This window comes from Arachis stenosperma, chromosome 10, assembly GCF_014773155.1.
Source record: "Arachis stenosperma cultivar V10309 chromosome 10, arast.V10309.gnm1.PFL2, whole genome shotgun sequence".
NCBI classification, from domain to species: domain Eukaryota; kingdom Viridiplantae; phylum Streptophyta; class Magnoliopsida; order Fabales; family Fabaceae; genus Arachis; species Arachis stenosperma.
The window spans coordinates 128,026,122-128,098,210 of record NC_080386.1 but is presented as its reverse complement, the minus strand read 5'-3'; the positions used below and the strand labels follow the sequence as shown (position 1 = coordinate 128,098,210).

Below are 72,089 nucleotides of genomic sequence, written 5' to 3'. Positions count from 1 at the left end.
GGGTTTTTTTTGTGTGTTTTTGATCAGGGTGTGGATCCTCAATTCTTGAGTAATCGAGGAAGAGTGAGAAGGCCGAGGAAAAGACCCACACCCAGATTAATATCAAATGTTAGCAACGGTTTCTGCCATTGCAGAAAACCTCCGGGGAGGAGGAGGGGTAAGAAAAGGGAAGAGGAGGAGTAAAAGAATTAAGTGTGCTATTGGTGTGGAAGTTGGAAGAGAGAGAGGGGTAATATAGAAAGTGGAAAGCGAGTGCTGCGGTGGCGGAAACCAATTTTAGGAAAAGATTAAGAGGGATCGGAGTTGTGTTGGGTGGTGCTTCCTACAATTGTGGGGGGGAAAACCGCTATCAGCTCCAATGAGAGAAAATTGGGTGTATGGGTTCTGTCTTCTCTCATCAGATTTTTATTTCTGTCTATGGTGGGTACCTCTTCAATGGAATTTCGTTAACCCACCTCATTTTTCACTTCTCAACACCATTCCTCTGTTACCAACAAATAACCATTTTGACCTATCAAATATTATAGGATAAATCCCATAAGTAAAATAAAATAAAATAATAGATTTAATTATTTTGTTAGTTCATATAATTTTGTGAAATTTTTAATTAGGTCTTTTGTACTTTTTTTTTATAAAACAAATTTATTTTTTAACTAAATTATAAAATAGATAAACTATATATATAAGATTTATTAAAATAAGTTTAATATTTTATTTTTTTTATATCACCGCTATCTTTACTTAATATGTTGCACAATATAGTTATTGGTATCATAATATCAAATAAAAAAAATTATTATATTTTAAGTTTATCATTTTATATTTTTTTATTGATCTTTAATAATTAAAAAAAATGATTTGGACAAAAAGTATATATTTATTATAGTTTTAGATGCTATTATGTTAATTATAATTTTTAATTTTTTAATAATTTATTTCTATAATTATAAATTTATAATGATTAAAAAAAATAAAAATTAATACATTAATTTAAATATAAATACTCTTATATAAATATATAATTAATTATATATTTGACCTTCTTAAAATTTTTTTAAGATCCGCCATTATTTTAATGTATATACCATAAAGCTTTTATTTTAAAAAGTAAATATATAAAATTTTGATTTTTATTTATTTTTTGATATATTCATAGAAGTAAAAAATTTTAAAATTTTCTACTATAGATAAGTTTTAGAATACTTGTTAATAAAGACAAAAAAGAATTATATAGGGGAGAAGTTTGAGGGAAATTCTAAAAATTGAGTTTTTTTTTTTTTCAAAATATTGGGACATAAGAAAATTAAAGTAAATTATAATTTTTTTTATTTTTGAAAAATGAAATTATTGAAAGAGAATTATATTTTTTTAATTTTAAATTTTTAAGAATGCAATTTCTTGAGACAAATTGTAATTTTTTCAATTAATGAAAAAAATTTTATTAAGATGAATTGTAATTTTTTTTTTACTAAAGACAGAAAGACCAAACTCATAACTTCTTAGATGAGTATGGAAAGACTATACTACTTGAATTATAACTCATTGAAAGAATGAATTATAATTTAAAAGAAATTAAAAAATATCAAGAACAAATTGTACTTTTTTTAATATATATATATATATATATATATATATATATATATATATTAAAAAAATAGAATTTATATATAATTATTTTTGAATTCTGCTAAGGAGTCAATAGAATATTTATACAATGTGTACAATGGACTATTTATTTGGTCCAATATGAGTTAAAAAATAAACATCTAAAATAAAATACTATTAATTTCTTAAACACAATACATCTATACTATCCAAAATAACCATCTAAATAATAGAGATAATAAATATCTGATATTCTCCCTATATTCCATTATATATATTATATAGATCTTTTATTGGCTCCCTATACTTTCTTATTATTTTTATTTAAAATTCACAGTTGAAAGTTATTAAATAATTATATATTAAGTTATTTAACAAATTTTAACTTACGTAAAGATAATTTTTGCTACCGTAAAAAGTGAATACACTATGTGCAAATTCCAAGCAGCAAGCACCACTATGTTTACGTAATTCACATATTTACATTATTTTTTTGTAAAACACAACAACATGCAGAATTATATAAAAATTAAAAGGCGGTTAATAAAAATATTTTCTCTTGTATTCATTATGTAAGTCATCACTCTTGTTAGAGTTGAGTATCCTTAACTAAGTCTAAGGCACCTCATCGTCCTAATAAAATACTTAAACCAGAATTTATATCATGTTAAATTCAATAAGAATCTAGTATAAATTCTTTCTAAATACGCAACAAACATATTATAAATATTATGTAGAATATTCACGCTAAAGTATTATATTATTTCTCTCATTCTTATATCTAATTACAGACTTGATCATCGAAACACCTTGGTAAGTATACCACTTTAACCACCTTGATATATATTTTTTTACCATTTTAGTGACCTAATCGCTATTAAGACGTACATAAATTTCGTAAGCAATATAGAAAGTAGATATTAAGCATATTATTAGACATATTTATTTATACAAAATATAACATCATTTAGATAGCATTTTTTTAGATAATTTATCTTCATAAACTAAACCAATTCCAATATTATTTGTATCTTTTAAACTCAAAAATGTTATGTGGATGTCTCGCTTTATGTTTTTATGTAAATTGAATTCAATAAATTTGAATTAAAGTTATCAGTAATAAATCAAATCTATTCAATTCGAATTACTTGAATGTGTATCCTACTAAATTAAATCAAATAGCATCGATTTAATATTCTCCTTAATAAATCGAATAGGTTGAATTCGACTTACAACAGCTGGTATATATTTAAATTTTGCCCATAATAAATCGAATCAAACGGTTTCGATTTAGAGCCAATAGTAAATCGAATGTAATAGCTTCGATTTACTACCATCCATTGCCTTTAGTAAATCGAATCAAATGGGGTCGATTTACTTATGTGTGCCTATACATAGAATTCGAATTCAGTTCATTCGAATTAGAAACCAATATTTCCACCCCCACCGCATCTCATCACAGTCCCCCAAAATTTTGGAAAGAAACTCCAGAAAATTCAAATATGAACATATGGAGGACGATCTTAATCGTCTCTACCAGTTAGATGGAGTCTCGCATATTGCTGGTGCCGTTCATGAAGAAGTTAGTGAACAAAAATTTTTGTTTTGAACATAATTTAGTTATGCTAGTAATATTAACATGCTTCTTGTAGTAGTCGTTTAAAGTCTTTAGATAAGAATTAGAAAAATAATTTTTACAATATCATCGCTGGTAGGAAGTAGTAAGGTATTAGTTGGTTCGATTTTGAGAACTTGAAATGGTACCTAAAATTGTTAGTTAGGATTATAGGTTATGTTAAATTTTTTAAGTTATTAGTTTTATGTTTAGCGAGATTTAGTTTAGGATTAAGGTTCAATATAACCCAACTGTTGCATACATGATGCTGATTAAGTATTGTGATATTTTTGATACATTAAAGATAATTTTTTTCAGAGTAATCACGCACTTAACCCCATTTAGTTTTTAGCATTTTCTATTTGTTTGAACGTGTGACATTATACGTTTTGGTTAAGTTTATTTCTTTTTATTGAAATTGGGTCATGCATTATTTAGTGTGTTGTATTGATTCCCATGAACAAATTTTTGGGGGGTTATTGTAAACTATTTTTTAAAAATTAGGGCGTGCAATGTTTAGCGTTTTTAGAATTTTATTAATCAAACACTATTTTGTTATGGTTGTAATAAACAATTTTCTATCATTGTCCAGCTCCATCGATGTATCACCAGCCAGGATCGTTTCGTACTTACAGATAGTCAGTTTATACCATCTTGCAAAGCTGAACGAGACTTGGTTCAGATTGGATGAGCCATTGGTGAGCGCATTCGTGGAGAGATGGTGTCTGGAGACGCATACTTTTTACATGCCGTTTGGTGAGTGCATGATCACGCTGCAGGATATGGCGTACCAGTTAGGGCTCTCGATCGACGGTCAGTATGTCAGCGGATGCCTCACAAACTTTGAGCGATATATCAAAGGTGGCCGCCCAGCATGGGTATGGTTCGAGGACCTGTTGGGTTTTTACCTCATGGTTCGAGGAGCTGTTGGGTGTTTTACCTCCAGTGAACTGCATTGTCAAGTTCAGGGTGAAGCGCACTTCGATGCAAGAGACATTTAGTGAGCTTTCGCAAGGTACAGACAATGAGACGGTTAGGAGGTATGCCCGGGCATATATCGTGATGCTCTTATCGACGTAGTTATTCAGGGATAAGTCTGGTACACGTCTTGACATTCATTGGCTACCCTATGTCGCCGGGATAGAGGACATGGGTCGGTATAGTTAGGGGTCTGGTGCACTGTCATGGTTATACAGGTGCATGTGTTGTGTGGCCACCAGGAATGTCGTCAAGTTAGCCAGTCCATTGCGGCTCTTGTAATCGTGGATCGTCTGGAGGTTTCCTAGTTTCTAGCCAGATGAATTTAATGTCTTTCATTGGCCGTTGACATCGATGTACTAGCTTTTGGGTTAACCATCCTGTTTTTAATAAGTTATCAGTTTACTTCCTTGTTGATAAAATGTTTTGGTTTGTCAAATGGTCAGATTATCAGCCAATGTTGAGTGACAAAGGGCCTCAAGTCACATATTGGAGGCTTATGATATATTTACTTCAACCCAAAGATGAAAGTATTTATGGTTTCAAGTTGTTCACCCCGAATGTTGTGTATACACTTTTTACTGTTTATGATGACTAACGATAAGTACTTTTGTTACAGTTCGTGTGGATGCCATATAGCTTGCTTGATGTAGTTCATGTGGTGCACGCTGAGATATTGGAGCCACGACGTATGGCATTGTGGAGGGCTGCGACAGCATTGATATATTTTTCTGTCATAGAGTGGCATAAGGTGGATCGAATGCTGCCGCAGCTTGGTGGCGTACAGCATCGACCCTGTACCGCACTAGACATAGATTTCTTTATGTCAAAGGATGGCAGAGACGAAGATCGGTGGTTTTCTGATACATTACAGGGTTGGCACATTCATTGGGCTAACAGGGTGCAGCATGTGTTATAGTTTGCTATTGTTCCAGACCCAAGACCTTCACATGAGTACTTGGAGTGGTGGCATCAGTACGACATGAGATTCTTGTCGCATGAGCTCCTCCTCGGTAACCCCAGAGGAGCTGCAATACCGGCCAAGGCAATGCAGCAAGGTCCTGGACGAGTCCCTGATGTGGACCAGGTGCCTGATGTTTCGGACAGACGTTGTGTTGATTAGAGACGTCATGTTGGGACACGTTTGAGTCAGGGTGAGTGGAGGTGGTGATTGGGGTAGAGCCCGAGTGGAGGGAGAGGCAGAGAGGATGACAGTAGAGGCGAAAATGAGGGTGGTAATGGGGGAGATGATGGAGGTGATGACGATGGTGAGGTAGGTGGTGGGGGTGGTGGTAGAGTGTACGACGATGGTGATGAAGGTGGTAGTAGAGGTGGCTACGGGGGCCACGATGATAAGGGTGATGGTGGTCAAGGTGGGAATAGCAGAGGTGGTGGTCGTGGTCATGTTGGAGGACGTGAAGGCCAAGCTGCTAGAGGTGAGGCAGGTGGGAAAAGAGATGTTTATGGTTGTGGTGATGTGTGTGGAGGAGCTGAGACAGGTGGCGATGTGGTTGGACGAGAATTTAGTGACTATTTCATCGAAGTTCCTACCAGTGATGTGGTGATGCACGAGAGTCAGACGTACATTAGCCCAGGTCAGGCAGCATGATCATGCAGGAGGATGAGTTGGCTAGACGCAGATCTCTAGTACTTAGATCCCAGGCACACCTTAATGTGGATCTGAATGAGCCTCCTACTGGACCTGTGGATGACACATTTGTATTGGGTGGCACACCCCCTCGGCATTCGTAGCACTTACTTTAGCACAACCCGGTCCATTCACATCACAGGAGTGCATACCAGACAACATGGAACAGGCCGGAGACAGAGATGGAGACGAGGATGAGGTCCCTCTGGCCCAGAGAGCACGACGGATCAGGTATCCCCGCCGCTGCTTCACCGGATCGCATCTCTTCTGAGTATTGAGTAGCGGATATCTCATTTTATGTTACGTATTTCAGTTTTTATTATGTATTCCTTGTTGTTATGTATTCCATGTGGTTATGCATTCCTTGTTGTTGTGTATTGCATGTAGTTATGTATTCCCTGTTGTTATGTCTTCCATGTAGTGATGTTATGCTCGTCGTATTGGTTTGAAAGACTGTTTTCATTATGTTTTGTATTTAGACCGTTTTTATCAATGTTATGTATTCCACAATATACAATCAAGTTATTTTATAACACAGGTCCATAATACGTAGTATAGCAACATTAAAATAAATCGCACAAATGACACTAACATTAAAAATAAACCATACAGGTGACACATTAACATAAACCACACAAGGGACACTAACTTTAAATTAAACCAAACAAGGGACACTAACTTTAACTTAAACCATACAACGGAGATTAACATTGAACAAAACCATACAATGGACAACATGATTAAAATAAACCAACATGGGTCTGAAAGACAAGACAGTACATTAAACAACCACAACCTACACATTACTGGCAGATGCAGAACTAATGTTCACGCCTTCATGGGGATACCTCCTACGTATGTGGCCGGGCTGTCTGCAAAGCCCATATCTCTTGGGCCTGTTTGAGTCAGACTCGTCCATGGTAGTACAGATCCTAGTGGTTCTGAGACGCCCTTCAGACACACGTCTCTTGGTGAGACCAAGTATGACGGTTGGACCATCATATGGTGGCCAAAATCCCTCCAAAATTAAAGGTGTAAATCCCATCCGATAGACATCAAACACCGAGTTAAGGCGATACACCTCGTAGACATAAGTGGACCAAGTCAGACGTGCGTATACACAGAATGCTAAGACATGGCGACATGTATAATAAAGTGCCTAAAAATAGCCGCAATCACAGGTTTGCTCCATGAGAGACACTCTGTAAGAGCCAAGTAAAAAGCTACCGGTCGGAGTGGTCTCAGCTACAGTAAATTCAGAGTTGTCCCTGTCATACAAAGTCACGGTAAAACACCTTGACGCCTTCATCTTAGCCTCTATTGCCTTCATCAGGTATTGACTAAACTGTTGTCTAGTTCCTAACTGTGCCTCAACTTCTCTTCCTTTGTGAACAATAGCTCAGCCAATCTCCCATGAGCGGACTTCACCTACGTGCATACTAGAAGGTTCCTTACACCATTTAGTATCGAGTTTACATACTCGAAGATATTCGTAGTCATATGCCCGAATCTCTAACCTTTGTCCCTATACTGAGTCCACCGTGCATAGTCAATCCAATTAGCCCAGTCACACATTGTAGAATCTTCATGTCGGAGGATGTCAAACTAGTAGTGAAACTCGATCTCGGTCTTGGCATAAGCAGCACTCACTAAAAGCCTCCAATGCAACCTTTATCCTGTTGTGCTTATATGATATGACTAGAATGCCTGGTTGAGGCATTACATGCTGCCGAAGATGAGATAAAAAGAATGACCATGACTCTGCATTCTCACCATCTACATGAGCGAATGCAATAAGAATGATATTGGAGTTGCAGTCTTAAGAAATCGCGACAAGCAATGTACCACCATATTTGCCACACAGATGGGTCCCGTCAATACTGACCAACAACTTGCAATGACAAAAGGCCTTGATACACGGTGAAAATGTCCAGAAAAAACGATAGAAATAAGCTGATGAGTCATCCACTTGCCCACTAACCCACAGAGGACTTGTCCTCAACACTACAATACTACCTGGCATCGCGACCTGGACACCCAGTATCCATCGTGGCAAATCATTGCATGACTCTTTCAAATCTCCGTAAATCTGTGCCACGACTTTCTGTTTAGCCATTTAAACTCTCCTGTAAGTCGATCTAAACCCGAAGTGTGTCTTTGTTGCATTCTGTAGTACCTTGATCGAGATGGCAACATCAGCTCTAATCATGGGCAGTATGAAGGCCGATATGACATGTTAATCAAGCATCATGTGATTACTAGATATTGATGTGGCCAGGCAAGTATGAGGACTATTGTACTGTTTTACCTCCCAAGTATCTCTGCGCTGGCGGAGGCTAACCCGAATGAGCCATGTGCATCCATTGCTGAACTCTTTGTACTTGCCATAGTACTTGCAATGATCAGATTCCAACACTTTGTACTAAATTCCACGATAGATGCTATAAGTCTTTACGCTTAACACAACATTCTCTTTATCCTGAAATTGCAAATAAACTTGGAAATCAGATACAACTCATGTATTATTGTATCTCTGGCCCTGAAACCAACAGATACTCCCGGATCCCCCTGCTGTGTCATGGCATCCAAGTCCAAAGTTAAAAATGTTGGAGGCACTGATGAGTTCCTGAACTAGATGTTCCTCCCCCCCCCCCCCACAACTGGAGCAATTCTTGCTATGTCATCATCACTATCATCAGCTGTCGTGGCGCGCTCTACATCCACTACAACAATTCCTTAAAATAGTGATGGTTTACATAACCGCCGCGAAAAGACAAACTACGGCGCATATAGCGGCGGTTAGAGGTTGGGGTTGCAATCAGGCCGACATTTAGCGGAGGTTTTTTTTCAAACCGCCGCTATATTTCCATAGGTTTGTATTTTGCGACGTATTTTCGAAAACCGCCGCTATATATCCAGGGAAAATGGTCGTAACAACAGATGGTCGTATGCATCCTCTCTTGTTTGCATAAGTTGAAACCCGCATTTAGAACATGGACACTTTATCATGCCATCAGAGGATGCATTCGCAAACGCAAAGTCTAAAAAATTATTCAGTCCTTGCCTATATTTTACACTACTCCGTGACTTTGAAATCCAGGTTTTATCAAAATCTAGTATAATATCAAAATATATCGAACTAATTAATAGTGACGTAAGAAATATGAGAAAATAGACTGGTAAAATTTTGCATCCATCAGAATTATGATGATATAATTTTAGGTAGCAACTTAGCTTTAGCGAGTTACAGTTGATATGAAATTTAAAATGGTTTACAAAATATACAAAATATGTTTCCTTCGCTTATTGTCATAAGGGAAACTGTAACGAATAATACTCATAAAATAGCACCACATATAGTCTTATTAGCATTTTTTATGGTTTTGGCATTGTTATTATTTAAAATTTTTGTCAATGTACTTTAAAGTAAACAATGTGTAACTAATGTCTTTATTATATATGTTATTACTTCTACTTGTTTTAACTAAGTTATTGTTTAGGTGTCTAGCAACTTGGTTGAAATTGTTTTGGTTTTATGTTAACTACTATTGAAAAAATTGAATATTAAAATCCAATAATGATTTTAATTTTTATTTTAAAAGAAATTATAAATTCAAATTCATAAATTATATTTTATTCTCATCCACTTTTTAATTTGGAATAAAAGATCCCTTACAGTTTCAATTTGGATTTATCGATCATTAGTTGATTATCAAACATTATACATTTTTTTGTTAAATACCATTTTTAATTATACTTTAACATATGATAAATTTTTGTGATTTCCTCCGTATAATTAATAAAATTCAGCGTTATACAAAAATTAAAGTTTTTATTTATATCTTTAAACTAGAAATCTAAATTTAAGAGTTGAAATTAAATTATAAAAAAATAAATCAGTTTATGTTATTTAACATGTAAATGGAAAGGAAGAGTATTATATGTATTTCGTAGAACAAAAAAATCGATGACAGTATAATTAATGTGTAAATAAAAACATTGTGAAAAATAATAATTATATTTTTGACCAAAATTTAAGATAATAGTTATAGTTATCATTGTTTAGTAATGGAAATAAGATGAAAAAGTGAAAATTGAACACCAAACTCTCTTAATCCCTTTCTATATTGTGATAGAAATGGTTTCAGCAACAAAAAATTGAGCGAAGACAATATTTACTAGATTTTTATTGTAGCGACCCTCAAATTTAAAAAATATAAATATAAATAAGTTATAATTTATTTTATAAAATTAGAATTCTTTATTTTTAGAAAATTATTTTTATTATCAATAATTGAACTAATTTTATAATAATTTGAATTTAATCAAATTATTATTATTATTATTATTATTATTATTATTATTATTATTATTATTATTATTATTATTATTATTATTATTATTATTATTATAAACATTAGATATAATTCTCATGAGTATTATATGTACTATAAGTTTATATAATTTTACTCCCTAGTATTATGTATTTATTGTTGTTATTATATTCACTATGTGACTATTATTATTACTATTATTACGTTTATTATTATTATTATTATTATATTATTATTATTATTATTATCATTATTAATTATAAAGTATGAAAACAAAAGGCGGTTTATGTTTTACATTAAGCTACATATATATCATTACTATCATTACGCATTATGATTGCATATATTATTATTATTATTATTATTATTATTATTATTATTATGCGCATTTATATATATATATATATATATATATATATATATATATATATATATATATATATATATATATATATATATATATATAAAAGGCGGCAGCCATTTACTTAAGGAAAGCTATTGTATGCGTATACACATATATGAAATATCTAGTTATGATTATCATTAATCTTATTATATCATTAGCTTTATATATAATACTATCATCTGAAGAAATAAGTAACATTTACTTTATTACTATTATTATTATACTTGTGCCGCCATATACATATATATAGTAAATGAAGAAATGAGTGGCGAGAGAGAAGAGTGACCGAGAGAGAAGCGTGAGAACGTAAATTCCTCCAAACTTCCGGCTTCGATTTCTTGTAATCCGTAACTCCAATCAAAAATTTAATCCGGTAAAAGTATTCGTAACCTCCTCCTCTACACGTTGGCACCATTTTTGAGTAGTGGAAATTGACAATGACGTAGCTCCTCTTTCCTTTGGATTTGGCCAACGAAAGTTTTAAGAGGCAAAGACGATTCTGGACGTCTTCTTCTTTGATAGCTCGGTCAGAAAGCTTCTCCAGAGCTTTGAATATTTTGATTCCGTACGAAGGTATGGTTTTGGTTTCTCGTAGTTAATGTTTAATGTCACGTGAAAACTTAGGCTAGATGACCTTAAGATAGGAATGAACTGAGTGAATAATTGATGGATTGTATATATGGTATAATATATGTGGTTTAGCTGTTATTAATAATTTGCTATTGAAGTTGGTTGGTTTTTGGAAAAAGATTTAATATTGGTATTTGTTTGATTTTGAAATAATTTGTTACCGAAAATGATTTGAAGGATTGAGAGGTGTTTGATTTGATAGTTGGGACCCTTGAAGGGTGGCAGAAATTCGAGCTTTAGAGGAGATACTGCCAAAACTTCTATGAGAATTGGAGTTTGATTTGAGGTGGTATCTTACAAAGAAAGAGATTATGATGTGGCTTGTGTATTTGAGACTATTTGTTGACCCTCTGTCGCAAGATGTGACCGGGCACTTTAACTCCCCGGATTCCCCCATGGGCATGCATATATATATAAATATTGAATATTATATTTGAGCTTGGAGTTCGTCTCCATGGAATACTATATTACTGAGCTTGGAGTGTGACTCCATGGAATATTATATTTGAGCTTGGAGTTTAACTCCATGGTATATTATTGAGCTTGGGGATGCGCGCACAGAGGGACTGTCCAATGGTTAACTACCAGGACTTGTCGGGTTGGCTGTATAACCGACAGATGAGACTCATCAGCCATAGGACAGGCATACATCATATGCATTTGTTTGCTTTGTTTGGGTGTGCATTGCTTTAGTTTACTTAACTATTAAATTCTGCTTATCTGCTACTTGTTCTACTTGCTGTAAATGATTCTCTATTTGTGTTTTCCTTATCTGTAATGTTTGTCTATGTAATTAAGAGGCCCCTTGTCTGGCGAAGGAATGACGAGGGTTGTTCCACCAGTGATTCAGAGGATTAGAAGTGACAGAAAGTAGAATGTTGGGTTAAAGTTAGATTCAGAACTAGAATACCTTAGACAATTTACCTAACTTCCGGTTTAGTTGAATTCTTAAGCTGAAATCTGAGTGTCGAAGTTCTAGAAATGCCTCTGGCTTTCCCGAGACCTTTTATATTAACTATGTGGGCACGTTTACCATACTGAGAACCTCCGGTTCTCATCCCATACTATGTTGTTGTTTTTCAGATGTAGGTCAAGAGACACCTCGTTGAGCGCTGGATATCCTCCTTATAAGCGAAGAATTACCTTTTGGACTGTCATATTTTGTTTTAGGCTATGTATATATGTTTATAGAATCTCCGCATGTACATTTTGTGTTTTGTCCCTCCTAGAGGTTGACTTGGAGATACAGGTGTTTATTTTGTAGTTTGAGTTTTATTTTGGATTGTATATATATATATATATATATATATATATATAATTATATACTCTGGCCGGCCTTAGCTTCGCAGGTCGAGTCTGGAGCTTGCTATCTGAGTTTTGGAACTCTGATATGTGTATATGCTTTCAGCTTCCTTTTGACCTTGTCTATCCGTTTTATGAATATCCATGCGAGTGTCTCACGATTTTCTGTTTATCGTTCTTGTTTAGCTTATTCTTCAAGGCTCTTAGATATAATTTCTTTCAACTATATTTGTATGTCTTTTCTTTTAGAGGTCGTAATACCTTGCCACCTCTGCTTTACGACTTAAGCATAAAACTCTGTGTGGTAGGGTGTTACATTTATAACTTGCAAAAATTATTATACAATATAATAATTAATAACATAATTTTATAATAAATAATACTATTAATATTAAAATATCCTTATAATATAATAATGTTATAGGTTATAAATTAATATACGGATATTTTAATAGTTATAAATTATAAACAATTATTGTAATAAATTATAATTATTATAATATTTATAATTATTTTTATAAGGATATTAATAGTTATAATATTTATAATAAACATTATATAATAAATTATGATTATTATAATATTATGTTCATTAATAAGGATATTATTTATAAATATTTATAAGGATATTAATACTCTTATAAATATCTATAACTATTATAAATTATAGCTATTATAAGCAATTATGATTTTAATATATTTATAGGTATTATAAGTATAATAAATATCATTAATTTATAATTATTAATTATTTGGTAAATTCTACTCAACCCCCTCTAAAATAACATGTAAGTTATCTTTCATAATGTGTCAAATTTTAATTGATCATCATCTTAACCATAATTAGATTATTTTGTAATTTATTATTTGAGAAGGTAATGATATAATTTTTTAAAATATCAAAACCCCACTTCCATTAATTGAAGCACTCCTCCATTCTTTCTTCATCGCATAGCTTCTGTTCTTCCAAACATCGTCGTCGCTGTCATGACAAGAAGTGCCAACGTCGTCGTCATCATTTCTTAACGACATCGTTAAATTCTCGTCGTCCGTAACTTTGTCGTCCTTCCCAATATAGCCAGTGCTGACTTTATCATTATCTCCTATCCTCTCACTCGAACTTTGTTGATCACTCCTTATCAACATAATTAATGGTTAGTTTTGTTATTAAATTTTTTTATTAATAAATATATTTTTATTTAATTACATAATAAAATATATATTCATATAATATAATAAAATAAAATCTATTCAGAGTACTTAAAAGTATAATTAAAATCAGGAACATATAAATATAATAATAAAATTTGTATTTTAAACAAGTAAACATATCTTTTATCATACATAAACTATTTAAAAATAAATAAATAAATGGCTAAATTAATAACACAAGTTTAAAATGATAAAATTCAATTTTCTTACAAGTATTTTTTATAGTATTTTTATTCTTTTAAATTTTAATTTATTAGTACTTCATTATTTACTTAATAATTAAACAGATTATTTTCATAAAAAATTATTTTTTGTATTATCCTAAAGAAGAGACCAATATAACAGTTTAAAAAATAATGTAAAAATGATATTTTAAATAAAAAATAGTTAATATTAAAGTTTTTAAATGTAAAAATAAATTGTATAAATATTTAAGAGATAAATATAAAATACATGCTTAAAATAAATAAAATAGACAAAAATAATTTTTTATTTCTCAAGAGTACTTTTATTTATATATTTTATTTATTTTAGACATGTATTTTATATCTATCTCTTAAATATTTATACAATTTATTTTTGTATTTAAAAGTTTTAATATTAAATATTTTTTATTTAAAATATTATTTTTATGTTATTTTTTAAATTGTTATATTGGTCTCTTCTTTAGTATAATACAAAAAATAATTTTTTATGAAAATAATTTGTTTAATTATTAAGTAAATAATAAAGTACTAATAAATTAAAATTTAAAAGAATAAAAATACTATAAAAAATACTTGTAAGAAAGTTAGATTTTATTATTTTAAACTTGTGTTATTAATTTTAACCATTTATTTATTTTTTTTAAATAATTTATGTATGATAAAAGATATATTTACTTGTTTAAAATACAAATTTTATTATTATATTTATATGTTCCTGATTTTAATTATACTTTTAAGTACTCTGAATAGATTTTATTTTATTATATTATATTTTACATGTGGATATATGTTCTGTTAGGCTGCATTTGTTTTGTGTATATATTAAGACATAGACATTAAGACATAGACACTTGAGACATAGACATAAAATATTTGTGTTTATGTATGTCATTTGGATATGATGGACACAATATTATAATAATGTCTAACATTATGTTTGATTTACATAGAATAAGACACTACACAATTAAAATGACCATTTTACCCTCTTAATTTGAATTAAAAATTCAATAAATAAAAGAAAAAAAGCTATTCGATTCCACTTTTCCCAAATTGGTTCGAGGGTTCCTACTTTCCACCCCCTCCCCCCCACCCTACCCCCAGAAATCTCTCTTCTTCCAAGTCGGCCTCCTCCTTCTTTGCCATTTGCTGGATCTTTTCTGTGCGGTTGTTCTTTGTCGAGAATTCTTCTTCTTTGAGGTGAATCTCTTTCCGTTCTTCTTTTCTTTCTTTCTTTCTTCTTCTTCTTCTTAATTGTTGTGTGGGTGTTCGCAGGGTTAGCGTGTTTGATGATTTGTTTTTCTGGGTTTAGGATATTGGGTTCAAAGGTTCCCAATCATCCATGGTTGGCAGTGAATTTGCATCGCTTATAAAAATATGTCTGGATTGTCAAAATCTAAACGTGGCTGTCTTGTGTTGTGCCTCTCTTGAAGGTGAGTCAGTGAAACCATTCCATCTTCTTCTTTCATCACTGTTTTTATCCATGGCTATTTCACTTGTTCCTTGCAATTTTGTTGATTTGTGTGTGCGCGCGTATTCGTAAACAGTAAAATTTTGCCCTTTTCTATGCATATCAAAGCATTTTGTATTAATAGTTTATTGCCTTTATGTTTTGTAATATTTGCTATTTACTTTTTACCAATTTTTATCAAATTTCTCTTGTTTGTGTTGCTGACAAGAGCCATGTTTGGTCATGCCTCTTTTTTCTAATCTCTGTTTAGCCGGTTATAGTAGCTCCCTTGATTGATCCTATTTTTAATTTTTGGGATTGAAAATTTCTGTACCTTATTCTCCAATTGGTTGTGGTTGGAAATCAACCTTTTTGACCTCAGATAAGACCATAGCTGAGCAAAGGTTTCATCTTTTTTCAAATTATGTCATAAATTTGCCTTATTTTGTGGAACATGTATAGCTCATATGAATGAGACTCTTGCAGGGCTACTAAACTGGGAATGAAGTTGGAGTGGTTGGAAGATGTGGTGAAAACAATCATGGTTCCAATCCCAGCAGTGAAGTATGATAAGAGCAGAAACCGAAAAATATGGTTCAATAGCATGGTGGCTACATACACTAGCTGGGAGGATGAAAGGAATGATCCTGTGAAGGCTGTTACCTTTGGTGATGGCCAGCCATTACCATTTAATGTAGTCTATGATTGTCTTAAACTACTTGAGGAAGAATCTGTTGCTATTCCATGGTAGAAAGGAGATGTTCTCTTGATTGATAATTGGGCCGTTCTTCATTCTCGTAAATCATTCATTCCACCACGCAGGGTGTTAGCTTCACTTGTTAAATAAGGTTGTATTTTGTTATTAGCTATAAGAATAGAAGAGTTATATTTGTATAGTTTTAGGAAATACACAATTGTTTGTTGGCTCCTTCACTTGTAATGAACTTATGTAAATTGAAAATTCAATGGAAAGTGCTTTCTTTTATATGTATTTTGGTTTGTTGTTTCTGTTTTTAGCTAATAGTATCCTTTTTTTAACTTGTAAGAGTATATTTTGGTTTCTTTTCATGAATATGTAGGTGCAAAAATTAAGAACTCAGGTTGTAAATATTATGCAGGAAATTAACATAAGAGATACATTAGACCTGTTGATTAATTTAAGTGCAGAATAGCATAAAATCAACACATGCTACGCAAAAGTTGAATAAGTAAAATTACATATACTTATTAGAGTATATTATGGGGCAAAATTACCCAATACAAGTAAAATTCACCTAAAAGTTAACATAGATAATGCAGAATTGAATAAAGCTTTGTGGGATTGCACAGTTTTAAGTGCAAAATTGCATAATGCAGTTAAGATTCACCTAGTGGATAGCTTAGTAATATAATAGCAGAAAATTGACATAGACAAACTGCCCAATACAAACATAATTCAACAGACTGCATAAAAGAGTTACAATGTAGCCAGTGCACTTCAATTGTCTAACATAAGATAAAAACAACAAAACACTGATAAGTCTATTAAGTTTACCAGAATACCCTAGTAAGTTTACCAAAATATCTCAATAAATTTAGCAATACACCCAACACTAGCTAAAAGTTTTCCATTATATCTTGAGCGAATGCCGCCTTTTCCTCATCCAAACTCCAAAATGTTGCCTTCAATTCTGGATTCTGCACAAATTTTTTCGCAATTTGCACGATCTCCATTGTGTTAAAACCAAGACTCCTCAGCGTTCGGCCAAGATTCACTTGCTCATTAACACTGGACATTGCATTAGCTAGCACCTGCACATGCTTTTCTTGATCCTCAACCGCAGCTTTAAACGTTTCAGCTAGGTTTGATAGCACTGCAGCATCGTTACTTTTTTTAGTTGCACTGTGACGTCCTTGATTTTTCTTACTTGATGAAGCAAACGAGGCTGAAAAGGTATTGGGGAGTTGATGAGCGGATAATTTATACACTTTTTGGCATTGTTTTTAGTATGTTTTTGGTAGTTTTAGTTGAGTTTTTAGTATATTTTTATTAGTTTTTAGTTAAAATTCACTTTTCTGGACTTTACTATGAGTTTGTGTGTTTTTCTGTGATTTCAGGTATTTTCTGGCTGAAATTGAAGGTTCTGAGCAAAAATCTGATTCAGAGACTGAAAAGGACTGCAGATGCTGTTGGATTCTGACCTCCCTGCACTCGAAGTGGATTTTCTGGAGCTACAGAAGCCCAATTGGCGCGCTCTCAACGGCGTTGAAAAGTAGACATCCTGGGCTTTCCAGCAATATATGATAGTCCATACTTTGCCCAAGATTTGATGGCCCAAACCGGCGTTCAAAGTCACCTCAAGAAATCCCAGCGTTAAACGCTGGAACTGGCACCCAAATGGGAGTTAAACGCCCAAACTGGCATAAAAGCTGGCGTTTAACTCCAAGAAGAGTCTCTACACGAAATTGCTTCATTGCTCAGCCCAAGCACACACCAAGTGGGCCCGGAAGTGGATTTTTATGTCATTTACCCATTTCTGTAAACCTTAGGCTACTAGTTATCTATAAGTAGGACCTTTTACTATTGTATTAGAAGACTTTTGGTAGCTATCTTCGTTTTATGCTATCTTAGATCATTGGGAGGCTGGCCATTCGGCCATGCCTAGACCTTATGCTTATGTATTTTCAACGGTGGAGTTTCTACACACCATAGATTAAGGTGTGGAGCTCTGCTGTACCTCGAGTATTAATGCAATTACTATTGTTCTTCCATTCAATTCCGCTTGTTCTTGTTCTAAGATATCACTTATTCTTCAACTTGATGAATGTGATGATCCGTGACACTCATCATCATTCTCACTTATGAACAAGGTGACTGACAACCACTTTTGTTCTACAAGCAACCAAGGCTCTAGTGAATGTCTCTTGGATTCCTGATTGCACGATGCATGGTTGATCGCCTGACAACCGAGTGCTCGCCTGACAAACGAGCCAACCATTCCGTGAGATCAGAGTCTTCGTGGTATAGGCGAGAACTGATGGCAGCATTCAAGAGAATCCGGAAGGTCTAACCTTGTCTGTGGTATTCTGAGTAGGATTCAATGACTGAATGACTGTGACGTGCTTCAAACTCCTAGCAGGCGGGGCGTTAGTGACAGACGCAAAAGTATCGATGGATATTATTCCGGCCTGACCGAGAACCGACAGCTGAATTCCGCTATGCTGTGACAGAGCATATGCAATCGCTTTCACTGAGAGGATGGGAGGTAGCCATTGACAACGGTGAAACCCTACACGAGCTTGCCATGGAAAGGAGTAAGAAGGATTGGATGAAGACAGTAGGAAAGCAGAGAGACGGAAGGGAAGGCATCTTCATGCGCTTATCTGAAGTTCCTACCAATGAATTACATAAGTATCTCTATCTTTATCTTTTATGTTATTTTCGTTCATCACCATATACATTTGAGTCTGCCTGACTAAGATTTGCAAGATGACCATAGCTTGCTTCATACTAACAATCTCCGTGGGATCGACCCTTACTCACGTAAGGTATTACTTGGACGACCCAGTGCACTTGCTGGTTAGTTGTGCGAAGTTGTGTAATGCCATGGAATTGAACTACCAAGTTTTTGGAGTTCATGACCGGGGATTATGAGAGTTGTGAAAAGTATTGTTCACAATTTCGCGCACCAGGAGTTCGCTCTCGGCAGCTGCTAAATCCTCCATGTCAACATCGTCTCTGCCTAAACCAAAGCCATCCGTTGTGGCCGCAGCAAATGTAGAGTCCGGTGTGACATCTTCTTCAGCATTTTTTCCACTGCATGCATCAAGACCAGTAGCTCTATCCTTGCCAAAAATGCTCCCAAGATGTTCAAACAATGGAAATGGCTTGCCTGGAGTGTAGAGTGTAACATTGCGACCCTGTACAACATAAAACAAAGCCAAAAATTACATGTTCATACGAACGAGTACTTGTAAGAAGAATGAATAAATGCGAAAAAATTACGATCACACCTTTCCCCAAGCTTCCAGTACTTGTTTACTATCCACTTCAACACACATCTTTTTGGAATTCCACCCAAAACCACTACAAAATTTTATTTATCACAGCAAATTAGTAACAAAATTTTATTTATCACAGCAGCAACAACTCCTTCTACAACTCTTTTCTTTTTGAAGATTTTGCTGCATAGTTGGCCAGAAAATCTTTGATAGTGAGAACAATTTATCAAGTATAACTTATAACAAGTTTCTTTCAATTACACACATGGCTTTTTCCATTCTTTTTCCTCTTCAATTAGGAAAAATAACTTATCAAGCTTCAAAATGCATTTAAAACAACCACCACCGAGATTATCCATTGCCTATTGAAGATTTCAGATGAAAACAAAATAAATAATGAACAATACCTAAATACCCAGGTTTACATACAATTCGAGTGTCCACATACCCAAATTCTGGAATAGCAATTAATCAACAATAACCCATATGATCAATAATCAAAATTAAAAGAAGAAACTTCACAAAAGAAAAAATACCAGAGACAACGAGGCAAAGCACACCGAGAGGGCAGATGTTTCAGCAGCGGAGGATGAAAGACTCAACGCACAGCAAAAGCACAGCTAGGGTTTGAGGTTAACGCGGCTACGAGATGGAAAGGTAAAGATGGCAGAGTAGCAACGCAAGCTCACCGCGACCGGAGCCCAGCATGCAGTAATCAGAAAGAAGAGTCGGCGAAAAACATAGACAATGTGCGGCGGTGGTACACCTTCGATGATGCAGAACAGCTACACAAGAAATTTTCACTGCTTAGGGTTTCATACAAACAGGGGACCCCTTTGGAATATAAAAAAATTAACGAGGACAAAATCGTCTGAAAATATTGATACTGATTCGTGTCCATCGCCCAAAATCCGTGTCTCAGCATTTTACTGAGACATGAAATACATGTAACTTGTGTGTGCTTGTGTGTAACCATGTCCTTCTTATTTCTGTGTCTCAGAATCCAAACAATAGACACGTCTCACTGTGTCTATGTCTTGGCAAGACACGGACATCAAACAAACGCAGCCTTATGTAATTAAATAAAGATATTTTTAATAAAAAATTTAATAACCAAACTAACCATTAATTATGTTAGTAAGGAGTGATCCACAGCAGAAAAAGGGATCGAGTGAGAAGCGTGAGAAGACAGGAGATAGAGATGACATCGGCGCTGGCTATACTAGAAAAGACGGGAATTCAACGACGTAGCTAAGGAATGATGCACTAAAAAAAAGAGAGATTGCGTGAGAGGGCAGTAGATGACGACGACGTCAGTGCTTCTTATCACGACGGTGACAGCGATTCTTGAAAGGATCGAAGCTACGCGATGAAGAAAGAATTGAGGAATATAATGGAAATGTGCTTCAATTAACGGGAGTGAGATTTTGATATTTTAAGAAATTATATCATTACCATCTCAAATAATAAATTACAAAATAACCTAACTATGGTTAAGATAATGACCAATTAAAATTTAAAACATCATGAAGAGTAACTTACATGTTATTTTAGAAGGGATTGGGTAGCATTCACCTAATTATTTATAGGCATACCATAATAAAGATTGCTAATTATGAAATCTTAAAATTAATTTCTATCATTAATTTTAGTTTCCCTAGCTTGAATAATCCCTCAAAACATTAACGTTTTGATTTTTATTAAGAAAAAAAAAACCATAAACCTAATGGACTACCCGTAAGCCCCCCACTCCTCCCAGGCCCTAACTCATCTTTCCTCTTTTCTGAAAATTGAAATGACAAAGAAACAAAACCTAGCAGCCACCGCCCTCTCTTAACCTCTTCCGCAGCCATCGTCCAGCGCAACCACCGCAGCCCCCACCGCTCTGTAGTACCGCATCAACCTCATCGCTGATTAGGTTTTGACCTGTGTCCGTCGGTGTCGTCTGGTCATCGGACGCAGGGTTGAAGATTCCTCATTGTGGCCATTGTCGAGGTCTCTCTTCCCTTCGCCGTCGTCGTCGAGTTTACTCTTCTCGTCACCGTCAATGCCGAGTTCTCTCTTATCTTCACTGTCGCCGTCGAGGTCTCTCTTCTACTCGCCGTTACCGTCGAGCTCGATCTTTGTCGCCGTCAAGCTCGCTCTCTGTCTCTCTGTCCCTTCCTCTGGTTAGCTTAAACACTGCTTCCTGAGTTTGGTTTTTCTTGTTTTGTTGATCTGTTCTTAATAATAATGAATTACTGATTGAGTTACTATTGAGTTACTGGGGTAGTTCACTGAAATTGAGTTGCTGAGATTTTGATATTTTCTGCGTATTGTGAGTTACTGGGATTGCCATAATGATATTGTTGAGTGTTTTTCTGATGTCTCTCTGTCCCTACCTCAGGTCATCATCTATTTAGCATTAAGCACTTTTTGAAAATTTTGATATTAACTTTTTGCTTGATTTGTTCTCTTAATTTGTTGTTGATAATATTGTTTGAGCTGCTGGGTTAAGGTACTGATCATGAATTGTATTAGATTTTGTGAATTTTGTTAATTTTTATATGCTATTTTGAACAGGTTTTTTAGTTGTATACTTTTTTTCGGTTAAAGATTTAAATTTTCAAGGGGCGTTTATTTTGATTTAGACTGAAATTAGAAAAATTATAAAAAAGGTTTCAAATAGTACATACATGAGACGTAGAAAAACAATGTTACTTACCTGGTTGAAGATCCATATAATTGGCTTTTGGTGTGAAAATTAAGGACTTCAACAAACTGAAAAACAAAAACCGACTTTCATCATGAGAAACAGTTCAAAGTAGCATATATAAAAATATTTACAGAGAAACCCAAAAAGAGGAGAACCAGATAGGTGAATTTGGCTTCAAAAATAATTTGTGCTGAACTTGTGTAAACTGATTGTATTGCTTATCAGTGAAATTTATTTAATTGAATAAGCACGTTTATATACCTTTGAGAATCACATATTTTTATAACAGATTATTTCAACAAACTTTTGAAATTAAACCAATATTCTCTACTTTTTTGTTATCCTAACCGTTTAAGTCCATTTAAATTATGCAGGTGGTTCAGTTTACTTTTTTAAAGAAGCAATATTTAACTTGTTTAAGTTAATACCGTAACTTCATAACAGATTTGGTGCAACAATAAAGGAACAGATACATTGCATAATACAAATTTAAAAGTGATTTGAAAATACAAAAACAAACTATTTAAAATGATTAACGTTAAATCAACTTGTCAAATATTGTTGTGATCTCCTCCTATTTCTCCTCATTTTTTGTTTTATCCATACACCCCAAAATTTCTATATATCTCAAACTCTCACATCAGTTGCACGTCATTCTCAGCAGGTGAGAGACTTCTCCATTTCAAACTAGTTACGTGAGTTCAGTTCTCTTTTCTCTTCGAGAGTTTTTTCCGTTGCTGGTTAAACCTAAGATTGTCTTTCCACAGTTAAGGTACATTATTTTTCTTCTTTTGTTTATCTTATTTTAGGTTTCATTTACATATCATTCAGCATTAAATAATGTATAGTATCCAAATTACTCTAATTTAACTCTATGAACCTCTCGTGTTACATTTCTGAATTGTTAAACTTTTTTTTCGTAAGATAAAGAATTCATTTTTTTATCCTTAACTTGTATTAATCTTGTTCACTGCTTTTTGGGTATATTATTACTTGTATTAATCTCATATTAATTCGACTTTCCATAGCTACGAAGGACAAGAATATTGATTTCTGTTCTTATGACTTCATGTTTGTGGGTTTTTTTTAATTGATTTACTTTGTTTAGGTCATTTTTTTGTTTTAATTATTTAAAGGAGACCGAATTTGATAATTTAGTTTACTTTAGTCTGCTCTCTCGCATTATAACTAAGTTATGATGACTCTTGAGTGTTCTATTGTTATTTATCTTTATACATTCTTTATGTTTACACAATGCACCCGTGTTTTATCCACTTCTGCAGAGCTGGCTTTTTTGGGCGGTACACCGGACTCGTCAAGCGCAGGGCCATCTTCATCTGGCAATTACGACCCGCAACAAAAATTTGAATTTCAATTAATGTTCTTAGATACTTTTACATTTAAGTTGGTTTAGTCCTTTATGCTTATTTTATTCAACTTAAGCATTCTTACTTTGTTTTGGATGATGTTATGACAATTTCGTTATATATGTTTTGTTTGCATATGTTTAATTTGGTTTGTTATGTTAATTGAGCTGTTTTACTTGGTTGCAATTTCTTTAAATTAATTGAAAAGTTAAAAAATTAAAGTTTAATAAACATACTTTGTCCAAATAGACAAAATAATAGAAAATCTAAAATTTTATGGGAAATTTGAATTTGGTGGTGGTTTTGAAACCGCCGTAAAACAATAATATGTTGTCTTCCCGTTCGACATTTAATTAGCGGCGGTTACAAACCGCCGCAAATTGGGAATTAGCAATTTTCCTCCACATACTGCGGCGGGTGATAACCGCCACAAAACCCAAATTGCATTTTGAGGCGGTTATTCCAGCGATTGAATAAAACCGCCGCTATCCATTTTGCCGCGCCTTATCTTCTGACGTTTCATTAAACCGCCGCTAAACGGCTCCAGGAACCGCCGGTAAATGCCGCTTTTGTTGTAGTGATCATCATCATCATCATCATGCAGTGCATCCTCAATGCCATCTGGTACTCCACCATCTTCGAAAATAGGAACCATAATCGGAGTACCTAGCGTAACAATCGCAACCTCACCCAAGGGTCCAGTCTCACCTATTCCTCCGTCATGACTGCGGTTCAAATTAGCTGCAAAGGACGGAGATGCAACTAAAACTGCCTCAGGTACAATCACCGGCACAGCTGACGAGGCACTAACAGGTATGGAACTAGAGTAGGTTGGAATTCTTGAGGATTGAGGATTCCGGTTCAAACCTCCAGAACTACATACCACATCCATAAGCTTGCCAACAACTCAGGGATCCTCACCTCAGGAAACTGACAATGACAATGGAACAAAACTTGCAAATCTTCGTCACTGCTTATGATGAATGAATTGTACTTTACATTATCGCACAACACAGAAATCAGGATTCTATAAAATAACTTCTCCACCTGTTTCACGCCATGCAGTCCCAGTTTTTGGAGATAGTATTCTGAAACTTAGTGAAACCCGTCGAAGGTTTGAGGAAAACACCCAGCAGGTCCTTATTAGTAAATTTAATTCCCGGTTGCGTTTTTTTCTTAATCGACCTTCTATAGTACATCAGAACAAAAAAATTCTTATCACTAGCCATTATGAGTCCCATTATGGTAAAAAAATTCACGTTCATCTCGTATTTATATACGTTAGGACTCTACTAAATCAAATTAACCCCTTTCGAATTATACATATAGAATATTTTATAGTAAATCGAGTCTAATGACTCCGATTTATTATAAGCCACTAATAACTGTAAATCAACTTTGATGGATTCGATTTATTAAGGGGGCTAAATCGAATCTGATTGATTCGATTTAGTATTGGCCATATAAATCGAAACTGATAGCTTCATTTTAATACAGGATGCCGTAATTTGAATTCTTTGAATTCGAATCTAATAAATTTAATTTACTATTGATAACCCTAACTCGAATTTAATGAATTCGATTTACATAGAAATATGTAACGAGATAAAACTTAGAGTTGTTTTTGTTTAGACGTTTAAAGAGATAAAATTATATATATATATATATATATATATATATATATATATATAGGTGCTTTAGATGAACTAAACTTCTCTTCTTAAGAGAATTTAAAGAAAATATTTAATTCTAAATGTTGCTATTTTTTAAAAGAAAAAAAATTCTTTTTTTTTAAAAGAATGGGTTCCTTTATAATATTTTAATTATTAACAAAGCTTATACTTTTGGGTTAATGTAGCATCAGGCTACTACATTTAGTGTGGAGTAATACTAAATCAGCAACTACCCAAAGAAAAAAAGAAGTCATATGTATATCTCTACTTTACGATATTTGTACGTATAACTTTTTTTTTTCTTTTTTTACATATAATTGATGTAATAGTTATATATATATATAACAAGAGATTTTTTTTTCTAACTACCACGAGAACAATTCAAAGGAACTAGAGTATATAAATTGCAATTTTTTTTTCCTACCCGTCCGGCTCGGGCCAGGAACTAACAACATATGATGCTGACGACAAAACATCGTATCATTCCATCTCCCTCATCGTTTAATTATTATTATTTTTTTACCGAAAATTAAAAAAAAAATTCGAACCCATAATTTTTTAAATAAATATAAAAAAATTATATCATTTAAACTATAATTTGTTGACTCTTATCATTTAATTTGACTTACTCTCTAACAAATTTATTCACTATAATTTATTTTTAAATCCTGACTTTTTTTAAAAAAATTAAATTTTATTAATTCAATAAAATAAATTGTCTAATTAGACTTACAACAAAGAATAAATAAAAAAATTTCAATTAAAAAATAAATATCTAATAAAAAAAGAAAATAAACAAAAAATAGCAACTAAAGAAAATAAACCATTGGCAACAGCTGCTACTCGTGTTTGGCTAATAATTTTCTGGAGAGTCGATGATGGAAAAGTCTAGGGGCCAGCAATTTTATTGCATTTTGGCCAGCATGTAACCAGCAGAGAAATGTGAGCCATTGGATGAAATCTCACACCAATCTCACACCATCAAATCATCATTGATGGCTAGTTAATGGCTATCAATCACAAATATTGCTGGCCCCCTAGCATTGCTCGTCGATGATTTATTTTCGAATACCTTTAAATTTTTAACTTTTCAAATATGTCAGGTAAAAAATGCTACAAATTAAAAAAAATTTTATGCATCACTTTCTTTATTAATCTGATTGGGAACCCACAACTACTATCTCTATGGTTTTAGTTGCTGCGATGGAAGTAGAAGGTCATTTATTCTCCAAACAATTTCTGAGTCTAGGCGAAAAAGAAGACAATGAACAGTAGACTCCTCATTCGCCATACATTGAAGGTATAAGGGAAACACTTAATTGATCCTGGTATGTAACCTCTCCTTTACTAGTATCCCTGCATGCATCACTTTTCCTAAAAAAGATTTAATCTTTGGTTGACATTTTAGGTTCTAAATCGAAGACTAAACCTCTTTTATTCTACACTGTTCTGGTAAAAATTCAGCTGGGACATGGTATAATTGGAAGGCCAGTAAATATCCTAAAGTAACGGAATAGTTTTCATTCCTCTCCCTAGACCAAATAACACAATCTTCACCTTGATAAATTGTTGTGTTTAAAATTTTCTCTGTCACTGTTGATTGAAATTTTTCGTCTAATAGTATAATATCTAATACCCAATATAGTTTAAGGCCTATTGTGTTATTCAAACGAATGTCAATAAGATTTATTTGATTAAGCCAATTATCTTTAGAGACCTTAACCAAATTACCTCTCCCTATTTTTCAAAAAATACCTTTTTTCAAGACCTTTCTGCCCTCAGTAATATTTTTTCAGTCCCAAGAGGAGTTAATGCCTGGTCCTGCTCTCGAAAGACGAGAATCTAAAATACTTACTCTTATAAATTTTGTGAATTAGAGACTGAGGTCTTGCAATTAGTCGCCGACTCGCCATCTTTGCTTCCCCAACCTTGCCAAATTAAAAGTCCTTAGATCTTTGAAGTTCAACCTTCCTTCACTCTTCAATCTACAAGCAATTTTTCAACTTATCCACGCATCTTTTTCTCATTATTCTTTTGTCCCCACCAAAACTGCATAGTTGCCTTTTGAATCTCCTCTAAAAGAGTCTCCAATGGCTTAAAGTAACTTAGTATATAGATTAGAATCGCTATAGCAACTGCTTTAATTAGAACTTCTCTATCACTAGTGGAAAGAAGACTCCTCTTTTAATGCTAAAGCTTCTATGCAACCTTATCTTTTACGTAGTTAAATATTTTTTTTTTGGGTCGGTTAATCTTAGTTGGGAGGCCAAAGTACTTGTTTTAGCAGCCTATATGTGAAACTGAGAGTAAACCAGCCAACTAATCCCGAACAATAGAAAGGGTATTCTCGCTGAAAAAAAAAAGAATAGAAGACTTGTCGAGATTTATTATATGTCCACTAACTTTTTTATAAATGCGTAGTACTTTCAACGAAATTTTACAATCTCCAGTAGTAACTTTAATAAACAAAATAGAATCGTTTACAAAAAATAAATGACCGATTTTAGGACATTTAAAATTCAACTTCAAATAAAAAAATTTTAACCTCTGTTTTTTTTTCTGTGAAACAAATAGGATAAACAATCCACACAAAACAAAAATAAATAGAAAGAGAGGAAATCGCTTTAACATAACCCTCTACATGACATATATCTAAACTAAATAGTAATGTGCATTTCCAAGGGCGGCTGATCTTGGCATGGTGTTAATAAAATGTTTATGGACAAATATATACTATTAGTTTCTCAAAAGTAGGACACATCAGAATATTCTACAACAACATCCTATCATCAAGGTTATAAATTTTGAGAGAAGACAATGAATATAACAATATTTATGCATATTATGTATTACTTTTGTAAGCACAAAAATATTTGGGAGACACTAACTGTGAAATTAAAAAACAATAATAAAAATTCACTTTTAATCTGCCAACGAAATGTTTCATTCTTTTTCTTTTTTCAGCAAAAACGCTGACAAAATTTAGTATCCATATGTTTGTTAACAAAATCTGTAAGTACGTATAGTTTCAAATAAAAAAAAAAAGAAGGCAACATGATATAAAAAAAAATCACAGTTCTGAATTCTTTAGGGCTTCCACAATTGTTGGTAACAAATTAAGAGATAAGGGTGCGTGCCACGTCTCATATGGCGGGGCCTTTAAACTTAGTGGCCAACCATGAACCTACGCCTTATAACATTTTCCTACCTATTTATTGCTTAACAGCTCAAGTATTTTTTTATTTAATTATTTTATTTCACAAGAAACAAATATATTTTTGTATATATTAAAAATTAGTTATCATTATAAAATATTTATTAAAATATAAATTATATATTAAAAAATAAATTAAACAGTATATATATATATATATATATATATATATATATATATATATATATATATATATATATAATAACTAATTTAATAATTAATTTTAATATATACTTAATGTTTTTATTATTTAATTGCTAATGTGGCTCCGCTCCATTCAAAGGCTTAAATTTTCGTGGGTGATGATTTTTGGAATAATAATGTATATAAGTAAAGAGGAAAGAAGATAAATGTTAGAATATATATTGTCATGCTCTGTGATAAGGACATAGTTGTTCAATGTGATTTGTTTTCTTTAGTATAATTACGAAGTTAAATATTTAACCTCTTGAAAACTATTTCAATTCTTGGAATTATATATTCCTCGTGTTTTTTCTTGATTATTTATGCTTTAACAATCAACTTAAGAAATAAATCATGCGAGTCTTACCCAATAACCTTTAATACAAGAATTGAGAGTTAAACTTTTATATTTAAAATAAAAATTTTTTAAGTAGATCATCCCAACTAACATAATAGTTACTAAAACTCAATTTAGATTAAATATTTTATTTTATTTTATTTATATAACAAGAGGAAAAAAATACAGAAATTAATTTATTAATGAAGATAAAAATAGTGATATGAAGTATTATTGATGCATGACGTGTAATCCACAAATGTGGGTCTGCCATACTCAGTCACTTGAAAATGCAGGTTATTTTTTTGTGAGATAAAAAAGGCAAAAGTTGTAGCAGCTGTAAAACGCAGTTTGTGTTTGTCAAGGAGGGACATCCAGTTCACGAAACGTGTCCCAGCTCTCTGCAATCTACTGTGTTGACCGCCTTGGAAACTCATCAAATGCAGGTTGCGTTTGTCATGCCGCAGTGGTAAATCGCAGGTTGTGATTGTCAGCGTCGTGGATGCATGCATGCACGACACAAGTTGCAGGAAGGTGTTGAGCGAGCCTTTAAAATAAAAAACACAGGTGAAAGAGGAAAAAGTTTAAAACAAAACGTAAGAGTGGGTTACAAGTTTCCATCGAGTGATTGTTCATTAAGGGGAGAAAAAGGGTTTGGAGATAGTGTGGGAGGAAGAAGAATAGAAGGTTTAGGGTTTAATTTTATAAAAAAAAAATAGTTCGTGATTTTACGTTACCTGAAAAATACATTATTGAATATTTGGATTATCCTCAAATTGATAAATATTTTTTTAATTTTATGATGAATGAATATATTTATTTGTATTTTATTTATTTTTGTTTGAACTAGTAATTTTATTGTTATTATTATTATTATTATTATTAAACTGTTATTATTATTATTGTTATGGTAATTATTATTACAATATTATTGTTATTATTATTAGTGACGTTATTATTATTATTATTATTATTATTATTATTATTATTATTATTATTATTATTATTATTTATAATACTGTTTATAATAATAATAATAATAATTTATTATTTATTTTTAATAATTTATTATTATTTTTTAATAATTTATTATTATTTTTAATGATAATAATACTGTTTAATTAAGAAATCGTCATTATCTTGTTCTTATTAATAAAATATGTTGATAACTGTTATAATTATTTATTAATATTTTATTAACAAAGTATTTTTTAAAAAACAAAAAATGATACGGATCAGATTATTATTATTATTATTATTATTATTTGAATATATTATTAATTGTTAATGTTAAGAAATTATTAGTATTAGTATTATTGTGTTAGTTGTTGTTAATAATTAAGAAATAATATGAATAAATATTTTTTTTGTAGACAATTAGAAATTTGTTGTCTAGAAAATTTGATCCGTCTGATACTTTTAACGAGAGAGTTGCGGTAACATTAGCATTAATTGGATTTCAACACGTTTTGCAAGTTGGCAAAATGAGAGGTCATTCTTCACTCCTAAGTGCGTTGGTGGAACGATGGAGGCCAGAAGCCCACACGTTTCACCTTTCAGTGGGCGAAGTGACGGCGACGCTGGAAGACGTGACACATATACTTGGCCTTTAGGTTAACGGGGAGCCCGTCACGAGTAGATCGGATAGCAATCACCAGTTTTTGGTGGAGAACTGCATTGCTTGTTTTGGTCAGCAGTCGGGTCCGGACGATCATGTCTTGGGTAAGGTAAATAATCTTGCATGGGTTTGGCGGTGCAGAGACACTGAACCGTGTGACACGCAGGAGTCTATTGAGCGATACGTCAGGGCATTTTCTGCGTGCTTGGTACAGTGGTGTTTCTAGATAAGTCTACCACGTCTTTGAACTCGAAGTTTTTGCCTCTACTTCGAGATTTCGACCAGATTCTACAATACAGTTGGGGGGCAGCTAGTTTGGCACATCTATACAGATCGTTGTGTCGTGTATCACAGGACAACTGTAAAGAGATGGATGGGCTACTCATTCTGCTTTTTGTTTGGGCGTGGGAGTGTATGCCGTTCATGGCTCCTATTCCCCGCAATGAGCTCCTCGATGTTGGTGTTCCACTTGCGCGACGACATATGCCCAGCAGTTTCAAGCACCGGCCTATGGTCAATAGCAACAATTTTTGGCATACGAGAAGCAACAACCGTACATATCGGAACCACAATCACATCAAGCAGCGGAACCATACATAACACATATGGTAATTCCAGCCGATGGTCAGTTCGGTCCGTTGGGTGGACTTGACTCGATCAGCTTCTCTCAGCTCATGAGAAACACAGCTTATCTATTTCCGGCGCCAGAGCAGCAAGTGCTTGCTGGTTCTAAGCCGTCTGTTGGTCATCGCGCTACATCAGGTTATGCCAGTGACTTCGAGATGGATCAATCGTCGGGTCATGTAGATCCTCCTTGTCCTTCCACACCACCGCGCACTGAGTTGTTCGACTTGAATGAATACCCGCAGCCGAAAGAAGAATTTTTGGGACATGAACTTCAACACGAGTGGTTCCGATTTGTACGAGACTGGCGGTGCCAGCATGCCGGATGTTGGTGCTGCTGACATCGGTATTTTTCAGGGTTGTCCGTATAATTTACGGACACAGACTGCGCCCCCGGATAAATATACCCCATCTCAGTATTCGAAGAAGGCGCTGGGAAAGTAGGTTGTTGCAGTTTGTCTTAAACTGTTTGGGTTTAATTTTGTATTCAGTGTTGTATCTCGTATTTAGTGTTGTATGTCGTAAGTATATTTAGATGCTTCTATTAGCTCTCGTAGTTATTATTGTATATTCAGCTTTGTATTGTATTTTTCTATTTGAGTTTAAGCCTGTTGCACTTTTTATCTAACTTCATAGTTATTATTCAATGTTTGACGCATACATAAATAAACTGCACAAAGACATAAAAAGTACACGCTAGTTTGAACTAGGTAATGACGGTACATAAAAAGTTACATAAAAAGTTACTGACTAGTTTAAAATGCGTTAACATACAAAAGGCTTAATCACTATTGACCCCTGGCAGAGCTTGGACCTGCGCGTGGAGGACATCGGCTCTGGCTATGTCCCTCCCGTCCACATATAGTTCACCGGCGAGGATCACACATATCACGCGAATCCATCTCATTCAAGTAGCGGGTTGACTTTGGTCTTCCTTTGGTCGCGCGCCTCAACGTCTAGTTCGCGATCACCTTCGCTCCTTTATACGGAGCCCATGTGGATGGGTCACCCATCGGGACAAACTGGCCTCTGTAAACCTTGCAAATTTCAGACATCTTGTACACGTCATACACATATACTTGCCAATCAAAATGTTGGTTAACGCAACATGCAAGGACGTGGAGACATGGAAGTCGCTCAACCTGGAAATGTCCACAATTGCAGTGTCGTTGTGCAAGGTTAATAGTGTAAAATGGAACCATCTTACATTTCGCGAACCTCAAACATCTCTTGCGCCTGTCGAATCATTGACAACAATGTTTCCTGCACGTCTAAAACTTTATTCAACTCTTTTGGTGACAAATTCTGAATACGTGAAACGTTGTGGACATGCTCATGAGCCTCAGTGCTTTTTCAAGTGAACAATTCGTTTAGCTGATAGAAAGTAGACTTAAAATGGCAGTTATAGGAAGGTTTCATGCACCCTTCAAGACAAAATTAATGCGCTCTACCAAATTTGTCGTCATATGTCCCCCAATGATGATCTCCGTCGAATGCCAACACCCATCTCTGAACACTAATTTCATCGCACCATTGAGTATATGCCTCACCCAGCTCTTTAAGCATTTGGTAGTTTTTGTTGTACTCCTGTTCCGTCCTGGAATAGCTTGTTGAACAAACCATGTAATCATAAGCAGATGCCATAAAATTACTATGAAAACGCCCAGCACAATGAATGTAGTTTCTCGTGTTAACCACGAGTTTATGCAAATACGGAGTCTTGAACCTTCGTAAGAAATTGGACCTGATGTGCCTAATGCAGAATATGTCACGCTCTTGGTGGTGACCATGCACCGTTACTGCGAGCTATTGCTGCGTCGATGGAGTTATGGCGGTCAGAAATGTTGCCGACACCATCAATGTTAACAACATATCTCCACAAATTGGTTAGGAAAAATTCCCATGCAACTGTCGTCTCACTCTCGACTATCGCAAACGCAATCGACACAATGTTTTGATTCCCATCTTGTGCAACCGCAACTAGAAATGTACCTTTATATTTTTCGTACAGGTGTGTGCCATCAACTTGCACCAATCGCTTGCAGTATTTGAATGCTACAATACACGGATAGAAGCTCCAAAAAACACGATGGAGAACTCTTACACCTTGAACCTCCTCACTCTCACAGTAAACGGGGAGCGTTTTGATTTGAACAGAAGACCTTGGCATCTTTGCATTCATTGCCTTCAACCATACTGGCAGAGTCTAGTAAGAAACTTTCTAATCACCAAAAACTTTTGCGATAGATTTCTGCTTTGCCAACCAAGCCTTGCGGTAACTTACTGTGTAGTTGAACCTGGATTGAACTTCTGCAATAATAGATTTCACATTTATCGACGAGCTTGTTTCGACCAATGGCCTAATAGCCTCTGCAATTGTGTCTGAGTTGAAATCGTGCCCATTGGCACAACTGCACGTGTGTTTGTCATTGTATCTTCTGATCTCCCAACAAGCTTTCTTTCGAATCAAGCTAGCTCAGATAAGCCAATCGCACCCTACACCATAACCCTTGCAAGTCGCATAGAATGTCTGCGACTAAGACTCAAACACAGTGTAATCAACTTCTCTATAGATAGTGTAGCTTTTGATTGCAGATATCACCGATTTTCTAGAACCAAATTTAATTTTGACACTAAACTCACCATCTTCTGCCGCAACGTTGCCTTCACCTACGATATGTGCACCACCATCAGTTAGAGAAGGTAAAAAAATTACACACTAGTGGTAACTTGAATTAATAATCATAACATACCCATATTCGCATACTCAGGAAATTCCGGGGCATGCATGGCTTTGAGATCCAGAGTACGCATAAAAGACGGAACACCAAAGGGGTGCCGGCTAACAATCGCATCCGCTTAATTTTGCACCGCCGGTCATCGTTTTCGTCATCGACTTCATAGTTGGCTTCGAACTCCTCTTCACTGTCGTTGTTATCTTTTTTCCAATCTATATCCCCGAGCTCATCAACATTGACCTCCTCGCCAACCGCGTCCAGCCCCGACTGCTGTTCGAACTCAACGTACAACTCTATTATCGACACGTGAAATCGAGTTTGTTGATAAATATAGAACATCTGCTTCATACTTGCATCGTCATTGATGGGCATTATTCCAAACTGTATAAGCCCACCAAATACTTGTACAGGATTCATATATAAAATGTTGCTCACCCTTTTCGAAACGTGACTTTATATGTTATCACAAAGACCATTTTGCAACTCTACAAAACTCATTGTGCATGGAATAGCAAATGAAAACGGACATTCACAAACAAAAGTCACCCCTTCGTGTGTGTTTGGTATAATTTCACCGTTATAATACATTCGCAAATTCGCAATACCTTCCATAACTCCAACCTTACGTAATCCGACTTTTTTGACACAATTAACTGCCAAAAAATTCACAACTATGACATATATGCAAGAAAGAGAATTAGGAGTAAAAGTAGAGGGAGGAGCTTTGAATGAATCCCACTTCGTATTTATAAGCAAGACTCTTACCTAAAATATTTTTTCCTTCACAAAATGCAACCTGCATTTTATATTTAAAAAAAAAAATTCTAACACTTTAAAAACACAACATGCATTTTGTGGTCTTAAAAAAAATCTGACGCAAAAAAAAAAAAAAACACAACTTGCGTTTGTTTTAAAAAAAAAATCAATAAACGCAGGCCCTGTTTTGGACCAAAAAAAAAATAAAAAAAATTGAAAACTCTCAAGGAAATAAAACGTAGGTTGCGTTTGTTTAGTTTTATAAACAAAAAAAAAAAAAGCAAATGAAGAGGGTAAAATGTATGTTGCTTTTTATATTGACATTATAGCAGTAAAGTTTTTTGTAAATGTTTATTTTATTGCACTACACACAAATTTTTTCTACATAAAAAAATTAACCGAAAAAATAATGCGAGAGAAGAGATGAGATGAAAAGTATTTAATTTTAATAATACAATTTTTATATAAATAAATATCTATATTATAAATTAATTATTCGTATATCATATGTTAAAATATAAAATATATATTAAAAATATATAAGTAGATTAATCTAATAATTAAATGTATGCATAATATTTTTATATAAAAAAATTTATTGGCAGCGTCATTTTATAATGGTACTGCTGTTTATTGCTATGATAACTACAATAATTATTTAATTTTAATAATATTTAAAAAAATTATTTAATAATATTTTAATTCAAAATAAAAATGAAAAAAATAATAAAATTTCGAAGAATATAATTTTAATTTTAATCATTTTAAGAGTATAAAAAATAATTAAAAAAAATCTTGCTAAAATTAAACAAAGATGGTAACCATGATATTTGTGATGTTTAGGTTTAGGCCTTACGTATCCAACGCAGCACTGACAGCTAAGGTTGACAAGTCACCCACTCTCTCTGTGATCCCACGTGTCACGTGCCCCTCTTTCACTATCATCCATCACCTTTCACCTTTCACCTTTCACCACCATTTACTATTCTCACTCTCTTTTCAGTTTTTCTCTTACTTCTATTTTTTTGTCTACTCTAGACTCTGCCATTCTAGGTTGTAGCTACACTTGGATTCTTATTTTAAAATGTAAATTTATTATTTAACTAATCGTGTTATTAAATCTTTGTTTTTTTTCCACCCTATAGTTTTTTATGGATAGGGCCAGATACCCGACCCGAACTCAACCCGCATCCAGAATACCCCCCCCCCTCCCCCCCCCCACCCCCACAAAAATTAACTCTCCAGCCTAAACCTAAAAGAACCACCAAGAACCCTATGGTTGAAATCCCTTGCTATTCATTCTCAAGCCTATTGTTATTGTATACAATTCCCTTTAAGGTTTTTAGTATTTTTTTTAGTTATCCACAATAGGTTGTTATATGCGCAAGGCAAGGCAAGGCAGATTCAAATTCCCACTAACTCAAGTTGATTAGATTTTTAGTATGCTATTGGATATAAGGTTTTTTTTTTTTTGATAGGTTGGATAAGTTCCAATCCTAGACATTACTCACTCACCCACACCATATTTACACACACAATACAGGTTCTATCACACCCAATTGCAACTGGGAATTGAATCTCAGATGTGGCTATACGAGTCTAACAAATAGGCCATCGGTTCAAAGCCTCTGCCAATATTGGATACAAGTTTTAGTTGGGGTATTGTTTAATATTGGGCTGAAACTGAAAATCATAAAGAACTAAAAATCAAAAGTCCAATGGGTTTTATTGTTATGACCCAAGAAAGAAAGCACAATAGGTTTGATATTGGCGCACCCTCAGACCCAAAGAAGAAGGATAAGTATAACGTTGACGCCACCAAACCCACATGTAAGTAACTTGTTAGCATCAGACCAATTAAAAAAAACAAAAACAAAAAGAAGAAAAGGGTAACAAGTTAGAAATTCTTATAAGAATTCAATTGTAATGTTAGTTATAACTACGCTATTATATAAAAGTTTTTCTTTTCAAAAAACTTTGTATATTTTTTAAAAGATTTTTGTGTTGGTTATATAACAACTTCATGTGTTAGTTTTATAAAATCTATAAGTTTCTCTTTTATTTAAAAAAGAAAACGATAATAACTTTTTGGAGTTGTAGATTGGAAAAAATTTTTTTAACCCAATGTCTCTCTTCTTTAATTACTATCACATTCATTGAAATAACTAATTAGATCCTGACCCCCCAAAAAAAAAACCTAATTAGATCCCAGTATAAAATTTTACACTAACAATAAGAAATAATAACACACTATAAAAAAACGAAAAAAAACATGACAAACTTTGTTCTGTTCACATGCTTCAAAAATAAGAAAGAAAGCAATTTATTTGCAATATGCAAAATTATTGAATTTTTTCTTTATTGTTAAGTTATCGCCTGAACCTAAACGGAAAAAATAGTTTTAAGAATGACTTATTGTTAATTACATAATTCCTTTAACATTGACACCGAAGTTATATAAATTTCACAAATTTTCACATGTAAAATAGACAAAGTGTTACAATACAAATATCAAAACAAAATTAAAAAAAAAATACAACACCAATCAATATATAATCTTCAAAAAGTTACGTCTTACTTATAAATTTGTACATCAGAGAGAAAGAAACAAAAAAGTTTGGTGAAAAATCAGGTGAAGTCGACTTCACGTGAAGTTAATACTTGAGAGCCGTAGATAATTTGACTGATTTGACTAAATTTTTATCTAACAGTTCTCAGATATTAATTTCATGTGAAGTCGACTTCACCTGACTTTTCACCAAAAAATTTTGTAGATAATTTGACAGAAATAAAAAAAAGGTTTATTCACAATTATACCGAACAACTTTATACACAAAATCACTTGCATGACAAAATTATTTAAAGGGACAAAGATAACATCTATTTTTTTTTTTTTTGAAATTCACATATCTTCAAAAATTTTGTCATGTAAAATGATTTTTTTTTTATACCTATACATTTGCTATTTTAAAACCATGTATCTAATTATGATGAGAGTATAAAATTAACATCGAAATCTTCCCTTCTTACATTTGAGAATCCCTCTATATAAAGCTGCCCTGTTAGGAGGCATGGTGTCCTCTAAACTTGGGCCACGCCTCCATTTTTGAATGTTCTCCAAAACAGAAACCTCCTCAGCCAAGAAAGACAATTGTGACGATGTGATTTTTCTACGACAACAACCTCTGCTCTCTATTGGAACTTCTAACACTTGTTTTGCAAACCGCACCTTCTTCTTTTCTTGGTTTTTCTTGCACCCTTTTAAACTCACAAATTCAATCAACACTATGTGGCCTTTACTCTTATAAAAAAAAATAAACATAAAAATTCAAGTGCAGTTAAATTCATGTAAAGTTGATAATTGAAAATTGTAAATGATTTGACTGATTTGACTAAATTTTCATCTAACGACTTTCAGTTATTAACTTTACATGAAGTTGACTGTAATTAAATTTCTATCAAAAATAAAATATACAGGTCTATTGTTTCGAAAATTGGCATTTTATTTTTGTCATTTTGTCATTTTATATGTATATGACTATAATTATTTATGTTTTCAATGTATCTATAATGTATCACTCGAAGAACAGTTAATCAATATGTATTATCGTAGTATATGTACCAAGAAAAACCTTTTTAATTCCGTTTATTTACCGAATTTGAAAAAAATACCGATTTTTACTAGAAAAAATCTCATGATATCTTAAAAATCTCTTATAAAATAAAAATCATCCGCGTCTAAAACGTATTTTAATACCTGTGAGATTAGTTTTGGCACGTGGGCATAGGACACCCATTTCAAACTCAAATTTCTTCATGAAGTTAGAGAGAAGGCGCTTGTGGACTTGATGAACCAACAAGACCATGCTCCCAGATACAGCAAATACAGCCATCAATCCAAATCTCATTGAAGTCTCCATCATATTTCACTTTCAAATTATGTTACATGCATGAACACATTATGAAGAATCAAATCTCTTTTGATTACTATCTATTTTGAAAGATGAAAATCTAACAATGCATTGATCCCATGTTAGGGGATGCCTCAATTAGTGAAACTTAAATGGTATGGGATTTAACGATGGCTAGATTTTTTCTTTAGTTTTTCTATCTTGAATCCTTTCTTAATAAGCGTATCTAAATATTCATATTTATTACTGAAATAGATTGTTGGATAGATTTATTTTTACTAAATGGATAAATCAAGACAAAAGATACTTCTAAATATTCATTACAAGACTAGATTCTCGGATAGATTTGGTTTTGCAAAAGGGTAAATTAACTATAGATACTTACCTTCTAATATAAACTTATTTGCACTAAAAGTTGTGTGAATTGGAGCAAATTATGCGCGCAAGGAGAAACACATCTTAATATCTTATCTATTAATTAGTAAGCTGATATCCCAAATAAGCGCTGTGTACTTTTCCGTATTTTATATAAAAAATGTTATATTTACAAAAAAAATTAATTACTATATTATAATCATCATATATTTATATATAAATATATGTATTATTTTATTTATTTTAATTTATATTTTATATTCTAATATATAATTTATACCAGTAATTATATTGTGTAGTTATTGTGTTTATTTAACATGGTTAATTTTATATTAGGTAGGTGTTGATTTATAAATTTCCCTTTACTAATGGAAAAGGAAAACAAAGAGGAAGAGGAAAGAACAAATTTTGAACTAATTTTTTGTTCATATTTAGAAGTCTTTGTATACGGACAAAGTTGGAAAATTAGTTCTAAAGGGGCCAAGTTAAAAATAAAAGAAAACGATGTAAAAAAGAACTTAAAATATATGTTAACCTTACTTAATATTATTTTATTTACTAAAGCAATTGTAATTCCACTTAAAAGATAAATATTAATTTTGCTTGATAATTAATGATTTTACCTTTACTCGTATTTTATACTCATCCAATTTACCAAATTTTTGTGAAGTTGGCATAGTGCCACTTTTGGGATTAGGAACTGCAAATTTTGGTTTCTTACCCTTTTAATATCCTTCAAAAAAAATAAATTTTGAATTGTTAGCGTGAGAAACTATAAAGTTTTGCCTAATTTTCAATTTTTTAAAATAATAAAAATAAAAGTCTACCATTTCTTGATTTGTGAAGATAAAAAAGAGAAACATAATTCTGTAATCTATTAATGGAACAAAATTTAATAACAAAGGGTCCATAGCTCAGTGGTAGAGCATTTGACTGCAGATCAAGAGGTCACTGGTTCGAACCCGGTTGGGCCCTTTATTATTTTGTTTATTTTTTATTTTTTCACTAGTGAGTTAGGTGAAAAACCATATACTTGTTTGCTTTGTTTATCAAAATCAGTGGAACAACATTGAATTACAATGGGACAATGATAGAAAAAATTATAATATTATTCCTAAATCCTATCTGAAACTTTACTAGTGAGTAGCTGATAGCAATATCACTAGTTCTTAAAGCTCAACAATAGCATATAGCCATACCCATATTTAATTTCTAGCTACTAATAACTGCTAGAGTTATGGCTCCTCTGATAAGCAAGTCTTCGATTCTAAGAGTTAATACAATTCTTTCAAAAAGAGCATCCTGTTCCTCTAAACTGTCCATATACTAATGTGGCTATGAAATTGAAATACAGGAAGGAAGGAATAAAGAAAGGACAGAAGCTGCATAATCCCATCAGTGCTTGGCACATCACTTGGTAAGTCCTCCTCAGGAATGAATCTTGAGTCAATATATTAATGTTTTCCATTCACAGTGTTAAGCTCCATATTATGAAACATTCATCCAACGCAAGGAAAGATATGCCAATAGACGGTAACCAAAAACCATTGCTATCAGAGCAACCACCTCTGTTGAGCCACTATCAATTCTGATTCCATTTATCATTGGTGTCACTTCTTCATCATATTGCACCTTCAGCAGAAGTTTGTACGTGTGGTAGTTGAAAGATATGTACCGGATCCACGATATAAATATCGGCACCCTCTGCCGAATTTCGAAGCATGTTAGTTACTTGTTTGAGTTACCATTGAAACTACTCAACAGGTTAATTAAGTTTACCTTCACAAAAAGCCTCCAGCAAGCATGAAAGTCATTACAGTAACTGAAGCCAATGTTGTTGCCCTTTTCAAGTCCATTAGTGTTGCCCCAATAGCAAGTCCAAGTCCCTTATTTACATTTAACAAACAACCTTAGCTCATTAAAACTATAGTTGTTATCTTTACTAGTAGTTGGTTCTAGAAATAGTGATGCGTATATAATATACCTGAGCTGCAACTATGCAGAGAAAAACTGTAAGGATGCTAAGCAAGAATGGTCCTGCACTGAGTCTCAATCCAGCCATGAAGTAAACAACTAAGAGGAAAAGCACTGGTAAGATAAGGTCTAATGGAAGGTCACTTGTAGTTCTTGCCACAAAATATGCACTTAGTCTATACATATCTGTTGCTCTTTCCTTATTTAACATTGCTCTCTCTTGTGGGAATGTGAATATTGCAGTGAAGACAGGAAAGAATCCCCAAAACACAGCAATAAAGAAAAGTAGTCCTGCCTGAATTGACAAAATGTGAAGATATATATAAGATGTTAAAACTTATCAGTACATGTTGTGATTGGTGCTGTCATAGTGAAGAGGAGTTTACCTGGTCTTGCATGCCTTTTGGGTTTTTAGCATCTGATTGCCACCATAGCAATCCTAAGATGACTGCTGTGGATAGAACTTGTGTGATTCTCAACCAGCTGAAATAGTCATGCCTCCTTTCTTTGAATCCTCTCAAGAACAAGATGGAAAATTGCTCACACCAACTTGCTCCCCATTGTCTTTTAGAACAAAGAACCTTAGACTTGAGTTCTTCATCAAGGGGGATAGGAACCAGTAGCTTTTTCTTTTCTGTTTCAGCAACTCTAGTCTCATACGCCTCCACTAGATACTGACAAAAAATTATAAATACTATAAGCAAACAAATACTAAAATAGGTACAATATTTCTGTCTTATCTCTCAATTTTCTGCGCTAAAACATTTACCAAACAGAATCTTACTTAAATGATATAAAATGGATAATGAGAAGTTAGCTACCTCTTGCACAAGTGCAGGTGATGGTTTCCCATTGCGAGTTTCAGCTTCTGACAAATTCCCCATTTGAACTTTATCCTCTAACTCTGATGGAACAGAAACATCATTTATGTTACCATTTGCAAGGTCAAGTAGAAACTCTGCTGGGTTCATGGTGATGAGAGGTGAACACCCTATGTACTGGAAGTAAGACATAGCTTCGGATGCTTTTCCAAAGTAAATCAAGCTCCCTTTTCCTAAAAGGATCAACTTATCAAATTTATGGAAGAGCCTGCTTGATGGTTGATGGATTGTTGTCACTACCGTTTTACCAGCCTGCAAGCAAGTATAGGAATGTGATGGATCCTACTTTCAATTTCTATGAATTGAAAAGGAAATGAATAAGAATGAGAATGAGAAAAAAAAAAAGTACCTCTGCTATGTGTTGTAGCATCTGAACAATCCTCAAGGCTGTTGTAGAATCGAGGCCAGAAGTTGGTTCATCAAGAAGAAGAAGAGAAGGGTTGATTATGATCTCATTGCCAATACAGACTCTCTTCCTCTCTCCCCCAGATACTCCTCGAACAAAGGATCCTCCTATCATAGTGTCTTGGCACCTGTTTCATGTATCATACTATTACTATTCCTATATTGTTGTGGATAGAATGATAATCAAGCTATTCATTATTTAGTTACTACTACCTTTCCAAACCAAGCTCATAGATGACATCTAAAGCACGTTGTTCCTTTTGCTCCTGAGTTAATGTATTTGGCAATCTTAGTCTGGCTGCATATGTCAATGTTTCTTTTACAGTTAGATGAGGAAACAGAACATCATCTTGTGTCACAAATCCAATCCTGCCACCACATGCATACAATCAAACATGTCAAATTTTCTAACGATTTTCAACTATCAAATTCATTTGAAGACATCTGCACGTGAATTTTCTCCAAAATAGTATAAGAAAGCGAAGATAGGTGTTGGAATCTTACCTACTCTTGAGGAACTTAGAATAAGGCTGGTCATTGTAGGTGATAGATCCACCAACAGTGGGGTGATGAGTTATTCTTCCTCCAAGAAGATTCAGCAGTGATGTTTTTCCACTTCCTGAGGGTCCCATCAATGCCAAAACTTCCCCTGGACTCACACAACCAGTTATACCCTTCAGTATATCCTTCTCTTCACTTGTTGTCATTCCTTTCATCACTACCTTATATGTCACATCACTGAACTGCACATTTATCCCCATAATCACAATTTAACTCTTATTTACTAGTAACTAATTATTATCATTATTATATCAAGCATAAAATTAAGCTCAATGCACATATCTTATAAAGCCTCTCAAATCCAGAAGATGGTTTCCAAAGCCTCAACCTATGTCTTTCTTCAAGGGTATGACAAAATAAATTTACACTGATGCCCTGTATGTGTGTGTTAGTATAGGCATCATCATCAAAAAGAAAAAAAAATGTAAAAATGAAAATAAAAAAGATTATGGTAGGTAATAATGTTATTATTAATTTTGGGTGAGAGGAGGGGTAGTCTTGTACATTGACATCACAAGAAATATGAAACATTGTACAAGACTGAACCTGATCATGCTTATATTGCTAGCTTATTGGTGGCGTTGATCAATGATTGCTATAATGAAGCTTCAATAATCGTTCCCTGCCCAAATACATATATAGCACCATATCAAACTCACGCTCTATTATTCATCAAGGTTTGGATACCGGTGCAGGCAGGGAATTGAATCAACAGCAACAAAAGCTTTTTTTTTATTATTATTATTGTTATTTATATGTAAAAATAATATGTGGTACCTTTAGATATATTGGTAGAGTAAGATCCATTTGAAACTTTGGCTTATGAGTTCCAGCTTCAATATCTTCCGCTGCAATATACATTATATGCAACCTATTTTATATATAATTTTGGATTAAAATATATGTTTCCTCTTCAAAAGTAGAAGCCAATATATACTAGGCAGTTATTCTGTGTAGTTTATTACTTCATTTTTCTCTAACTATATATATATAGTGTAAAGAAAAATGATTGAAGGTGCAATGATATTCACAGCAGGTCTATCTGATCTATAAAGTCCAAATGAAAGAAAATTGATTGAGACCCCTAATAATAATAATTAATACTTTATGGTAAGTCAAACAGATTTCACTATATAGGCTACAAAAAATCAAACTGAACTCTAATAAAGGGGGCCCAAGATTGAAACAATATACTGTGCTTTTCCATAAAAAAACAATGAAGGAAGAGTCATTATATAGGTCCAGTTATGAAGTGCTACATCAAATTGTCGTCAATGATCATAGTCAACAAAGAAATATACATAAACCTAATGTATTAAACTCTCCTAGACTAAATTAAATAAAATAATTTTCGTGGTTAATTAGACCGACGTTACTATATGTTATTAATTATTATGATGAATTGGTGACTTGTGGGGACCATGAAGATTAGGCTTAGACACAAGTGGCTCATATGGAAAAGGACATTAGCACAGTAACATTAATTATACTTGTGTAGTTGTTCTGGACCGTTAATCACGGGTTTGTAGTTAAAGGTTTGTTGGTTTGTAGTTAGATAACCGAGACACATATTACATCTAAGACATAAATTTTTATTATAATTTTGCTTTTTCAAAATTTTTAAAATGTTACTTTCTACTCTTATAATCTTCATCATTAATCATAAAGATAGAATTAGTTTTTAATAATAAGTATTTTTTTTATCGGGTGTTTATGGATCGGATCCGATTCGTATATCTATTTATTCGAATTTCATCCAAAAATTGCGGATATATCCGATCTGTAAAACTATCGAATCAGATCCAATCCGCACACTAATAGGATCGGATTGCGAATTTTGTGTAAATATTCACATATTCGATCTGCATATCCGCGTATCCACAAAAATAAAGAAATAAATAAATAAATATTTTTTTATGTTTTATTTCAACTAATAATTATCATATATGTTGTATTATTTTAATTTATTATTTAAAAAAGTATGTTTAATATTATTTTGAAAATACATATTTAAAATAATAAAAAAAATAAATTTTATTGATATTTTTTAATAAAAATAAATTTTAAAAAATATTTTTGTATTTTATGGATATATCCAATATCCGATCCGATTTGATCCGCACATGTCCAAATTTAAAAACCACATATATTGGATGATTTTAGTATAGATCGGATCGAAATTTTAACCATATCAAATCCGATGCAATGCACGTTCACCCTATTCTTTATTAGTATCTTAACAATTGAACACACTACATGTATTTATGTGTGCGTATTTTTTTATTATTATTTTAAGAAAATAAACAACACATCTTTAAAGTGCATAAGCCTTAATAGTAATGCCAAATAAGTATATAAAAAAATAGTAATGTCAGATAACAGCAGCTTGTAAGTTGTAACCCTTCCTAATTTCATCTATGACTAAGTCTTTAATCAAATCTCTTGTCCATGAGAAAATAAATATATGTAATTGGAGGAATAAAATAAGATAAAAACTAAAAAAAAGTACTAGTTAAAGTTTAAATATGTAAGAGAATACTGTGGTGTTTGATGTTTCCATAATAAGGATGAGTAGGGATGACCAAATTCAGTGGTAATCACGGAGCCGTACTAATTAGGGATTGTACTTACCTATTTTTGTTCTTTTTGCCGTTGTTATTTCTGTGTATAACAATAATGTAAGTTTTACTTGAAAAAATGTTTATTAAGTACTTAAACTGCAACGCCTATGGGGACCATTATTTAATGGGAAATTATGAGTAGCCAATGAAATATTTATACAATGTGTACAATAGAGGTTTATGGAGTATTAGAGATATAATCATTAGTGTTACATAATTGAAGCTTTTGGAATGAGTGGTATCATGACATGGTATTTAAGCAGTAAATCCAAAAGGTCAAGAGTTCGATCCTTGGTGAATATAAAAATTAAACTAATTTTTCGAGAAGATGTTTATTATCCCTTGTACTCGGATGGTTATTTTAAATAGTATAGGAGATGTTCATTTCATAACTCAATAGCCATTGTACACATTGTACAAATAATCCATTGTGTCCCTAGCGGATGCTTATTTAATTTGTCACACAATTTAAACAATAAATACTTAAACTGTAATTGATGTTGCTTGCTTGCTTAATAATATCTAAAAAGAAATCGATTAAAAATTAAGTATAATTAACATATCATCAAACTAGATATTTATATCATATGGCTTTTAAATAATAATAATAATAATAATAATAATAATAATAATAATTTTTTAATGATTTAAAGTAATAATACATAATTGTGTGTGTATATAAAAAATATTTTATATACAAAATAATTCCTTGAAGAATAATTCTGTTGCTGAAGACTAACGTTAGGGAATCAATATTATAATAGTTAATTTCAACTAATATTATAATAGATTATTAAACAAATTTAACATGAAATTTATTAAATATGATTTTTTGTTAAGTTTAAATTTAAAAATATTTTTTCTAATTAAATTTTATATATTCTTTTTAAAAAATTTAAATGTTTTTATTTTAAATTAGTTCATTTATTTTGTCCTTAAATGATATTTAATTAGTTCATTTATTTTCCTTCCAAAAGTTCGCTGTTTATAGGATGAAAAGAAAATAATAAAAATATTTGGTAACAAAAAAAATCAGTAAAAAAAAAAATGCTGGCTGTTTTTTTTTATCACTTAACATTACCCGAAAAGAAAAAGGTAGAAAAAAACTAATCAACATATATATCAGCGATGTAATAAAGAACACGAGAGCTAAATATGCATTCATATATAATTATATATCATCAAATAATTTTTTTGGTGGCTTAATTATTTTTTGGCTGACATATATCATCAAATAATTAAACCCAGAATAATTTATTTATATATTTTATTACTTCGTGGTTCTAGTAAGGACACAACATATATATTAAGTTCTAGAGCGTTCGTAACCTTGCATTCTTATTAGAAGACTGATGAAATCTGAGCCTCAAATCGAAACTCAATTAATGTAGTATATACTATCATATTCATACTCGTGAAACATCATTGAAAAAGGTACGTATAAGCCTTCACCCTTAATAATTAATTAATTTGTACAGAAGCGCATGAGACAATTAAATTAGGACGTTTTTTTTATATAATTTACTGTGTTAAAAAATACAATTAACAAACATAAAATATTTCCTAAAATGTTAATAATTATTATTAAAAAATATTTAATTTAATTTTTTTATTTTCTTTCATAAAATTATTAAGGTAAGTTAAAGTTGCCTTCGTATAAAAGACAAAATGTGAAAATATATAGTTAAATAACTTGACTATTTGACTAAACTTTTATTTACTATATTCAGATGAATAATTTTGTAGTTACCAATTATTAATTATAGGTAAAAATTACATGGAGTAATTTTTTATATAAAATTAACAATTAAAAATTATTAAATAATTTAAAAAAGTTTGAATAAATTATTATTTATTAATTATTAACTTCAGACTAAGAAAACTGTAAGTAAGTCTTCATCTTAATCCTCTGATATAAATGTATTTGATATTTGGATTGAGAAAAGAGAGTTATGAGTTATTTGAGAGGAAGATAGTTGTAAGTAAGTCTCTAGCTTTAACCATGTAATATAAATGTATTTAATATTTAGATTGAGAGAAGAGAATTAAGAGTTATTTGTGATGAAGATAGTTTTATGTAACTCTGTGTGTCAATCACATAATATAAATGTATTTGATATATATATAAATTGAGAGAAGAGAATTATTGCGAGATATTTTATTTTAATTAAAAATTTAAGTGTAATTAATTTTAGCTAAGTTGATAATTAAAAATATTTAAATAATTTAATATATTTGTCTAAATTATCATTTAAAAAGCAGCTGAAAGAAGTTGAAAGAAGAGGCTTACGGATATCATCATCGTCACTGAAGGGCTTGTAGTCGGAGATTTCATCATCAGGAGGAAGAGTGAAGCCAGTGAAGGAGAAAGACAGCCCCAAGCTCGCACTTGACGCTCTGCTAAGTGCCGCACCGCTGCTCACCTCATCCACCTCTATCTTCATCTGCGCGCTCCGAGACTTCCTTATGTGCGTCATCCTCCTGCTCGATTTCCGAGACAGGTTTCCTCCTCCACCACTCTCCGGCGATGACTTAATACTATTCGCCGCCGTCGCCGATTCCATCATCAATAGCTGATCCGATTTCGTTCTTGCTATTCCTGAGGATGACGTGTTTCCATTCTCCATATCTCTATAATAAATTTAAACATTAAAATCATTTTTTACTGCAACCAACTGGAAAGTGGAAAAGAAGATAATCATTGAAAATTTGAAATTATCTTACCCTTTCTTTCTTTCGTCGTTTCTTTTCTGTTTTGAGAGAAGACCATGCTCCAATAACAACTGAATAATTAGATCCACTACTCGCTCACGCTTTTTATAAAGGAAAGTTTGTTAAGACTTAAGACGTATGTTGAGCAAAGTTACCAAACCACCCCTTGATAAGTACTGGGACTCGTGGCCCTGCAAGTTATCTACATGAGGATGCATCGTGGACGTTTGTTGCATCAATACGGTTTTTCCGTACACGTGTCAAACATGTGAAGAATTATTATTCTCATTTAATATTTCCATGCAATTAATTATAATTAATTAATTGATTTCCGAGAATTTTGGAGGGACATTAGGTGACTATTAGCATGCATTATGACGTCACTGTTTGATCGAGATTCAAGGTGGTAAGAGCGTCAAAGCTTTTAGTATTAATGGTAGGTTTAACCTTATACGCGCGTGGCTATTCATCGCTGATGTGGCGGCTAATACGGACAAATTGAAGGTCATGCAGGTCTTTAAATAATGAAGCCATGCATGCATTATTAGTTTTGGATAACTGATTGGAGTTACAGATATTTTTATTTTTAATTTTTATTTTATTATGGAACAGTTAATATTTGTAATTTATACAATTTTAAATGTTCGAATATGATTATATATAAAATAAATTTTGCTATAAAAAGAAAAAGCTTCGAGGGACTTGAAGCTTGCATCGCATGCTTTGGATCACATGTTACCTACGGCCGAGGGAACCTAGCTAGGTTTTGGAATTTTGCATGCCAAAAAGATGTACGTTTTCATTTAATTTATTTTCTCTAAAATAACTAGAGCAATCGATCAATATGGTAATATTAAAAAATAAAAAACCAAAATTTATAACAATTAACGAATATTAAATAAAATAAATTTTGATTACTTATTATTTTTTTGTTGTTGTTAAATATTTTCGATATCCATAATCCAAGGTTTCTTTTTGCAACAAGTATAATATTTATGTGGTAGTTGTTTTATTATCGTAAATAGAAATGATTAACGCAGGAAGGTGTCAACTGTGTATGTGTGCTATGGTCATCTTTGACGTGCTGCGATCCCTATCATTTTCTCACCATTTGAAGTACTCATCAATTCATCACTTGTGACATTTATTGTATGTGTTGCTAGCTTCGCGAGATTTCTTCTAATCTAGCTTGAAATATGTATACATGTAATTTGCCAAGCTAGCCACTTTAATTTGCACAAATCAGTGTCCGGCGCTAGAATAACCAAAATGTTTAGTAACCAAACTAAATTAACTAAAAACGGTTGAAATTAGTCTTATTTAACATTTATTAATTATTATAACAAATAATAAATACTAAATAAGATAAATTTTAACTTTTTTTTTTGGTCTCTGTAATGGTAGCACACACATTTTGATTGATAATAAATAATCCATCCGCCACCCTAATTATAATTCAGTTATACCCATTGTCGTTTTGATTTCTCTTGTACGTTTATGAATTAGTTTGTGGCTTATTTGAATACAAGTTGTATTTGGAGTCTAGAATTTTATATAAATAAAATATTTTAAAAAATTAACTAATATTAATTAAAAAAATAATTATTTATCATTTTTTTAAAATATATTCATACTATAAATGAAAATGACTAATTTAATATGAATAAGCATATAAAATTAATTTTTAATTAGTCAGTTAATTTTCTTCTTTTTTTTTGGCTAGAATGACCTTTGAACTTTTATGTTTTGGTAAAAAAATATTGACCCTCTAATTGACGCTTTTTAATTTACATATGGATGTATGATAGGTGTTGGACTCTGATATGAGAGAGGGGTGTGCTTCACAAGTTTCTGGTGTCAGCGTAGCAACAACTCGGACCCTGCGAGTTGCGTTCATCACACGGACCGTCCGAGTTGCATGCCACCAAATGCACGGTCCGATTTGAAGCAGTCTAGACACACGTCGTACAGCAGCGTCTCCCTAAACGGTTCCTGAAACCAAGCAACCTACTCTCACCATCCGAATACACTCACTTTCACATTTCACTTTCAACTTCACTCCCACCTTCTTCTTCTTCCTTTCTCCGGTTCTGAAAGTTGCATGTTGGAAGAAAGAAAATTATGCCAAAAAAAATAAAATTAAAGATGTTGATCGATTTGAGTTTCGTATTATTCATTATCTCAATCATCCTGATTATGTAAGTTTTATTTTTAAATTTTTTATGTTTATAATTATTATTGTTAGAAATTTCATTATTATGATTGTTGTTAAAAATACAATTTAGGAATATAAATAAAATGATTATTAGGATTTTTCAATATTTGTTAGATTTTTTTTAAATTTCTTTGAAATTTTTTTACTAATTTTTAATTATAAATATTATTATTAGGAAATAAATTATTATTATGCTTGCTAGTTTTTTAATTTAAAAATGTAAACAGAATGATAGTGATTTTTTATAGAGAATGTAATTTTTTAATTTTTTATTATTTTTAATTATAATTATATTTGGAAAAAAGAATGTTTATTTTTTAAAATTTTTTTAAAATTATTAACTATAATTGTTATGGGTGAAGTTAAATGTTATTGTTAATGTGAGAAATTGTTAGTACTAAATAATTAGTAGGATTATTTTTATTAAATCATATTAGGTTTTATTATAATTATTAGAATATTTAAATTTTGTTAATTGTAATCATCATTATTAGGAAGTTAATTGTTGTTACCATTGTTAGAAAATGAAGGATGGCATATTGGTTAGTAATATTTTTTTATAGTTGAGGAAAAAGTATTTAAATGATAGTAAATCAGTAATTAATATTAGATATTACGGTAGATGTTGTATGTTGATAGAATTTTGATTAGGAATATATGTATTGGTAATTATTTTTATTAGTAGTTAGTTATGAATAAAATTAAGGATTAATAATTAATTTTAGCAGTTAGAATAATTTTTTTGATCTGGACCAACAAATTTGTAGTTGCTTTCGAACTCTTCTTCACTATCATTATTATAATCTTTTCGTAGAATATTCCGGTCGGTCTCATATTGTTCAAACTCAACATACAACTCGATGAACGAGATCTGAGCCCGGTTTTCAATATACATTGAAAACATCTCTTGCATGCTCACTTCGTCCGTCACATATTTGGTTTGAAACTGGACGAATCCACCAAACACCGGTATGGGATATCTGTATAGAATATAGGATATTTTTTTTGCCCTCTCATAATCAATCTTTTCACAGATCACACATTTTAGCTCTTCAAATGAGATGATAAAAGGAATAACAACATCTAGCAGATTTTCACAAATAAATTTTATTCCTTCAGACGTTTGTAGTAAAATCTGACCAAAATAATACACTTTTAGTAACATTCTGTCACTCATTTCTCTCAATCACAAAAAAAGCATAACTTTAGCTACTAGATTTTCAAGTTCAAAACAAGTAATGAAGAAACGAGAAAGAAGAAACAGAAGAAGCAGCCGTTCAAGAAGCGGAAGAAGACGCGAATAAGTCCCCACCAGTTCACTTCACACTTTTATATAGGTCTCTTCAACGAACTCGCACTCTTCGACTAGGTTAACCTGATTCAAAAAAAGTATTAAAAAATGAAATCGGACCATGCGATTTCTTCTAGCAGTTCGTAAAAAAATCCTCAAGCTCACGCAAAACGTAGGGTCCGAGTTCAATCTTCTCAAATTCAAATTCTACGCATGAAACTCGGACCATGCGATTTGTTGTCCCATTTCATATTAAAAAAACAAACTAAAGCAACACGGAGGATCCGATTTTCAACCTTCCAAAATTTTAATTCTCACTAACATACAAATCGGACCGTACGATTTGTTATGCAAAAGTTTATAACGAATTCTTCAACCTCACATTGCCAAAAAAAATTGTCTTACGTATATATCTAGTCCTCCATGAATTCATATCAAAAAATACCACACATATGCGAGCCATTTCAATAAAATTGAGCCTCTAATTGACCTTTATTAATAAAATTTTGAAACCTTATTAAATGGCGCAATAGATAGCCTATTAACTAGATACATATGGACGATGATGTATGTGAATTTTAATATTTTTAAAAGAAAAATGTTGAGCATGTTTGTGTAGGAACATAATTTAATCGAACAATAATTTATTTTAAAAATTCCTACCTCATTTTGTTTTAAAAAAATTATGAAGTGCTCGGAGTTATTTTTTTGTTTTGAAACAAAAGTTGTTAATCAAACGTACATACCTAGATGTGTATAGATACATGTGAAGCTAGCTAGCTTCTCCTCGCTTCAATTCACTACACAAGTACATATAGACCAGACAAGACTAGGGATTACGGTTAAGGACAGAAACTTGTACAGTTGTACTTACTACTACTTGCTTTGCTAATTCATATAATTAACATTTTCTTTTTATGGTATTTTTTGTTTTAATAAGTTAAAAATTAATCTGTTAAAAATTTGAACTTTATTAAGAATTTTTCGCTGATCAATAATAAGTTACTGTATATATAAGATGATATCGCTCGACAAACTCAAGTTGGTTATTTAATTAACAAATTAACCATGCACATATGAGTGTGATCCAAGTGTGATTATTTAATTACAACCTTACCCCACCTTTCATAATTATAGTTTGGCATTTGGTGAAGATGGACTGATGGAGAACATGGGATCGTGCTAAGTAGTAGTACAAACCATGTACTGTATTAGGTCCTTTAAATTTTCTCATAACACAGCTTGGGACTATGCTGGGATTTTTTGTGGTTATTACAATGGTGAAAATTACAGCTGTGGTACACAACCAAGAAGAAAGAAAAAAAAAAAAAAAGAAAAAGGTGGTCCCAAAAGGACATGTTTGGCGGTTTTCTTTACGATGAGCTGTCTAATTTGGCCTCTTTCTGGTGACTAGTTGGTACTCTTCCTTCCACGACAACTCGCCACGTATTATTCATTCAATAAAACCCTAAAAGATTATTACACTTACACCCATAATCCAACTATATTAGACTATGTCCCAATTCATGTCACAAATTTTGCATGTGACTTGCACCCTTCTTTTCCACTTTCCTTACCTTGCAACCAATTTTTTCGAATTCGGTTAAAAAGGTGTCTAATTTCTAAAGCTAGTTCAATGCTCTTATCTTCAATTCTATTCATGTGTGCTAAGTGCTAACAACTGGATAATTACAATGAAGCCCTTAGATACGCGCTTGTAATCAGATAAGATAAGACCAACCGATTTTCATCATATATATCAACCTAGCTTATATATATATATGTATTTTCTTTTTTAACTTTCTGTGAAATTAAATCCGCTATGTATATAGATGCAATATATTTAGCTTTGTTCCTTGTTAATAATAAATTATACAATAATTTTTTTTTTTCAATTAAAAGAAAAAGTATTGCTTTGTCCTTATACCAAATTCATTGTTCCTATTGAAGTTTTTCATTTATGTAAGCCATTATAATGATAACGAAAGAATTAAAAGGATTCTCCATGGAGGAAAAAATTGAAAGGAAGAAAACAAATTAAAATTTTCAATTTCCAACTCTCACCTTCACATCACTGTATGGTACTGCTAAACATAAACTTTCAAGGAAAAGGGCGGTGCCCTCAGTGGGAGGGAAACTCACGTGACAAGGACGTGATAGTGACAAACACAGTGTGTTTGAGTAATAACTAATAAGGTCCACTCACTCGTGGATTTAATTTCTTAAATACAAAATTATCTTTTCAAAAATAAAAATATTATCTATACACTAAAAATAAATATTATATATTTTTTATAAATATATGTATTATTTAATTTATTTTAATGCGTATTTTATATTTTAATATATATTTTATATTAATAATTAATTAAAAAATGCGAAGCAAACCAGCGGAGCATCATTTGGCGCCGCGTGTGGTGCGGAGAATTCACGTTGACACGTGGCAACTGTGTGGCTACAATTTCTGCAATCTTTTTCCACGTGGACCACTTGTTATCACGTTTATGATTCAGTGCCGTTACCCACTTTTTGCCTTTCCGACATTTCACATTTTCTTGCTTTAGGTTAGCTACACATAAGAATAATACACTCAGAATTTATAAAGTTAATGACTTATTAGTCTTAGTTTGGACTACAACAGTTGTACTAAGGATAATGAAAGGAAATGCGAATATGCTATATTGCTATTGCTATGGATTAATGAATCAGTTTAGAAAAACTCATTGAGTACGTGTTGTCGTGTTGATATGATGCTATTTATTATAAGTGAATTTAAATGCATTGGAATAGAGGTTATTATTTATGAATCTCAGACGTCGTTAGAAATATAATAAGTTCAGAGGAATTATGTGGCATGTGGTATTTGATATGAGATGATATTTTGACCCATAAATAAACATAAATAGCAGTTATTTATAAATAGCAGTTCTAATGGAATAAATGAACAAAGGTAGTTATTATTAGAATATCAGTCCCTGAAAGTTACTAGAATTTATTCCGTAATTTATTACATAAGATATATTAAGTTCGGTATTATCTAAATTAAAAATCTGATAATTCATTATAAGTGTAAGATAATTCCTACTTTTTAAATTAACTTTTGAAATGAGTTACATATACTTAATTTTTTATAACATTAGAGTCACGTTAAAAATTGTTATTGAACTATTTTTATACCGCAGAAAATTTAAGTAGCTTTTAAATTTTATATTTGAAATCTTTGCCTAGTTCTTAAGAAAGTGTATTAAGTCTTATATTATCTAAATTAAAAGTCTAATAATCATTATAAATATAAAATCGAGTAAAGTATAGTTTTTACCTTTAATATTTTGGGTAAATTTTAAAATTATCTTTAATATTTAAATCGTCCTATTTAAGTTCCTAACGTTTTAAAATTGGCTCAAAGTTGTTCTACCGTTAAAGATCTGTTAACAGAATTGACGTCGGAACAAAATTGAGACGATTTTGACATGTTAAGGATTTAAATAGCACGAAAATGTTGGGACAAAATAATACATAAAAATAAATTTTAATTTTATCTTTCGATAATATCAATTTTTTACGATGCATAGTTAATCAATTATTTTTTAACCACATCTAAGTAAATTAAACTTAATCACATTACTTGTATTCTAAATAAATTTATTTTTTTTATAATTTTACTTTTAAAGTTTTTTAATCATCATGAAATGTTTATAGAATAACTAGTACATAAACTTGCGAAAAAAAATGATACATATACAATAAAATATAAATTGTACCTTTGTCTCTAATGTATCAAAATTCTTTAATATTTAAGAGTAAAAGTCTTTAAAAGGAAAATTATAAAAACATAAATCTATTTAAAATTAAAGCAATGTTATAAAGTGTAATTTACTTAGATGTGATTAAAAAAAATTGAATAACTATGTACCATAAAAAATTAATATTATTGAAGGATAAAATTAAAATTTATTTTTACGTATTATTTTTGTCTTCAACGTTTTCATTCTATTTATGTTCCTAACGTTTTAAAATTGTTTCAATTTTGTCCCACTGTCAATTTTGTTAACAGATCCCTAATGACAGGATAATGTTGAGCCAATTTTAAAATTTTAGGGACTTAAATAGGATAAATAACTTTAAAACTTATCCCAAACGTTGAAGACAAAAACAATATTTTAATCATATAAAATAACGGTTACTTTTTGAACTTAGTTTTTAAATAAATTAAGTTTATACATCATTTAATTTCTTATATAGTATTAGAATCATGTTAAAAATTGTTTTTGGGCCACTCTTACACCACACAGAAATTCAAGTTATTTTTAAATTTTATGTTCATTCTAATAAGTTCTTGTCTAATATTGAATATAAAAGAATATATCAACTTTTATATTGTCTAAAATTAAAAATCTAATAATCCTCATAAATATGAAAAAAATCTTTACTTCTTAAGTTAATTTTTTTAGGTAAGATAAGTTCACTTAATTTCTTATAAAATAGAATAATTTAGTAATAGCTAATCAGATTGTATTATAACAAATATATATATACGCTAGAAGGTATGTGAAAGAGGAAGAGGATGGAGATAATTTATTCAAAAATATTGTATATACCATTCTATGTATATACTTCATGCATATTATATGATGGGGGAGCAAATCAAATTAGTAGATTAAGTATATATATTAGTTATATGATGGAGATAATTTATTGGATTTCAAGTTTTATGATGTTTAGGATATTAAATTTTGTTGTTATTATTAGTCTCATATTGTTTAGTTTATCAGACTTTTCTCATAGTATAAATAATTTATATATCTGTTCAAGAAATGTAATTGAGTTGAATATAAATTCAGTTTTCAACTTTTTTTTTTTTAGTTTCTTTTATCAAATAAAAAGTTAGTTTAAATACTTGACCAACTAATGTGGACTTTTATCTATTTTCACTATAGTAAAAATTGTTACTATTACAAACACTAATAAATCTAAAAATTATGTTAAAGTAGTGGGGTTGTTAACCTCCAATAAAAGATAAAAGTTTTATCTTTAATTCTCTAAATTCATAATTTAAGCAAGTTTCTTAAGTTACCTTATCTATATATAACATACATGGACTAGTGATAATAACTAATTAATTAAGAAGTGATAAGACAGAACAACAAAATAAGCACCATTTGTTTTTTTTTTTTTCATGGTATCTCATAATTTGACAGATAAAAAATTAATTTATCGCAGTACTGAATTTTATTTAAAGGTGGCTAATAGGTTATTGTATGCATAAGATAAAATTCGAACCACTGATACTTACTTAAATAGACTAATGAACTAATCACTATATCTACCCAACTTAGTTTAAGCACCACTAGTTTTGATGGGATGCCATGTGCTAAATATGGAAGAGAACATGAGGTGCTGATGAGGAGGCACCATCAAGCAAAAGCAACAGCACATCCTCAACCGTGCTCAGTACGTATGTAATGTCCATTTCTGTCATACACATGCAAGAACCACTAGAAAATAGTTCATTTGAAAGAAAAAAATTATTAGTAGATATCATTTTAGAGTTTACATTAATTATAGATGATTGCTTTTTCTTTTTAGATTTTGTGTTCTTCATTTTGGTTTTTTTTTTCCTTATTTATTTTTGTTATGTGTGATAACAAAATAATTCACATAGCTAAAATTGTATTTGAAAAGGATAAGCAAATACGGTTCCAATGTGAGTACGGTCATGCTTCTAAAATAGATAGAGAAGAGGGAGAGTAATCTGAGATTCTGAAGTATTACTTTATTTGCCATTATTTTCTCCTGTTTCTTTTTTGGCTCTTATTAAGGAACTCTTCCAATAGAGTAATATCAAATATAACTATACTAAATATACATTCATTAAAATTAATTGCTCTTAAATGCATTTAGTTTTATCTCATTCTCTCTTGAGGGGAGTCATTGAATGAACATGTTTGAATTTGAAATATGATCGTTCGGTCTTCAATAAAAAAATTTCTATTGCAACGAAGAGTAAGAATATTTCAACATTTAAGATGTGGTTATGATAATAATATTCAAGACAAAGATAAAAAAAATTAAGAATATTTTCAATTTCTTCATTTTTTTTGCTAAAAGTAAGGACTAATACTGTTTTCTATCGGATTATGATAAATACCATTATCATAATCACTATAAAAAATTTATCGACTACGATTTATCAGTAGATTTACTATAAAAATTTAGCAATAATATATTTATCGTTGGAATTATCGTTAGAATAAATTCAACAGTATAAATTTTGTTGGTAATTATTTACTAGCAAATTTTTTTGTCTGCCGCTAATTACTATCGAAAAATTTTTGTTGGTAGGATTTATCTAATGATAAACTTAAATTTTAAATTTTTTAAAAAATTTGTTAATTCTTATGTATTAAAATATACTCATCAACTAAGAACGTAATTTCTAGTAAAACATAAGATGATAACAAGATAAATAACAATCCTAGCTTCTTAGTTATTCTCATATGGAAAGAAAAGCATAAATACTAAGAGATAACAATAATTAGTAATATATATTTCAACATGTATTTCTTTAGTTTCAATAGAGTAGAAATATACTTAATTTTTTTGAATAAGAAATAAGTCACTATTTAATGAACACCCTTACCAGTAAGGTTCTTATCTTGAAATCGGTATTCATGCAAAACCCAATCAGTTCGATCTCCCCTTGGTGCTTTACTCTTGTGGAACACTAGAATCTTTATCTTGTCCACAACAAGCGTCTTGTTCTCGACGAATCTATACAAAAAAAAAGACCACATAAAGGTAATTGAATCCGTCGCAAAAAGTAATTAGTTATACCAAATACTTTATACGTTTCATATATAAACAAATAAGAGTATAATCTAATCACCGAATAGAATCTATACTACAATTTTAAGTATAAAAAAGATAGAAGAATTTTTTCAAAGCAAAAATCTAATTTCATTTGCAATTATTTTTTTTATAAATAATTAAAAAATATAAAACAGAAGGTCATAGCATCTATATCAACTTACTTTTCATTCAAGTTAGATTGTAATGCAAAAAAGATTTTAATTTCACCCAAAATTAAAACTAAAATTAGATGATTGTTTAAAGTTTCATACATGACCATGAAAGACACATCATAAGGTTGTACCATGAATATAAAATCTCAAAATAGTTTCACACAGCAAAAACCAGAAATAATTGTCAAGTCAATTTAGCAAATTGTTCAAAATCAAATTGTACAAACCTACCACAATATAACATGCATTTGAGATAAAAAAAATGAGCATAAAAGTATATTTTAATTAGAACCTCACACAATTCAATCATTTCTACAATATTTGCTTATACAAATTAGATAGAATTCTCTAAAAACCATCATCACTTGACTGCCTATAACTACCTTTCCCTAGAAACCAATGCAGCCATTGCAGAAGAATAAAGAAAGCTTAAATAGTAAAAGTTTCAGAATCCAACAACTTCCCTTCAATCAAACAATTCAACAAAAAAAAAAAATAGAATCATAAAGAACCCTGAATTTAAAAAAAAAACTAAAAAAACCTAAATCAAAACATAATAAGAAAAACTCCAAATCAACACATGCAGAATTAAAAAATCCTGAACCGGATACCGTCTGGTGCATGCTACTGCTGTTCGTGGAGGACGATAGCGGCTCTTAGTGTGTGGAAAACAATGGCAGCTCTTGGTGCGTGGCACCGTGGCGGAGAACAGATAGAGAAGCGCTTTGAGGATGGGGGAGGGAGAAAAAAGGGTCGCGCTGCCGTGGGACACGAGTCAGGGTACTGTGGAGCCACGTCGACGGCGGAGAAGAGGGAAGAGCTTTGTTGGAGGCTAAGAAAGTGGAGGAGATTCAACGCTGGGAGAGTGGGAGTGGGGGTGTTTCGGCATTGTGAAGAGTGAGACTGAAGAGGAGATCCTTTGGATGTTGTTGGTGGCCGGCACTGGTAGAGGAGGTTGTCGGAGGCGTGGTTTGGAGGAAAGAGATGCAGAAAGAGAAAAGAGGTTTAGAGAGAGGGTCTTTCAAAATGAGAAGAGATGGGGGGCGCGATTCTAATTTAGAGCAAAAGTATTGTCGAATTTATTGGCGGATAAATACGACAGTAATGTATTGCGTATGATCAAAATGCAGCATTTCATTAACTGAACTTTACCGGTAGCGGTAATTCTGATGGTAATGATCCCGCCAATTTTTCGTTCTTTTCCTCCAATTATTACTGTCGTCGTATTTAGCGTCAAAAAATCGAATTTGTCGGTAAATCCGTCGGTAAATCCGACGTTAACGCCAATCGATACTAAATCCGACGATAAATATGACAGTATTCAGCGTTTTACCAATATTATTACTACTATTAATATTATTTTCAGTATTATTATTACTATTATTATATTACAAATTTTTTAAAGCTAAGAGTACATATATTCCTATAATTCTACATGGTTATTCGTTTGGCACGCACCATTAGTCCATTACTATTTACATTAAAGTATGATCTTACATGATTTAATTTATGCTCGTACTATTGTTAATCATTATTTAAAGTCATTAGATTAATGAGTACATGACTATTTTATGTAATTTGTATTGTTATTGTCATTGTTATGCCCAATCTTTTATTGCGGACGTTTCTGCTCGGCTTCTCTCTCTTCAAGTTCGCATTTTTTTTATCTCTAATTTGTCTCACGTGAAATGCGAATGTTTCTGCTCGCTTGTCCACCTCGCCGTCACCTCTGTTTAACTACTTGGTGGTCACCTCTATTTAACTGCTCGACCGTCACTTTCTTGCGAGCATTTCTGTTGTTCGACTGTCTTTTCTTTTCCAGTGAGCACTTCTCTATTGCTTCTTTAGTCTTAATTTTTTTCTGAAATTAATTGTAATTAATCTATACTTTTAAGTTAATTATTCTTGTTAATTTATCCGATTCTTGATAATTCTTTTTCTAAGTTAATTTTTTAAAAATAATTTTTTTAATTGTTGATGGTAATTGTTAATTCTGACTTTTGAGTTTCTGTTATGTATATAATTGTTCATTTTTTATTCTGAGACTTTATGTATCGTTGAGTTGTTGCTGATGTGAATAAAAATTTTGTGTAAATATTTGTGTTCAATAATCAATACTTAGTTACTGGCTGTATATAACTTGTGTAAGTTTTGGTTCAATAATTAGAAATTATGTAAGTAATGTCTAAAATTAGTTTATTTTTTGGGTTAAGTATGGTTTTGGTCCCAAAAAATTTTTGCCAGAATCGAAATCGTCCCTCTTGTAATTTTCGATTTAAAATCGTCTTTAATGTTGCATTTGTATTTAAAATCGTCCTTTCTACTAAAATATTTTTTTAATGACGAATCTACCCTTTTCAACGTTAGTGTTTCGCGCGAAACACTTGATGTGTTCAATTGGATGAAAACCCTTAACGTTTATTACAACACCCTTTATTCACAACGTTTCGTATAACCAAACCGATTACATTGTGCCCTAACCCAAAATCGAAAAGGACCGTAGATGTTGATGGACTGAAACTGAAGAGAGGAGGTGAGATCGAGGAACTGGAAGGAAGGGACGTGAAGAGTCGCTGGAGCATTACTGATAGGGTTTGCCTAGGTATGATTTTCGTCCTTCTTTTCAGTATGGTAGCTCTTGTTGCAGTGGTTAGTATCGGGTTAGATTGTTTAGGGTTTGGTGGTCTGTTTATGGTTGGAATGAGGCAATGTGTGTGGAGACTAGGGATTAGCATCGCTGTGAAATAGGAAGGTCTGTGTGTTTCATCTTTTAAATTAATGTCTATGTGTTGTTGTATTCTGTTTCAGGGTGTTGTAGAAGACGATGGGTTATTTTAAAGTGAAGGTCTACCAAGGAGGATAGTTTACTTATAAGAACGGTCCATTAGAGTATGTGGGTGGAGAAACAACAGTGATAGAAGAGATTGATGGTGATCGGTGGTCTGTATTTGAAGCCTATGCTGAGCTAAAACAAATTGGTTACGTCGAGGAGAATATTTCATCGTTGTGGTTCAAAGATCCAGCAGATGAAGACATGGAGAAAAATCTGAAATTGTTTAAAACTGATGCGGATTCCATTGACATGTGTCGAATAGCAGAGTTGAGAGACCATGTAGAGTTGTATGTTGTCCATAAGGTTCAGGACGAAGAGGTGTTTCCTGATTCTGGCTACATTGATGTTGGGGAGAAAAATGGGATGGGTGACATTAGTGAGGAGTAAGAGCTCGTTCTGTATGGTGGAGTAGATGAGGGGGGAAACCAATCTGAACTAGTTGCTGCTTACTCTGGGGCAGAGGACGACAATGAAGTTGAGTATGGTAACTCTAGTGACAGTGACATTCTGGATTCAGAATATAAACCATCTGGAGAAGAGGACAACAGTGAAGATGATGTGCACTTTATTGATAGTGATGATGAGCTTGATCCTGAGGTAAGTGGGTTTCAACATGTGAATGTGATGAGTAAAAAACCCAGGATTGTGAAAAAGAATGTTGTACCAAATGAGAGCTTTAAAGATGATGAGGGAGGAAACAGTGATGACTTAGAGGAGGATCACTAGGTTGGGGCTGATGGGTCTGATTCGGAGCATCACGGTTTGAGGTTTCCAGTTCACAAGCTTCAAAAAGATATGGGACAATACAAATGGAAAGTTGACACAGTGTATGCATCTCGAGAGGAGTTCAAGGACACTGTAATTGCTTATGCTGTGCATATCGCAAGGGCAATCAGGTTTAGGAAGTGTGATTTGCAGAGGGTTAGGGCTGTTTGTTCGGGTGATTGTCCTTTTTGGGTTTATGCTGCAAAAATCAGAGGTGAGGAAACTTGGCAGCTATGCAGCATGAACTTGACACACACATGCACACAATCACACAGGGTGGGGATTTTACACTCGAAGTGGTTCGGCAAGGCGTTTAAGAAGAAGGTTGAAGCTAATCCGAAGGTGAAAATAAGGGAGTAGGTTTCAAAGGCACAGAAAAAGTGAAACTTGACTGTCACTAAGTCATTGGCAAGTAAGACCAAGTAGATTGCACTTGATCAAATTCAGGGAACCTTCCGAGAGCAGTATAAAAGGATTTATGACTATGGACAGGAGCTGATGAGGGCAAATCCAGGGTCCTCAGTTCGCATACAAGTGCAGAGGTCCCCAGATCTTGATAATGAAGCACCAGCATCATCCAGGACCAGTTACTGCATCTTTCAGAGGATCTATGTGTGCTTGGAAGCATGCAAGCAGAGCTTCCAGCATTGCAGGGATTTCATTGGCCTAGATGGGTGCTTTTTGAAGACACCCCAGGGAGGACAAATGCTCACTGCAATTGGTTGGGATCCCAACGATCAAATGCTGCCGATTGCATATGCGGTTGTAGAGGTCGAGACGAAGGACTCATGGACTTGGTTTCTAAGTCATCTTGCATCTGATGTTGGGCTTGAGAAGATGGGAAGAGCTACCTTCATGTCTGACCAACAGAAAGTAAGCATACTTCCACTCTTTACAACATGAATTACAACTATTCAATTCTCCCTAATTGCAAGCTCCTTTATTTCATGAGTGCAGGGTTTATTGCCAGCATATGAAGAGGTTATACCAGGAGTGGATAATCGGTTCTGTGTGAGACACTTGTACAACAACTTCAGGAAAAGGTTTCCAGGGTTACAATTGAAGAAACTGATGTGGAAGTGTGCTAAGGCGACTCACTGGAGGGATTGGGAGAGGCACATGGCCGAGTTGAAAGCTGTGAATCAGGAAGCCTATATGTACCTAATTACTATCCCTCCTAGGTATTGGTCTAGATCTAAGTTCAGCTACAACTCTAAAGTAGATACACTGGTTAATAACATGTCTGAGAGCTTTAATTCTGCCATAGTTGATGCTAGATAGAAGCTTATATTTATGATGTTAGAGGAAATCAGGGTTAAACTAATGACAAGGTGGGCAGAAAATAGAGAACTTGCACCGAATTATTCAGGGACAATCTTACCTGGGATTAGATTGAGGTTAGAGAAGAGATCTAGGTCAGCTGGGGAGTGGCGGCCATACTGGTCTGCAGCTCAGAAGTATGAAGTTGTGAACGGTTTAGACAAGTTTGCGGTAGACTTAGGCTCCCATGAATGTTCATGTAGAATGTGGCAAATGAGTGGCATACCTTGTGTCCATGCTATTAGTTGCATCAAGTTCAAGGGACTTGACTTAGAACCTTTCGTGGATGGGTGTTATAAGAAAGAAGCGTACATGAGGTGCTATGATTCAATCATACAACCCTTGAATGGAGTAGATTTTTGGGAGAGAACACCACACCCTGATGTTATGCCTCCCCCTATCGAAGGCCTAGTCACCGGCCAGTGAAGAAGAGGAGAGTAGCTGCTGGAGATGAAGAACAGAGCAGTCGCACTCACTTATCAAGGAAGGGAGAGAAACAAAGGTACTCTCTGTGTGGATCTGTTGGGCACAACAAAAGCAGATGTTCTAAATCTATTGAGGACTTGTTATGATTTTTTACATGTCTTCCTTCTATTAAATGGTCTGTCACATTATAAATTTGTATATGTTTGTGTGGCCCAGCAGTCAAAGAACAAAGGAAAGCAGCAGAAAGGAAGCACCAAATCAAACCATCTAGCTGCTAAGGGAGGAAGGAAGACTGCCTCTTCCCAGCCCATTCCCAAGCAATCTGTCAAGAGGAAGGCTGTCTCAGCAACACAGCCACCATCTTCAGCCCAATCCAACAATACAGCACAGCCAAAAAGGCCTAGAGGCAGGCCCGAGGGAACTACTAAGCCCAACTTCTCAATCCAACAAGATCCACAGCCCAACAAGGTTGCCAGCCCAACAAGTTCAACACCTCTTTCATCCTCATCACAGCCAGCCACCAGAACTCTTCCTCCATCTCAGCCTACACTTACCACATCTTCAAGCCAACCTGTTGGGCACTTCTCTGCCAGGCTTTTTGGAGCACCTCACATTTCTCCAAAAAACTAAAGTTAATGGCAAAGTTGCCTCCAAGGAAATGGAAAATGCTTTAGGGAAATGGAAAACTTAGCATCCTATTGTCATGATTGTTTTTTGTGCATGTTGTCTTGTTTTGGGTTATGTTTGTGTTAACTTTTTGGTAATGTCAGTGTGAGTTGTTAGCTCCTTCTTTTTGGTGATATTTTTTCTATGAGGATCTATGTTTTGTACTTAATTGCTGGATTGGACTAGCCAACCCTTTTGGGATTACCTCTGGGTGTGAAACACTTTTTATTATGTATGTTACTATGACATTTACCATATTCAGTTGAGCTTGTCTTTGATTCAAGTTTGTGATATTGTTAGGGAATTACTCAGTAATGGAAAACAGGTATCTACCAACCAGAAATCAAACTCACATTACAACAACCAACCATGCTTACATAATTGTCATTTATACATGTTGAAAATCATTTCAACAGAACACATTCATACCAGGTTCATAATTGTCACCTAATAATTCACCAACAAAACACATTTGAACAAAACACATTCAACAAAACCAATCCTAACACAATTTACCAACAACAACAACAACATCATACCCAAACACCCTTTTCATACCAGGTTCGATGAAATTACACACTTAAACCTAGACATAGAAAAATTCTACAGCAGCAGATACAGGAACCCAACCCACCCAAAAAATCCTAACACAGCAATGACCATTAACTTCCACTCTGCCGCTTTCGTCCTTGATTTCAGGGAGGCAACCTTCTTCTTCATTCTTACAATTTCTGGATTTTCCATCTCTGTCTCTGGCTCTACCCAACGAAAGAAGTTGCAACCTTCATGCACCTACACACAATCACCGAATTCACTCTCCAATCCTCAACCTAAATAGCTCAATTCAAAAGAAAAGAAAAAAAACAAACCTCATAGTAAACATAGCCCCGGAATCTGCGCCCGTAGTTCTCCTTCGTCTCCGACGTTCGCAGCACTAGCCTCTCACCATGGGAACAAAGCAACAACCTACCATGCGAGGAAGATTTGCTTCGAGACGACATTGAGCTTTCGGCGGCCATGGCGTTCTCCCTCCACGACGTGCGCGGCGGTGGTATCTGCAGCAGTTCGAGATTCACACAACTTCCCCTTTTTTTTCGTTTACATATATATTTATAATGCTTTTCCTTTTTTTATATTAAACTATTGTTCTAACTACCCTAACGATGAAAAGGGCATTTATGTCCGAAAAACTTATAAAGGACGATGTTAAATACAAATGCAACATTAAGAACGATTTTAAATCAAAAATTACAAGAGGGACAATTTCAATTTTGGCGAAAACTTTTGAGACCAAAACCATTCTTAACCTTTTATTTTTTTAATGGTAGAACATAATGTGTTTGTTAATTATGTACATTTTGATTTTTTATAGTCATAAATTTTAAAGTTGAATTTGTGAATTTTCAATGATAAATTATAAACAAATTAATATGTGAAAATTTGAATTTTATTAATTTAGAAATTGTTAATTTTAAATATTTAAAATTTTATATTAAACTTTTAATAATTTTATTTTATATTTAATTAAACTGATTTAACTACCATTCTATCTTGATTAGACTATTAAATTATCAAACTAGTCATTTGACTGATTTAATAATCGGTCCCATTCTCACTATTTTAATTAAAACTCACCAAAATTCTAATGATAATGAAAATTAGGAGGAAGTTGGAAACCGGTATAAGTCCTAAACAAAATAACAAGGGAGAGGCTTGACCAAATTAAACAAGATCGTCCATGGTGGTGCTTTGTAAACTAGACCAACTAGTTTAAACAACCTCGTTTGTCAATGTGTGTGTGACTGTGTGTTGTGTGTATATCTATATTTTATAGTGTAATTGAGTGTGTAAAAAGTCAACATTTTAGGGACTAGTTTTGCAAATAAAACAAATAGTCTAATACGGTGAGTATTAAATTAATATAAAAGTCAAATATTTTTATTATAATTATTTATAATAAATAACAGGTAAATTTACTAATAAATTATAATTTAAATGATATAATTTTTTTATTTTTGTTTAAAAATCTTGATTTGAGTTTCACTCTTAATTTTGGAAAAAAAAAATAAACAGGTAAACTTTATTTTGTAATACTTCATTTAAATTGTTAGCCAAAGAAAAAAAAAAAGGAAAATGCAAAGAGAAAGGTTGCTCTTTTTGAAAATTTTGACTTAATGATGAATACTATTCGGCAATTAAATTAAGAGACTTTGACCAAGACTAACTATGTGAATTGGGAGAAGGCATGCCGAGTCAGAGGAGACAGCCTGCAAATTTCAACAGAAGACGGCAATAAGATAAAATATTATTATTGGTTAATTCATATTAGACAAATTCAAACTAGCATACATATATACTACTGCTACTAGTATATTATACTCTCTCCTCATATATAAATACCAATACCAATGTCAAATTCTCAAAGTAGTGGGAATATGATCATGGAGACATCACGTGTAGAAGTAAGAAGAAGGGAGGTGCAGTTGCAGGGTCCAAAGCCTGCAGGCCTAGTGGTGAACAACATGAAGAAGATGAAAGTGCATTTGAGGTCTCCGAAGGTGATTCACGTCAAGCCTCAAGAGTTTATGGCTCTAGTGCAGCACCTTACTGGCAACTCTACCATTACTGCATCCCAGCAGAGACAGCAACATTTTCTGGATTTTCTATGACCACAAAATTATTTCATACTTACCTAATCAAGCATCAGTTTAAGTACGAGGAGTGTAACAACTTTTGTAATTTGTAGTCATCAATAATATTTTTAAGGATTCCGTTAGGGAGACAATGAACTATTTGTACAATGTGTACAATGGCTATTAAGTTATGAAATGAACATTCCTATACTATTTAGAATAACCATCTATTAAGTTATGAAATGAACATTCCTATACTATTTAGAATAACCATCCGAATACAAGGGATAATAAACATCTTCTCGAAAAATTAGTTTAATTTATGGGTTCACCAAGGATCGAACTCTTGACCTTTCAAATCTAGCGCTTTAATACCATGTCATGATACCATTCATCCCAAAAACTTCAACTGATGGAAAAATGTAACATTAATGATTATATCTCTAATACTCCATAAACTTCCATTGTATACATTGTATAAATATTTCATTGGCTCCTCATACTTTCCCTATTTTTAATTGTGTGAGATTTTATTCAATGGTGTGAGATTTTATTTTTTTTTTACTAATTATATGTTGGCCAGAATTTAATAAAGTTGCTACCCCTAAACTTTTTCTTCCAAGTATTTTTAAACGCTGCTTGAAATTGAAATTTATGTTGTATGCTTTGATCCATTTAATTTAGTTACATAAAAAGAAACCACTATGCATTATTGTAGATGGAACATCTATGACCTTTTTCTAAGGTGTAATATTTACCTACAAAAATGTTTCTCTAGGTCAGTGAAATAATTCCTTTTTTTTTTGGTCTTCAAATAATTCTTCAATTTACAACATGAATGATACTCTACACATTGGATTCCAATCATACAAGAAGAGCGCTCTGAAATCGCTGGACCAAATGGAAGACAGCCGGCCCAATTGGAAAATTGGACACAAAAATGCTATTTGTTCTTTAAATTTCAGTTTTTAATCAATTTTTTAATTTAAATAATATTATTTAATTAAAATTAATTTAAAAATATTTTTACAAACTATGATGGATATCTAGTTGTACTATAATATGATTATAAATTAAATTGAGTTAATTTAAATTAGATTTCAAATTATAATAATTTAGAAAAAAAAATTTTGCTAATAGTTTTGCAAACACCAGGGGTGTACATGGTTCGACCCGATTCGAAGACCCGGTTCGGTTTCGAATATTTTAAGGACTAATTTGGTGTGATTTCATCGGGTTTAGGGTCGGATAAGGGTCTCAAAAACAGACTCTATCATTATTTCGGGTCGGGTCCAGGCCATAGTTCGGGTCACCAGAACTCGGCCCAGTGGCCCGGTCACCATACATAATTAATATTTTGTGTTATTAGTGATGGATGATGGCTATTTTTATGTGGAATTTAAGTATTGTAAACTTTAATATTTTGTGTAAGACTATAAGTTAATGTTTTATGTTTAAAATGCATAAGACTTTAGACTAATGGCATAATATTGTCTTATTTGTATTGATTTAAAAATTTGGTGTTATTAGACAATATTAGTATTGATTATGGTTATGCTTTAATTTTAGAGAAGTGTTGATTTTTGTTATATTTTTCTAAGTGTTGGAGTCTTGGAAATTTGGATATTTTCACATGCTAGCTTACAAGACGGTATCAAGGTAATGTAATGTTACAGCCCGGTTTTCACCTAGTTTTTATCCGTTATAATCGTGGTCCGAAAGTGTATAGGTTTCATCGGGTTTAGGATGGGGTTCGGGTCTAACAAATAGACCCGACATATATTTCGAGTCGGATCAGGATCACATCAAGCCCGATTTTACCCGGTCCATGAACACCAGCAAAAAGATGTGGTATTGCAGTATTTGTCCTATATGTGCAAATAAGAATCGGGCAGATCTTTACTCAGAGTAGAACAGAAACCTAAAAGAAAAGAATTGAAGAAGCCCATTCAGAAACAAGGGCCTTGATGTCCGAGAGGGAAGGGCAGCCAACCGAGCTCAGAAAGCGAAGCCATCGCCTCCAGTTATTCCAGTGGTTAGGAATCTGAACCGGCTCGGCTCCCTTTTTATTGGTCGAGTAGCTTTCCGTGAAATAGCCTTTATCTCATCGCCAATGGCCGTCCACATAATGATTGGAAAACGCAGGCTATCTAGAGCCCTTAAGAGCGAAAAGAAGATCAGAAGGACCCTAGCAAACACTATTGAGTAGCTAGAGACAATAATTAAGCAATCAAATAATATGTGAGCATTATAATATGAATCTAAAACAATTAAGCATAAATTTGCTGTTAATAAAAAAATTAGTTTAATTATTTTGTTGGTTCTATAGTTTCGTAAAATTTTTAATTAGGTTTCTATACTTTTTTTTTTAATTAAATCCCTTCACTAAATTTTTTTTTCAATTAAGTGTAGGGACCCAATTTAAAAAAAAATTGGTGCAAGGACTTAATTAGAAAAAAGTATAAGGACCTAATTAAAAATTTTATGAACTATAGGGACCAACAGAGTAATTAAATAAAAAAAATTTAAAATAAAATTTTTTTTCTATAACTATCAAAAAGTAGAATTCAATTTGCATTATCCAATGAGTAAATATTTTGAACCTCCACATGATCTTCAATGATAATATTCTTCAGTGGGATAAGAATAGGAACATGGCTAAGCATTTGAAATTTGCCATAAACCTTGAAATCTTACAATGAGCCGCAAAAATCTTAAACTCTTGATTTTCACCATCACGGTAGCCCATGCAACTAGGTGATTGAAATGTGATTATGGAATGCTGGAAGATGAAAGTCTAAGATTCTCCAATTCCATGTCTTTCCATCATCCACATTGAGACAAGCAATTAATTAAAATACATGAAGTAAAGAGAACCCTTGAATTCTAATATGGTGCATTTACCTTGATCTTTGGACGTGGTAGAAAAGAATTAGAACTGCTCTGTATCAAAATTGAAAGCATTTACCTTGATCTTTGAGTGTGGTAGAAAAGAATTGGAACTGCTCCGTATCAAAATTGAAAGCCCATATTGAGGCATTTTTATCATCTCTACCAATCCAAAAAATGTCTCATTAAAATAAGTAAAATGTCTAAACTCTGAACATATTTGTTAAATTCTTGGGATAATCTACCTCAATATTTATCCATGTCCATGTTCTAACCGTCTGCATTTCAACAACCATACGATAATTCGTGTTTAACTATACGAAGACTTGAACCCCCAACTTTTTAAATGAGTATGAAAAAACTATATCATTTGAATTATAATTCAAAAAATAAAAAAATCACTTTATCTCATCAAAAAATTTGACTCATTCAATTTTATTTGTGTATTTTATATTTTGTCATAAATGTTACAATAATTTGATAAATAGTATTTATACAGAGTTTATATTAAGTCGAGAGAAAATTTAATTATAAATATATAAATATAAAATCCTATCTTTTAACTAAATTAAAATTAAATTAAATATTATAACAAATAAAAATATAAATAACTTGAGGTTCACCCAAAGAAATATGTTAAATATGATTGTTAAGTTAAATATGATTATACCATTTAAGTTATAGGTCCTTGACGACAATTATTTTCACATTATTATAACAAAATTTTAAAGTAGTATACGATCCAATCATGGGATTTTTTTTTAAATAATGAGATCTTTGAGAAGTTACGCCAATAAGTACTGTAATGGTAACAGGGAATATGCGTATAAATGGGTGCAAAATAATAGAAAAGGTTGTTGAGGAATGTGTATTAATTTGTTGCTGATTGTTTTAGTTGGTTTTTGTTTATGAATAAACTATTATTTTTGTTTATGAACCTTATACTATTGTCTCCGAAAAAATAAGATTATTTTGATAAAATTATGTAAACTTTAAAAAATATTAAAATTTTTAAATTATTCAAATCTTAAAAAAATTATTAATAAAATAAATTTTGATTAATTTTTCTTATTTGTAGAGCCAAGAGCCAACTATAATGTTGATAAGATATGAGATAAGTGAATATAAAGATTTTGTTCCTGTTTGATGCAATGCTGAGTAATAAAGAAAAAAAATATTCATATTGATAATATATATATATATATATATATATATATATATATATATAAAATATGAAGTCATACAAAAAATTTATTTAATTCAACCTACTTTGTCATGCATATGGCGATACATAAATGATAAATATATAAAATATTTATAATATAGTTATTGTGAACTAGCACATATTAAAAAATGTTAATTCATCTCTTATAAAAAAAATTTAAATTATGAATTGGATAACAAACTAAATATTTTTATTAGTTTTTAATTTTTATTGGTTTTTATTTTGTTGTAAAGTGAACAATAAATAAATTTCGAATTCTTTAATCTCTCTTGTACTTTTTCATTCCTAATATTTAGTTATATTTTTATTTTTATTGTAATATTTATCGTTATAATAATAATAATAGTGATAGTAATACAAAGACAAATAGAATTATGTCTGCTAGGATTTTATGTGGGAGAACGTGTGTAAATATTGAGTAACAGAGCCAACTGTAATGTTGATGAGTGGATCAGTGATAAGTAAATATGAAGATTAAATCAGTGTCAACAATTTTAAAAGTGGATATTTTAATTTTTGATAAAAATTAATATATGAAAATATTTACAAAATTTTATTCTAACAGATAAATTAATTTCAATTTATTTTTTGTAGAATAATTATTTAAATTAGTCTTCAATAATTTTAAAAATAAATATTTTAATTTAAAAAAAATAATACACATATTAACTTCTAATATAATATATAAAATAAATTAAATTACGAATCTATGTTAAAATATAAAATATATATTAAAAATAAATTAAATTATATATATTTATATATAAATATATAGTAATTAATTTTAATGTG

At 32.3% G+C, this 72,089-nt stretch overlaps 5 protein-coding genes and 1 non-coding gene across 10 annotated transcripts in view; 2 read left to right on the top strand and 4 right to left on the bottom strand.

The window, feature by feature from the left end:
* The window catches only part of LOC130958084 (uncharacterized), a 1,339-nt gene extending 956 nt beyond the window's left edge, over window positions 1-383 (bottom strand). The window contains exon 1 of the mRNA XM_057884978.1: window positions 1-383. This exon is cut by the window's left edge and continues 956 nt beyond it. The gene's annotated coding sequence lies outside the window, so the exon portion shown is untranslated.
* Window positions 384-37,576: 37,193 nt separating this feature from the next.
* On the bottom strand, window positions 37,577-38,492 carry LOC130957698 (uncharacterized). Its single transcript, XM_057884542.1, has 2 exons — window positions 38,330-38,492; window positions 37,577-37,830 (listed from the first exon to the last, which is right to left on the bottom strand). Exons 1-2 carry the CDS (start codon window positions 38,490-38,492, stop codon window positions 37,577-37,579), a joined length of 417 nt encoding a protein of 138 aa, XP_057740525.1.
* A 1,269-nt stretch (window positions 38,493-39,761) lies between these two features.
* On the top strand, window positions 39,762-39,833 carry TRNAC-GCA (transfer RNA cysteine (anticodon GCA)). Its single transcript has one exon. It is a non-coding gene; the product is annotated as a tRNA-Cys (tRNA).
* Window positions 39,834-39,946: 113 nt separating this feature from the next.
* Window positions 39,947-48,135, bottom strand: LOC130955034 (ABC transporter G family member 22-like). 5 transcript variants are annotated; one of them, XM_057881809.1, is made up of 10 exons: window positions 48,025-48,135; window positions 47,591-47,931; window positions 43,457-43,527; window positions 42,623-42,861; window positions 42,332-42,487; window positions 42,063-42,246; window positions 41,654-41,965; window positions 41,219-41,506; window positions 40,843-41,127; window positions 39,947-40,744 (listed from the first exon to the last, which is right to left on the bottom strand). In XM_057881809.1, the coding sequence occupies exons 2-10, from the start codon at window positions 47,925-47,927 to the stop codon at window positions 40,640-40,642; spliced, it is 1,977 nt and encodes a 658-aa protein (XP_057737792.1). In that variant the 5' UTR covers window positions 47,928-47,931; window positions 48,025-48,135; the 3' UTR covers window positions 39,947-40,639. The 5 variants fall into 5 exon arrangements, with proteins under 5 accessions (XP_057737792.1, XP_057737793.1, XP_057737796.1 ...); XM_057881810.1 differs by lacking the exon at window positions 48,025-48,135 and adding an exon at window positions 43,226-43,301 and having other exon boundaries at window positions 42,623-43,054; window positions 47,591-47,760; XM_057881813.1 differs by lacking the exon at window positions 48,025-48,135 and adding an exon at window positions 43,226-43,301 and having other exon boundaries at window positions 42,623-43,046; window positions 47,591-47,760.
* A 14,033-nt stretch (window positions 48,136-62,168) lies between these two features.
* Window positions 62,169-63,419, top strand: LOC130957697 (uncharacterized). Its single transcript, XM_057884541.1, has 3 exons — window positions 62,169-62,480; window positions 62,586-63,011; window positions 63,096-63,419. Exons 1-3 carry the CDS (start codon window positions 62,169-62,171, stop codon window positions 63,417-63,419), a joined length of 1,062 nt encoding a protein of 353 aa, XP_057740524.1.
* Window positions 63,420-65,153: 1,734 nt separating this feature from the next.
* Window positions 65,154-65,569, bottom strand: LOC130957696 (uncharacterized). The gene is made up of 2 exons (XM_057884540.1): window positions 65,420-65,569; window positions 65,154-65,342 (listed from the first exon to the last, which is right to left on the bottom strand). The coding sequence occupies exons 1-2, from the start codon at window positions 65,567-65,569 to the stop codon at window positions 65,154-65,156; spliced, it is 339 nt and encodes a 112-aa protein (XP_057740523.1).
* Between the last annotated feature and the right edge of the window lie 6,520 nt (window positions 65,570-72,089).

Excerpts from the sequence above, each read along its gene's own strand:
- LOC130957698 (XM_057884542.1), bottom strand. The coding sequence starts at position 38,492 with ATGGAGACTTCAATGAGATTTGGATTGATGGCTGTATTTGCTGTATCT. Across the intron at positions 37,831-38,329 it reads TGCCAAAACTAATCTCACAG|GGTGCAAGAAAAACCAAGAA; the intron begins GTATTAAAATAC and ends TGAGTTTAAAAG.
- LOC130955034 (XM_057881809.1), bottom strand. The coding sequence starts at position 47,927 with ATGGAGAATGGAAACACGTCATCCTCAGGAATAGCAAGAACGAAATCG. Across the intron at positions 43,528-47,590 it reads CAGTGACGATGATGATATCC|CGGAAGATATTGAAGCTGGA; the intron begins GTAAGCCTCTTC and ends TGTATATTGCAG. Across the intron at positions 41,128-41,218 it reads CAAAAGGCATGCAAGACCAG|GCAGGACTACTTTTCTTTAT; the intron begins GTAAACTCCTCT and ends TTGTCAATTCAG.
- LOC130957697 (XM_057884541.1), top strand. The coding sequence starts at position 62,169 with ATGGGACAATACAAATGGAAAGTTGACACAGTGTATGCATCTCGAGAG. Across the intron at positions 62,481-62,585 it reads AGGTTGAAGCTAATCCGAAG|GGAACCTTCCGAGAGCAGTA; the intron begins GTGAAAATAAGG and ends GATCAAATTCAG. Across the intron at positions 63,012-63,095 it reads TCATGTCTGACCAACAGAAA|GGTTTATTGCCAGCATATGA; the intron begins GTAAGCATACTT and ends TCATGAGTGCAG.
- LOC130957696 (XM_057884540.1), bottom strand. The coding sequence starts at position 65,569 with ATGGCCGCCGAAAGCTCAATGTCGTCTCGAAGCAAATCTTCCTCGCAT. Across the intron at positions 65,343-65,419 it reads GGGGCTATGTTTACTATGAG|GTGCATGAAGGTTGCAACTT; the intron begins GTTTGTTTTTTT and ends GATTGTGTGTAG.